Genomic DNA, 72089 nt, shown 5'->3' on the forward strand with positions numbered 1-72089 from the left:
ATGTATATTGTTGCAAGCAACGTACATGCATATGTTAAATATATCTTAATAAAGTCCTGAAAAATAAATGTGTCTCAGTTTCCACAAAAATACTAAGTAGAGCAACTTTTTTTTTCTGAAAGGATCATGTGATACTGAAGACTGGAGTAATGGCTGCTGAAAAATCTGGTCGACCATCAGGAATAAATAGTTTTTGTTTAATTTGAAGTAATATTTTATTATTTTATTGTTTTTAATGTATTTTTTTTAGATAAATGTAGCCTTGGTGAGCTTAACGACTTTCAAAACCAGTAAAAAATTTACCAACCCAAATTTTTTTAACCACAAGTGCATGTTTTTCCCATGTCATCAGATGGTTTCTTAAGTGGCAGGTTTTCAGCCAGAATAAGCTAAAAAACTATGAAAATGTCTCTATTAAACAGCACAAAAGCCTATCTTACATTTAGCTGCACCAACATTTGGTGGAGAGAAATAACTCAACTTGATTGTTCTTTTCTCTGTGTTGACCTGTGGCCAGCAGTGTTTGAATGCATGCTGTGATTGTTGTTGACTGCTGAGTTTCTGAGTGTCATATAGATGTAGTTGCTATTGTATCTAATAGTTGAGGATCGATCTTCTTGACAATCAGTCCGCCAGCACTTTTGATCCATGGAGAGGTTGTGCCATTTCTCCATTAACCGCTCTCTCGCTCTTTATCACCTTCACCGAAGCAGTTTCACAACATTGTCTTTTTGAGATAAAGGAATATTTCAGGTTCAGTACGAATAAACAGCACTCTGATTACCACAAACATGATTTTACCGTGTCCCTTCATCGTTACATGAAGCACTTGAAATGGAAGTGAATGGGGACAAATCTGTAAATGTTAAACTCACCTTTTAAATAATATACACGCTAACATGAGTTTAGTGTGAAAAAGAGCCAACACATAGAAAACACACAAAACTCTAAAATGACTGACCTAAAAATAATGAGATTATGACAAGCTTTAACAGAAAAATTTATGTAAATGCTTTTATAAATTCACGCACTTCACATTTATGCATGTAAATCGTCATACAATTGGCCCCATTTGCTTACATTGTAATTTATTTTAATAAATGTAATTTATTTATGAAAAGAAAAAAACATTTTGACTTATTTATATTAAAATGGAAACCTGTTAAAACCTGGGATAAAGAAATAAAAAAGCCAATTGTGACTTTTCATCTCAAAATTCAAAGCTTTTTCCCCACACAATTCTGAGTTTATATCTCTCAGTTTTGTGCTTTCTGAAACAAAGTGAAAAAGTCAGAATTTCAAATCGAAATTTAGAATTCTGTTTACCAAAAACTAAATAAAGGTCAGGATTGTGAGATATAAACTTGGAATTGCAAAAATAAAAAGTCTGAATTCTGTGTTTAAAAATGAGCTGTTTTATTATTATTATTATTATTTTATTTCTTGGCAAAAATTGGATTCCACATATATCATTGCTTCTGAATGAGCTTTGAACCTCGAATATACCTTTAAATATGCATCTAAAATTCAGTTGAGAAAGTCCAGAATCATGCAATGTCCTTACATTCTGGTCATGGTACACATATAATCCTATTAATATGGTGAAATGGGAAGATAAAAGTTATGGTCAACCATTAGATGATGGTCTTTATGAGGGTCATGCTATTAAACGTGAAACTTTTTTTTTTTTTTTTACAACCTATTACTGAGGGCATTTAAACCTGCGGTTTGTGTGTGTGTGTGTTTTCCTTTTAGTGAGGCTGCAGTTCAGTGCCAGATGTTCCCACTTAATGACGACTAAAGTGGCAACCTGTTTTGGACTGAACGTGCATCTTGTCCGCGCACATTATGGCTTGTCTGTATGCGTGAATGTGTGTGCTCACAGATGACATTTTGTGTCCTCGATGTGTGTGTGTGTTTCTAAAAACTTGATGGGAGCTGCTCTCTGTGTTACCAGAGCCACCTGCTCCTCTACTTTCCCCCTCTGTGCTGCTGATAGTCTTGGCTGCATGCTGTCCTGAAGGGATAAGTACATTTCCCGTCCACAGTTGTCTAAATCTGTCCATTTATTCTCCGTTTCTCACCATCACAGGTGCAGCATTAGTCCAAATGTGCCGTTTCGAAAGCAAGTAAAGGGCTGCTAGAGCCACAGTGATGCAATAATATGTTTGGCAATGTTATAACAGCTCAAGAATTTGCAACTATGCGTTCATAAACGCATACAATTTTGGGCAGTTTGATACTCTGAAACAATACATTTATATGTAGCATTTAAATGTCTGAGTATTTATGTATGCACATGTTTTACAACCATAAAAAACTCTTTATAATTCTTCTTTATATTAATATTATAATTTTTTTTTATTCACGGTTTTAGAAACATATTATTCTATAATATTATATTCAAATAATTAATGTTTTTATGTGGAGTTTTGTAAAAATAAAAATAAGTTCTTTATATTGTATTAGTATTCCAAAATATATTTGTACTGTAGGTACATTTATTTACAATATAAAAGAATCTCTGATAAATAGGAAGATAAATGTACAATGAAAATTATTTTAGCTACAATATAGATATTCTTCATATCTCATAGCAAATAAAAAATTAAATAAATGAAATTTTAACATTTAAAATTCAAACTTGAGTAAAGTGATGGGATACTTCAAATAGAAATTAACGATAATGTCAGATTAGGTACAGTAAACAAATTTAATCAAGTTATTAATTCCAAGAATTAACTTTCTATGAGCATAAAAAGGGAGCATTAACTTATAATCTTCATATGTAAAATATATCATTTGTTTTAGAAGAGACGCAACAGGGATACAATTTCACGTTTTACTTTCATTCTGGAATCAACTCTCCAGCCACACCGCTCATGTAGATGATATCAAAGAAATCAGTTTGCTTGCTTTGCTGTCACCGCTGGTGTTTTCCATTTCAGTCTGACTGTAACATTACCAAGATCAAAGTGGAGGACTGAGATGCTTTTGTTAGAGTGTTTCAAGACTGCTCTGTGATCTTCAGGAGGGCTGTTAGTTCGCCTCTAACAGAGAGAGAGAAACATCCCACCGAGCGTTCTTGTCATCTTCTCGAATCATCTTCATTTAGTGTGCAGGGGAACCACGAAAAGCTCTCAGGCTTCTAGGCTGAATGAAGTTAAAGGGCTGGAAGAGGTCGTTCAGAACAGATGTGAGGGATAATAATGTGATTACCATTGAATGCTTCTTTGAAATGACACACACTCACACACTTGTTGTCTTAACGTTTGTATGTAACCTTTTATCTTTTATTAAAGTGGTAAATCTTGTGTTGTCCATTGTACTTTGCTAAAATAGCTTGTATAGACTGGCTTAAGGAATAGATGACACAAGTCTATCTTTATTTATATAGCGCTTTAAACAAAATACATTGCGTCAAAGCAACTGAGCAACATTCATTTGGAAAACAGTGTCAATAATGCAAAATGATAGTTAAAGGCAGTTCATCATTGAATTCAGTGATGTCATCTCTGTTCAGTTTAAATAGTGTCTGTGCATTCATTTGCAATCAAGTCAGCGATATCGCTGTAGATGAAGTGACCCCAACTAAGCAAGCCAGAGGCGACAGCGGCAAGGAACCGAAACTCCATCGGTGACAGAATGGAGAAAAAACCTTGGGAGAAACCAGGCTCAGTTGGGGCAGTTCTCCTCTGACCAGACGAAACCAGCAGTTCAATTCCAGGCTGCAGCAAAGTCAGATTGTGCAGAAGAATCATCTGTTTCCTGTGGTCTTGTCCTGGTGCTCCTCTGAGACAAGGTCTTTACAGGGGATCTGTATCTGGGGCTCTAGTTGTCCTGGTCTCCGCTGTCTTTCAAGGATGGATGTGGAGGTCCTTTCTAGGTGCTGATCCACCATCATGTCTGGATATGTACTGGATCCGGGTGACTGCAGTGACCCTCTGATCTGTATGTATATTGTACATAAGTACATTTTACAACTTAATAAAAGTGTATTTGTTAATTGTTCCCTTAAAGCTTGTGCATTTTTTGAACTGTAAAATTTTTGTCATTTTATGGTCATTTTAGGGTTTGTAGTAAGCAAACCATTTAGAGTTTAGGACAATTTTTTAGGACAGAAATTTAAATTACTGAGTAGATTACTTTTTCACATTAAAATCACAAATTGTTTACATCTTGTGGCTATAATATTAAAACAGTGTTTATTTGAATGTTAATGAATTGACTCCATTCACTTGCATTGTAAGTGCCTTTCTACCCAGATTAAAAAAAAACACAGTAATGAGTGAGAATTATTATTGTTGTTTTTATTATTACATTTTTATTGTTATTTTGGTAATAATCAACATTCTGAACCTCAATCAATTGACTGAGCCTAAAATAAACCTGGAATTTTCTTTTGTTAAATAATCTTGTCATAAAATATTCTTATGACTTCTTTCTATAAAAGTTTTGCTTCAAAAGAAGTGGTTAAAAGGACTGTCCATCCAAAAATTGAAATTACTGTTATTATTTACTCACCCTTATGTTGTTCCAAACATGTACGGTTTTAAGTTTTCTGTAAAATAAAGAGGAAAGATGATGCAAGGATAGTAAAAGATAACAAAATGTTCATTTTATTTCCCCTTAAGCTTTTGGAAGTCGTTTGTAGTACATGTCTCAACATGGTATTCAAAGACTCGGGTAAACACTGCGCATTATTTTGCTTCCCGTAGAACCAATATCCTCTTTCCTGAAAGTCTCAGAAGTGCAATAAACAAAACTTGACATGGCTTAGACACGCTACAGACATTATAAAAATTTCAGCTGAAAACTTTTATCTCGACACTAGTGAAGACTGTTAGAGCCTTCGTTAAAGGTTTTATGAGTTAGCCTGCTGTTTTGACACTAGATCCAACCTCAGACGGGGTTTTCCTTTCACAACAGAGGAGATACCATACCGTGCATTTCTTTCAAAACACTCCTAAGAAAGTAAAAAATATGTCTTTTATCCACCAAACTTATAACCTTTTTAATGGTGTTTACCTGAGCCCTAGTTTAATCAGAAATCATTTTCATCATGAGACGAGTTTGCTTTGGGGATCATAGCAGGCTGTACAGTTTAGCTCAGACGAGTCCTTGCTCATACATACCTGCACAGAAATCATTAATAGATTTTGTGTATGACACAGTGAGTTTTTATTTAAAAAATAAAGGGCAGTTTTATAGCTGTTTACAAATGAGGTTTTATCTACAGCTGTTCATAAAATGCTGACATTAAGGAAGCCCCTAACTGTCACAGCTGATTTCATAACATCTGTAGGTTGCAGGTAAAATATAAATATTCACACACTATTGGCCAGATGTCAAATCAGAAAACAACTTGAAATGTTGCTAACGTCTTCATTTTTTTCTTCCCACCAGGTGCAGCATGAAAGGGCAGATATGAATTCTGAATCGTCTTTGTGATGGATGCCAACATCATTTACTGCAGTCCATCTTATTGTTAAATATTGAGAGGGTTGTGATTCAAAATGCCCCTTGAGGTAGGTTTTTGTTACCCAACCTGGAGTAAAGCAAAGGCACTAAGCTTTCTGGGAAATGTTTCACTTTCAGACTCAGAATGTATTGTATGCTGAGAAAAAAATGTATCTTCAGGTGCAAATCTTCCTCTGAAATATCTGTTTTGCATTGATATTGGAAAATTAACCCAATACCGGTTAATAACAAAATATTCAGGAGAAAGCACAAAAGACTCAGTGTCACTTTGATTAGCACTAAAAAGGTGATAGTAATGTGTAAAACATTAGTTCAGGTTCTAACTACAAAGTGGTGCGTGCAGGCTCAGCTGCTGTTAAATCACACCGTATGATTTCATTCAGCTTTGCATAGAAGACATCATTCGCAGGCCTAGTTTTAACTCTCAAATCTGAAGTTTGGTGAGAAACAAAGATGGCACGAGGCGGGAACATCTATTCCTGTGTGCCAGAGGGAACAGCTGTTTCATCCACACAGTGTGGTGTCCAATGACGCTGGTTTCCTTATAACATCCCATACAGCTCAAGATCAACAGAATTATAAAGACTGGACAAGAAAAGGCTAAATTATATCTCAGACTTTTTCAGCTGTTATATTGATGCTGAATTCATAATATATTTAGGTGTATAGTTTTGAGGCCGGGAACTTTAGTAGAAAATAATATACAGGAGTTGGTGATATTATTGGAATATCATCAAAAAGTTGATTTATTTCACTTATTCCATTCAGAAAGTGAAACGTGTATATTATATTCATTCATTACACAGAGAATGATATATTTAAATTGTTTATTTCTTTTAATTTTGATGATTATAATTGACAATTAGGAAAATCCCAAATTCAGTATCTCAGAAAATTTGAATATTACTTTACTTTATTCCATTACTTTAAAATTTACTTTCATCAGAGAATATAATTTTGGACCCCTCACCAGCAGTCCAGTCCTTTTTGTCTTTAACTCAAGCGAGACGCTTCTGACACGGTCTGTTGTTCAAGAGTGGCTTGACACAAGGAGTGCGACAGCTGAAACCAATGTTCTTGAAGCACTGACTCCAGCTGCAGTCCACTCTTTGTGAATCTCCCCCACATTTTTGACGGCGTTTTGTTTCACAATCCTCTCTGGGGTGCGGTTCTCCCTATTGCTTGTACACTTTTTTTCTACCACATCTTTTCCTTCCCTTCGCCTCTCTATTAATGTTCTTGGACACAGAGCTCTGTGAACTCTTTTGCAATGACCTTTTGTGTCTTGCCCTCCTTGTGCAAGTTGTCAATGGTCATCTTTTGGACAACTTTCAAGTCAACAGTCTTCCCTGTCATTGTGTAGCCTACAGAACAAGACTGAGAGACCATTTAAAGGCTTTGCAGGTGCTTTTCACAATATTCAAATTTTCTGAGATACTGAATTTGGGATTTTCCTTAATTGTCAGTTATAATTATCAAAATTAAAAGAAATAAACATTTGAAATATATCAGTCTGTGTGTAATGAATGAATATAATATACAAGTTTCACTTTTTGAATGGAATTTGTGAAATAAATCAACTTTTTCATGATATTCTAATTATATGAGCAGCACCTGCGTGCACTGATATAGCAATACAAATTATTTACCTGATTTAGTTTTTGCATTTTAAAGCACATGAATGTCATTAATGGACTTGGAACTGCTTGGAATTATTCACATAAATCTTTGATAACACAAGTTCAAATCTGGCCCTCTTTTATACCTTAAATTTTTTCTACCTTCTCTCCTGCTGTTCCATATGGTTAATTGTCAAAAAAAAAAAAAAACAATATAAAAAAATTTCAAGTGATGAAAAAATTTTAAGCAATGAGATCATGACAACCTTTTCAAACTTAAAGCAAAACATCTACAACTTGTGCAATATGTGTTAGATAATGATTTTTTAATGAAAGTCTCTTTCAGAGAAGAACTTAGAATACCTTTTATTATGGAATTTAAATTAATGTAAAAACAGAATGCAGAATTGTGATTACATCTCAGGTTCACAAAGTAAAATCAAATTTACTAAATACAATGAGATGTAAATACACACACTACCATATATTTTTTACATCAGTAAGATTTTATTTTTATATTTTTTAAGAAATTAATACTTTTATCCGGCATGAACAGGTTAAATTGATCAAAAGTGACAGTAAAGACGTTAATATTACAAAATGTATCATGGTTTTCAACACTGATAATAATAATAAATATTTATATAAATCAGCATTATTATTATTGTCACACTCAAGACTGAAATAATGGCTGCTGAAAATACAGCTTTTGACACTGCCTTTTTTTTGATAAAGTAAATACAACTTGATGAACAGAAGACAGTTCTTGAAAAAACATTAATAAAATCTCACTCCTACTTTTTGCAACTTGCAGATTGAGATATTATTTAAGTGACAGAAACAGTTAATAATACAACTAAGTTAAGAATTATTCCAATGAACATTGCCTTGTGTGGTGATGCAAACAGTGATCAGCCACCTTATACAGTTAGATGCCACACACCTACAAGAAACCAACAGCTCCGTGGCTTGACTCCATCACTGTCAGTGAGAACAGAGAGACCTTTTTTTTCTCTTTTTTTTCTTCCTGCCTTATGTGATTTGGACATTTGTTGTACCTATTCCTTCTCTAATAAAACAGTCTGTCAAGATCAGACAGGACCCATTCACCAAGTCAACAGTAGAAGCACAGACAGCCATTTCCATCTTGATGTTTGAACTGGCTCATGTGCGCTCTCATTCTCTGTTTTTTGTGCTATTTTTATCTTGCTGTGTGAAATAAAGAACTACGAAGCATCTTAACACCCTGATTGGGTTTAATGTTGTATATAATGTCTTGTCTTCCGCCATTTTTTTTGGTCCTCTCCCTCTCTCCAGAGTGCAAAATCATAGCAAAAGTGATGTTTAAAGATCGAAAACATGCTCAATGGATAGCTGGATACATTAAGACAGTTATTCTGGCTGAGTGAAATATTGGCACACTGGGGCCACTTAAAATGCTTAAGCACATTTCAGTATGCCGTGAGGTCTGCCTGCCAAATCCAGAGGAGCTGAGCTCCTTAATGCTTCGACTCTTCACTGCTCTCTTTGCGACTGCAGCCAACACATGCTCTGCATGCAGAGCCTGCAAGCATTGCAAAAGATAAAAGCTTCCATGGAGACGTGCACTTCTTTAGTAGACAAACATGCAGTCAGCATTGCCAGAAAAGGGAGGTACAAATTACTCTTTGCTTATGTTGCAGACTTGAAAGTTTAAATGGTGATGGTCTTGTCTGGTAGTGTGCTTGCCTTAAAGATATAGTTCACCAAAATACAATTTGCTGAAACTCTCATCCAAGATGTACCTGCAGATGAGTTTGTTCTTTATCAGAACAGATTTGGAGAAATTTAGCATTTTCCATTACTTGCTCACCAATGGATCCTCTGCAGTGAATGGGTGCCGTCAGAATGTAAGTCCAGTCCAGTTCATCAATTAGAGTAAGTGTGAAGCAAAAAGTTAAGTGTTTGTAAGAAACAAATCCATCATTAAGATGAGGTATTTAACTTCAAAGCATTGCTTCTGGTTAAAATGCAAGTCCTCTATCCATAATGTTGCTTTCTCCATCGAAAACATCATCTTGTCTGGAAAGCAATGCACTCATCATTCATTGTAAATGTGTTCTCTTCATTTTTACAGACATTTTAGGGTTTTAGGCATCCCATTATCATGATATATTTGCTTCACTATAATCCAAATTTACTCAAGTAGAAAAAGACTTAAAGTAGAAATTTGTGGTAATTAATATTATGCCCCAAATACTGAACCAAGTATTGAACCCAGAATAATCCTTAACACATATGCAGCCCACTTTCAGCTCTTCTTCTTGTGAAGGACTGTTAAATTCTTACTATCCAATTTGTGCGCCTCTAAGAGGTTGTTGCCCAGGGAACGAAATGTGAGAGAACTTACAGATAAAGCTTTGGTAACTCCCATAAGAAATAATTGTCACTCTAGATTATCATTGATTTCTCAAAATAGCTCCTCAAAAGTGCCGTGCAGAACAAGAAGCGTGCGAGGAATAAAGCTCAAGGGAATTGGTCAAATAAAAAAAAAAATACAGTTAAGAGCTGTTCAGCCTGGCGCAATTATTACTGCCAATAACCAAAAGCATAGGAACGAACTGAAAACCAGAAAGGTTACGAAAGGTGAAAATAGGATTGCTTAGAAGAATAATAATCCATCTCTTTTCAACCAGCCACACATTTTGAGCTATTACTCATATCTGCAGCATTTTGCACTGAGCTCAATAAATGGGTGGTACTGTACAGTGAAAATTATTACTAAAAATTATATAGAGTTGAGAGCAGATTTGACTCTCATCATTCAGTTACATAGTTCAGCTACTTTCATTATAATTTTTTATTTTTTTATTTTTTAAAATAAATTAATGATTAAAAACAAAAGTAATAACAAATATATTGTTTTTAAATGCTATAGATTTGACCTCCTTTTATTGCTTTAAAGCCTATAAAAATAAAACCACCCTTTGTCTTTTGAGTGCCCAGGCTTTTTCTATTTCCACTGCAATAAGGCAAAATGAGCACAACAGGAAGCAGACATTTGAGCAGAGAGTGTGCCTCTGGCCCGTATTAGGTCAGTATCCTCCTATGAAAATGGCAACAAGGTTTTAACCTTTAGCTCTGCCGGGTTTTGCTGCAGCATATTGAATTAGATCAGTCAGATGGACATGGCAAAGCAGATGCACTGCACTGTTCCTATCTGTTTGAATGGCACCACACTGATAGAAAACTCTAATGATATATATAAATATATTTATATATATAAAACCTATATAAAAAAAGATAAAAATAGATAAATAAACAAATGCAAATAAAATAAATAAATATAGATATTGTAGGAATAAAATAACAAACAGAAACATATGAAGTTAATATACATTTTACATAAAATTAAATTATAGTCTATAAATTTTTTTTATGGCATTGCTTCCTTGTGTCTATAATTGGTTGATAAACCTGCCAATCATTTTTCATAGCAGGTCTGCAAATCTACATGAATGGGTCAAACTGGTATGAATGGATTCTGGCAGGCATTCAATAACTACTTGTAAATAATGACTCAAATATCCGCCTTGTTAATTCAGAGTAAACAGCCTTTCAAAGATGATGGTTACTACCCTAGCAAGCGTAGTGTGGCATTAAATTTATAATGTAATACTTTATTATTGGTGTTTGATTAGTTGTTTTTAAAGTGACCATGAACATTTTATTATTCATTACTTTTTTAAAATAATTTGCCTAAGAAATTTTTTTCTCATTGAGTCATGACATCATCATGCAGTGCATATATGTCAACATAACTAAAGACCATGTAAATCCCCCACTTTTGGTCATGTCTGAATCTAAATTAACTTGTAACAATACGATGATGTTAGTGAGTTGATTTTTAGTGCCTACTTGGATGGTCAACTTGAATTTCCATCTCCAAATGTCATGAAAGATTTGTTCGCTGATGGTGCAAAAAACTACTAATAAGATGAATAAGTTAACAACTATTAATAAAATCCAAACAACATGTATTGTCCTTATTTTTTAAAGCAGTGTTTACATTTTGATACAATTATTTGGTTTTAACAAACAAATGGTGTGTTAATAAAAATGATTATATAAACATTAGTTGCTTCTTGAGAGTGTAGGTAGGTACCATCTCTTTGTGTGTGTGTGTGTGTGTGTGTGCAATGACGCAGTCACCAGTAATCAGTATCCATCACATGGTCTCTATACCATGTTTATCTCAAAGCACCAGCCTTGAAGTCCGGATAAATCTGTTTTGCTTGTGCCTGGAAACAGGAGAGAAAATGGGAAAAAATGGGAATGGAGAGAGTGTTTGTGACTGAGTGGATGTGTACAGAAGGGTCATATGTGTTTTGAATCTCTTATTCACTATATGGAGTACAAAATAAATGGCACTTAAATACCATTAAGTGCCCCCCACCACCCTGCCTTTCGAACGCCCTCACCATGCTCACAAGGAGCTCTGGAGGTCAGTCAAACCATACTGTGTTTGACAGCGAATGACAACCCAAATATCAGGCTCGCACTCACACGCTGATCTCCTCTCGTGTACAGGATTATGGGACTAAGGCGTCTATTTTTTTAAGTGATGTGGCAAATGAAACTGTGCCATTTCCAGATGGCTTGAAGGAGGGAGGCCACGTCAGCATAGACAGAGCCATGTGTTTCGCGAGGGCAACTGATTGAAACATAATAGTTGGAGGGAGGTCAAACACGCACATACACAGCTACAGGGACAATAGAGATGCAGGTGTATCTGCAGTGTCCTTCATCTATTGCGCGCGATGACATACAGACAGGTGTGTTCGCATGTTTGTGTGTTGTTGACCTCTCCAAACCTGTTGTGTCATTCAATGGTCTTCACATAAGTGAAAACGTTTGTGTGTGTGCACGGGCAATCTGAGACGGATTGAACATCATGAGTCATGTTTTTGACACGGGATTCACACCCAAGTATCCCGCATCCTAAGTGTAATTGGCCCTTCGCAAAAAACTTGATTGATAGGCGATCTGACCAATCATAATGCAGAATCCGCCATCTTGTCAGACTGCTACAGCCGGAAAATAACAATAAATGAAATTTTCGATTTATTAGTTTGTGTTTTATTAATGTATACACCTAGCCTAACCCTAAACAGTAATGCAAAAATGATACTTTATTGATGTGCACATAGCCGCAGCTGTATCTATTTTTGCTTAGTTTCCACAAACATCACTCAAAGCCACTCACAATCAAACTGCCTTTTAAAATCCAATCAGAGTCCCTCTGTCTCTCACACTACCTCACACACACACTTCTGACCACTGTTGTCTTTCCACATAAATGAAGGAGTGAGCAGATAACCTGAGTGAGTAAAATGTACCATCGCTCTCCTTCAGCGCACTTGGACTGCATGCTGGACTCTCAAAACACAGTCGTCCAATTAAGGGCCGCTGTGCGTGTCACTTATGGTGGATGCTGAGAGCATGTGTCATAGTGAGAGAGCGAGGAATGGATGAATTCACTGGTCTTTTTTGGGTCTTTGCCATTTTCAGTGTTAGGTCAGAGATGAGAAGAAAAAAGAAAGAGGGAGCGAGAGATAAAGGGACAGAGGAAGGACAAGTGAAGGGGATCTCTGTGGAAACGGCCTGAGTGCACAGATGAAAGAGGAGAGTCGGAGACCAGAAAAATGAATGAGCGTGAGTGAAGGTGAAGTGACTGAACCATCCTTTACCCTCCTCTTCTTCTCTGGCGTCTTATCGCTCCTCCTCCACTTCTCTCATGGTTTTGCTTCCTCTCCTCATCTCATTTTTGTTTATCTTTTCTCTTCTTGTCTCTTCTCTTTCTTCTCAACTCTTTGTCTCTTCTCATCTCCTCGTTTCACCTTTACTCTTAAATTCTCCTCCATCTTTCCTCATCTCTCCTCTCTCTTCTCCTCTCGTTTTCTCATCTTCTTGTCTCTCATCATTGCGCCTTTTATCATTGTCAGGATCCTGCCCTGACAGCCCTGTCCATCTTGTCTCTGTTCCATGTTTCTCTGTTTGTTTTGTGTCTAAGCACATGGTTCTGTCTTTGTTTTTGTCTGCCACGTGCTCCCCTTGTCCCACCTCCTTGTTACCCCTGGTCACGCCCCATTGTTTAGCCCTTGTCTGCTTGATTGTTTTCACCTGATCCTCATGGGTACTTTCCTATATATTGGGGTTTCTTTCCTTGTGTCTCTGCTGGTTCGTTTTGGTGTTTACCCATCTCTTAGCCTAGAATTTATCCCTTTGAGCGTGATAATTATTTTGATATCTTATCTAGTTGTTTATATCCTTTTTGGTCCTTAGCTTTGTCTAGTTTAAAAGAAAAGGAAGTCTTTTTGTGTATTCTAATCTAGTTTTGTTTCTCATTCGATTTAAACTTTCATTTATTCTTGCTTAAGTGATTCCAGTTTTGGATTGAGTTTTGTTCTTACTCTTGGATTATAGCTTTGGTTTTCTTTTGCTTTGTTCTAATTTTGTCTTCAATTGTCTGTGTCGTTTTGAGTCTTGTTTTTGTGTATTGTCCTGTCTTGGCCCCACTCGGATTTCCTGACCACTGTACCCCACTGCCTGGAAGCAGCTCACCTCTCTCACGTGTCAAGTCTCTGGTCGTGTGAGTCTCTACCTGGCGACTAGTCTGGTGACGTTGCAGTTTCACTTGAAGCTACGAGTTCCTGTGTCTTCCTGACCCTTCCTCTGGAGCTGCCTACTCTGTGCTTGGGCCTGTGGTCATCTTGGACTGTCTCAGTGGTCATCCCTCCTGCCTGTATTGTTGTCTGCCCAGCCCATCTGTTTGAACTGTTTCACTGCAAATTCCCCAGCTGTTCCAGTCTTTGTCTTGTTAATAAAATACCCTTGTCTGCTCATTCTGCATTTGGGTCCCATTTCTTGCAGATCCCTGACAGAACGAACCAGCCACACTCGGGACCCAGCAATGAGCATCCGTATTGTTCCTCCCAGTACCGCTAAGGGGAGACTGGCACTCCAACAGGCAGTGGCATCGCTCCGCCAGCAGGGCCAGGAGGTTGTTTCATTCGCACAGTTTTTCTGGACCATGGCAAGGGGCTTGGAGTATCCGGACTCTACTCTAAAGGAGGCTTTTAATCTCTGCTTGGATGATCCCCTACCACAATGGGAGATGGAGCAACTAAGAGGCGTAGATTATTGGACCTTTTCTAAATATTTGCACCATCGCAAGGACTGGCAGATTCTTACACCCCCAGAGTCAGTCTGCAGGGACCATGCCACCCTCCCTCCCACGCCGAGTCAAATTCAAGACCCTATCCCATCTCCTACGTTGAAGCGTAGAATGAGGAGGAAGAGAGCTGCCCAGAACGCCACATCCGTTGCAGAGCCGGTTGAATCTGCCCTTGCAGCGCCAGAGCCGGTCGTGCCCACGCCAGAGCCGGTCGTGCCCACGCCAGAGCCGGTCGTGCCCACGCCAGAGCCGGTCGTGCCCACGCCAGAGCCGGTCGTGCCCACGCCAGAGCCGGTCGTGCCCACGCCAGTCAGTCCAGAGTTGATTCGAAGAAGTAATACCATGTTCCCAGAGCTTGCTGTTGAGATGTCACCCCCTGAGCCCATGTCAGCTCCAATCTCTGAGCCCATTCCAGTGTCTGTCCTTACAGCCCAGGAGGGCCCGTCAGAGTCCAGCCCAGTGTCTGTCCTTACAGCCCAGGAGGGCCCGTCAGAGTCCAGCCCAGTGTCTGTCCTTACAGCCCAGGAGGGCCCGTCAGAGTCCAGCCCAGTGTCTGTCCTTACAGCCCAGGAGGGCCCGTCAGAGTCCAGCCCAGTGTCTGTCCTCACAGCCCAGGAGGGCACGCCAGAGTCCAGCCCAATGGCGGTCTCCGAAGCCCTGGAGAGTGCTTCCAAGTCCGTATCGGAATCCATTCTTGCATCTCCAAAATTATTTTCCCAAGGATGCACCCTCTCTGCTCCTGTGGTCATGGCACCTGAGTTTGTCCCAAGGCACTTCATGCATCAAGAGTTGGCCCCAGAGGCCATAAAGGCTACCTCCAAGGTTCCTCCAGTAAAACAAGTCCACCTCCCTAGAAGGACCACCAACAAGATCCCTATCCCATCCACCCCTTTAGCTAGTCCTTCTGGATACCATAAGCCAGAACCTCCCTGGTCCTCAAACTATTCTCCAGGATTATTTTCCTCCCTCCCAGTCCCACCCCTTAGGGTTCCTGGCTACCCTGGAGTTCCAAGCTTTGTTCCCAACCCACCCCCCCAGTTGGTACCTCCCTGTACTGTTTTGCCCAGTGTGGACGCCTGGGGGCGTCCATTAGGGGGAGGGTACTGTCAGGATCCTGCCCTGACAGCCCTGTCCATCTTGTCTCTGTTCCATGTTTCTCTGTTTGTTTTGTGTCTAAGCACATGGTTCTGTCTTTGTTTTTGTCTGCCACGTGCTCCCCTTGTCCCACCTCCTTGTTACCCCTGGTCACGCCCCATTGTTTAGCCCTTGTCTGCTTGATTGTTTTCACCTGATCCTCATGGGTACTTTCCTATATATTGGGGTTTCTTTCCTTGTGTCTCTGCTGGTTCGTTTTGGTGTTTACCCATCTCTTAGCCTAGAATTTATCCCTTTGAGCGTGATAATTATTTTGATATCTTATCTAGTTGTTTATATCCTTTTTGGTCCTTAGCTTTGTCTAGTTTAAAAGAAAAGGAAGTCTTTTTGTGTATTCTAATCTAGTTTTGTTTCTCATTCGATTTAAACTTTCATTTATTCTTGCTTAAGTGATTCCAGTTTTGGATTGAGTTTTGTTCTTACTCTTGGATTATAGCTTTGGTTTTCTTTTGCTTTGTTCTAATTTTGTCTTCAATTGTCTGTGTCGTTTTGAGTCTTGTTTTTGTGTATTGTCCTGTCTTGGCCCCACTCGGATTTCCTGACCACTGTACCCCACTGCCTGGAAGCAGCTCACCTCTCTCACGTGTCAAGTCTCTGGTCGTGTGAGTCTCTACCTGGCGACTAGTCTGGTGACGTTGCAGTTTCACTTGAAGCTACGAGTTCCTGTGTCTTCCTGACCCTTCCTCTGGAGCTGCCTACTCTGTGCTTGGGCCTGTGGTCATCTTGGACTGTCTCAGTGGTCATCCCTCCTGCCCGTATTGTTGTCTGCCCAGCCCATCTGTTTGAACTGTTTCACTGCAAATTCCCCAGCTGTTCCAGTCTTTGTCTTGTTAATAAAATACCCTTGTCTGCTCATTCTGCATTTGGGTCCCATTTCTTGCAGATCCCTGACAATCATCTCCCCAATTTTATTCTCTCATCTTTTTTACTTTCCTCTCCTCTTCTATCCCCCTCTCTCCTTTTACTTTTCCATTTATTTTGTCAGTTTTGTCTTTCCCCCCTTCTGATATGAATTAATGTATGCTTTAATGTATGCTGGCTTTACATTTTGGTCATTAAAGTGGCTAACAAAGTCAAAGTCTCCTTTACTTTTTGCTCCTTTTCTTATGTCCTTGTCTCCCTTTTCCTTATTTATATATTTATTTTCTCCTCTCCACTAGTTTCCTTGTCTTGTTTCTTGTCTCTCCTCTCCTCTCCTCTCCTCTCCATTTCTAGTCTTATCTCATGTATTCACTCCTCATCTCTCTCCCCGTCTTTTCTCTGTCTTCTCATCCACTCACCTTTATCCTCTCCTCTCCACTTTTTGTCTCTTCTTGTCTCATTGTTTCACCTCTCTTTCTCTCCTGGTCTCTCTTTTCTATTCTCCCCTCCCTGTCTTTTGTCTCCTCTTTTTGTATCTCCTCTACTAATTTATAATTTCCTCACCAATTATACTCTCCCTCATCTGTTTTTTCTTGTCTCTCCTGTCTCTTCTCATCTCCTTGTTTTGTCTCCTTGTCTTAACATCTTGTATCTCCCACCTCTTGTCTCATCTCAAGCCCTTGTCTCGTCTTCATGTTTCCTCTCTCCTAATCTATCATCTACAGACTTCTTCTCAATATAATTTGTCCTGTTCTCTATCTCCATCTCTCATTGTCTCACATCTTTTGTCCTCCCATTGTCTCATCTCATCTCATTGTCTCATAATCTTGTATCTCCTCTCCTCCTCTTGTCTTATATTGACTCCTGTCCTAATCTGTCATTCTCCTCATAATTTCTCCCCTCATCTATCTCTCTCTCCCTGTGTCTCCTTTCTTGTCCTCTTCTTGTCTCATCTCATCTCTTATTGTCATCCTCTTGTATCTCCTCTCCTTGACTTCTCCTCTCCTTCAGGTCCCTCCTCTGTTGTCCTCGCTTTGCCTTATCTCATCTCCTTGTCTCATCAACTTGTGTCTCCTCTTCTAATCGATCCTCTCCGCGTCTTCCCTTGCCTTCATTTCTGTCTCTCCTTTTCTCTCCTCTATCTTTTGTCCTCTACTTGTGCTGTCTCATTTCCTTGTCTCCTCATCTTGCATCTCCACTCCTGATTCCTCCTCTCCTTATCTCTTCTTTCACGTTTCCACTCATTGTCTTGTCATTGTGTCTTCTTGTCTCATCTTCTCGTCTCTCCTCATTGCTCCTTTCACAACTCCTCCTCAGTTCTCCTCTCCTTTCTTTGCAGTTCATCTCTTATTTTCTTTATCGGCCATTTTCTCTTCTTTCCTTTTCTCCTCTCCTCTTTATCTATCCTCTTTGCATCCCTTCATATGTGGAAACAACTGACATTAGATGTATCATTTTTAGAAATGTACGATTCAATAGAAATAACATTGCAGTGGTTTTATTAGGTATATGTAAACTTCCATCTTTATAAAAACATATGCTTAATGCTCTTCATAACAGACAGTTTTGAGAACTGCTTGTCTCTGAGGCTGATTCAGGAGATAAATATGAAAATTATAATATTAGCGGTAATCATTTTCCCTCTCAGTATGCCTAATGTAGCTTAACGAGAGCAACACTACTCTACAAATGACATCTTTGCTGAGATTAGAATGACAGAATCAAATATAACAGAAAACAACAAAAACACCAGTGCTGACTTAACACTAAAGAACAACATCTGTCTTTGCAAAACTGCTTCTGTAAGGGAGAGACACACACACACAAACACATATACACATTTCTGCTTCATTACAGGTATTTTACATCACACAACTTAATTAAGCAACAAATAACTGTAACCCTGAAAATAAAATGATGAGAAACATGTCTCTTTCAGATGTATTCACTGTAAAAGGAAAGGATGCGTAAGGTACAAGCAGCTTCACACTTGCTTTTCTTCACACATACTGAAATAGCAACAGCGTCAAAACCTCTGCTACTTTTGAGGTACGAGAAAACTCAATTAATTTTTCATGAAAGAAGAGGAAGGAGAGAGAGAGAGAGAGAGAGAGAGAGAGAGAGAGAGAGAGAGAGAGAGAGAGAGAGAGAGAGGTTTGATAAAAGTAGCTTTTTTTGTGTGTGCAGATGGGATGATGACTACTTACAGGTTTTTAGAGAACAAGAATGAGTCACTTCAAATTCTAAGAGGCAACACGGAGCATAAAAAACACAAAAAGATGTCAAAGAAAGAAAAAGCTGCCTTTATATTTTTTTAAAGTTCGTTAATGACTTTTTGAATGTTTTTATTACATTTTATTATTAATTTGAATTAGGAATGACCCACAATAAATGCATTTAAGACAAATATTTAATTTTAAAACATTCTGATTTCCTGTTTTATTTAAAATATTTGAGGGGATATAAAGTTTAATAATTTTCTATTCATATTTTGATGTTAGATCCATTTGAAACTGACTGTAAGAAATACTACTGTACACATAAAGTAGTAAAAAAAATCTGTTTTATAAAAGATGGTAGAAGATGAATCAGTGACAATTGCAGACCTCTAGGTTTTGTATAAGCTGTGCATGTTATGACAAAGATCAGGCATCACAGATCTGACAACTCTGTGCTGGATGAAATCACGGAATGACACAAACAGGAATATGTTTTGTTATCGTGGTTCCTAGATAACAACGTAACAAACTCTTTTCCTTCCTCTGCCCGAGCTCAGTTTTTCTCTCTTTAGCATTTGTTAACCAAGGAGGAATTATCTAATCAGTGTTATTAGTGGGTAATTAAAGTTTGAAGATTTGCGCAAGTTGTTTATTTCAGTGGCTTAACTGTCTCAAGAAAGAAACAAAGCTAAAGATTTATGCAAGCTAATATATTGACTGATCAATTAAAGATGTCAGGAAGGACGTTTAATGCTTGCAATTAAGTTTCTATTTAAAAAAAAACAACAACACAGTCCCAGTCTTTAACAAACTCTCTTAAAAAAATTTATATTTAATTTAAAATCCAAATTCTGATGCTTTTTAAAGTTTTTGTTGTATTTGTTTTTCTTTTTCCCTCTTGTTTCTCCGTTACTCTGCATACATGCAGTACGTTTTACAGTGTTCTACTGTATTTCGGTATTCTGCTGTTGTGCATTGTACCCAATCCCAGCCCGAATTATGACCTTGGCCTGGGTGAGACTGACAGGCCAAAGTGATGTCCTTTTTTAACTGGGGTCTCCTCATATTTGATAGATTTCCTGCACTTTATCAGCAGTCAGCAAATGTTCAGAAATCCATGTTTTCCTTATCTCTGTTTGCAGAGGTTTAGAGCACATGTTCGGATTCTTGCATCCAAAACTGATCAAACACAAACATTCGAACATCTATCCATCTATACATAAATACAAAGTGGTCCTCACTGCAGAACCTGCATGGTCTGCCGGCAATTTATGCTTTGACAAAAGAGCAGTAATTTGTTCAATTGTTGATCAATTGTTTAATAATAACTGCTGAGTTGAGGCCAGATATTAAGTAGAAAGTTGAGTACATGCAAATATGCACTTATGTGCAAGTGAGATTAAAAAGTGTCTAAATCATCCATTTTTCTGAAGTAACACTGCCCAAGTTTCAGAGCCAATTGAAATTATGCTTATTAACCTGTCACTGCAATAATCCATAAGTTTACAAACAGTCCACTAATCGTCCCAAATGGATACACTTTTGGAAATGGGTGAATTAATTACAGAGTAAACAACTCACCCACTGAGATATTATCAATTTCACTTAAAATGTCTTGACACGTGAAATGATCTGTGAGTCATTTTCCTGTGAGTACTCAGCTCTTTTGAATGAAAACTGCAATCATTTTGACACGTGCAATGCTTACAGAGGATCTGATGACTAATGGACTGAAAGGAAAGTGACTAGCCAAAGAACAGTTGTTTTTATTGAAAATGTATCAAATGTGAAAAATATACACATATTTGAATTTTTTATATATATTATGTCTCATTGCCATATACTACTGGTGGGATCAGAACTAGATTGGACAGGACCTATTTTCACAATAAGACATTTTGTTGGCAAGGAGAGAGATAAGGATAAGGCAAGATGGTGGGCTGAGTCTGGGCAGGTATTACCCTGACAAATACATTTGTTGGAAAGTAACGGTTTCCACCCACCTATTGGGTTTCACAGATCTCACACTCTTACACAACATCCCTCATACACACACACACACACACATTTTCATCTGTCTCTTAAAATATCCACTCAAAAGTAAATAACCCCCATTTTGGTTGCATTACTGCTTATACTCCTCAAGAGCTCAGGAACATTTACTGTTCTAAAAGCTCAAATAGATATAACCACCACAACCAAAGCAAACAACACCTAATTGCTTGTTATCAGATGGGTAATGCATCTGAACACTGGAGTCAAAGAAGCCATCCCTACCTCTTCCCTTTGAACATATTTAGCAGTCAGACATGAAGGACATGGCACACATTTAGGACCCCTTGTCCTGGGCTCAAATTGGGCAGTTTTGCGTCTCAGAACCAGAAGCTTGTTCTGGGTCAGTGATTGGTCAACAGCTGTTCACAGAGAGGGAGTTCAAAGCATTCATCTGTCAACCAATCACAGCCACAGGTGCACCCTGGTCAATTAAACCTGGAGGAAAGGGAGAAAGAGAGAGAGAGAGAGACAAAGCAAGAGAAAAAGTGAAAAGAGAAGAAAAAGAAAGATTGATAGACAGGTGTAAAGAGAGCCTGTGAGAAACAGAAGAAAAGAAACACATAAATAGAAAAGGAGTCACAAGGTAAGAAGGAGGGGAGAGAGAGAGGTGAGAAAGAGAGAGCGAGTAACAGAAGAGAGCATGTGGCGCGCAGACAGAGGAGTGGAGAGAATAAGAGCGCTCTCTCACCCCATCTTCACAGACAGCAGCTAATGAACTAAGAAAGCCAGAGACGACACGTATAAAGCTAGTGATCTGCTACCTGAGGAAACTTTCTGACACCTACAAGACACCTGTCAGAGACTATCACTGGGTTGCACAGGAAAAAAAAGAGCCTAGCTGGAAGATGCACTTCTCTCTTGGAGAATAACGTAAATGCTGGAACAATGGGAGACTGACAGGACACTCTTTTGACCTCTGCGCTGACACCTTGTAGGATGGAAAGACGGAAATTGGAATGGAAAATTCTGCATGGAAATTTCTGATGATTTCCTATGACAGTTTTTTGTCAGTTTAGAGCGTCAAGCTTCAGGTAAGAACAGTTGGCTAATTCTTTTTTAATAACTGTGCAGTTTTTTTTTCTTTACCTGTATGCAAGACTCAACTGAATGAGGCAAACAAGATAAGATAAATGGCGGTCTGTTCGTGTTAGATTTTACATCTTCGTTTTGGGTGAGCCAGATACATTTGCCTTTTAAATTACGCAAATGACAAACAAAATTCATGAATATGAATGAGCACAGACTTATCTGCACTGAATTGAGACAGGGCTCACGGTGTATCAGTACAACGCCTTTCTTCTTGAGTGAATCCTTCCTTTTTTCTGCATTTGATCACATCTTCAAATGACAGCAATAGCCATGACCTGAACCAAAACACTTGAAAAGTGACAACCAAATTAAGCAGATATCCTCAGACTGTGCATAGCTGATATTTTGCTATTTATATTTTCTAAAATATTTTAAAAATCTCATAACAATACAGTACAACGCAAGACAACAATAACATATTAATAATTATATAATGAGTATAAATATGTACGCATGACCACACACACACACACACACACACACACACACATAAGATAAAAAAATGGGGGGGGGGGGGGTTAATAAACCAATTGAATAGAGACAATAATTACATGAAATATATTAATTGTTTTAATAATTAATTAAGACATACATTAGTTGTCAACAGGTGTATTATTATTATTATCAACAGGTGTTATAATGTAAAAAAGGAATATTTTCATTGAACTGAAAATGAGAAACTGAAATCTGGTGAAAGTTCTATTTTTAAGTTTTAAAACTATTTTTAGTCAGTGAACCTTGTGCCCTTAACTAAATCTCAACCTACACAGAAGTTTCATTCCAAACAACTCAGCATAACTATCTTACGTTTTGCCTAACTGGTGGCTAATTATTACTCATTCATACATTTAAGTACAATCTGCTTACACTACCCTGACAGGTTTAAGTTAGACCTTCATGTTTAACTTCTTTTTTCGAATGAATCACATACAAAACGGCCAAACTCCTTAAATCCTTACATTTTCTGATGAGATTGGATTGGATCATTGACACCGCCCATATGAAGTACATATCGCACACAGCATTCTGAAATGAGCATGAGTTTTAGAAACCATAGCAACTAACTCAACACACACACACACACACACACATATACGGACACACAAAGTGTCCAACCGTGGGTCTGGTGCCAGCTCAATCTTTCCCCTCCGCCCCCCACCGCTGTCATGCTGTTGTTGCTGTGCACACAGCTGGTCAAAAAGACACATTGAGGTTGTCGTTTCCTCTGGTGACAGAAATTCAGTGGAGCAGATCCAACAGAACCACAGTGGTGGAACCAGACAGGTGGCTGTAATGGAGTCTGGGCTGTTTAGCACCTGTTGCTCAAGACACGCAAGCAGCCTTCAAAGAAACGCTCTGACAACATGTCCGCACTCACTATGAATCTCACACCTCTGCTCAGCATCTGCAGAACATTGATCATTCATCCCATGTTCATCCAATGACCCGTTGAGGAACCTGTGATTTTTTATTACATCTAGAGTCTGGCCATGCCCCCCGCCCTGAAAAGTTATGATTCTCTTCACACAATTGGGTGAAAATATACAGACCATTAAATTCCTGGTGACCATCTGGCACTGAAATCCACAGGTTCGTTGCTATGGTACTGTGGACCGCAAGTGGGCAGACTTTTTATTTATGGCCCACCCTACCCTCATATCAGCCCCCTCCTTCAATTGTGTAATATACACAATTATGCTACATGTCTGAAGAATCTCTTGAAAATTGCAGGAAGTAGATCAGTATGCTATTTCAGGCCCTTGGTGACGACTGTCAAACGCCCCTCAGCAATGTGGGTTGAGAATAAATTACATCATTACCATATGCTTGAGTGTGAAATACACCGGTCACCTATATTTCACAGTATATGGAAATATGCATAAAACTTTAGCGGTATGGAGAGCTAAAGGCCAAGAATGAACAAAACACAATCAATAGAGCATTTGCAAAGTGGACACAGGTTTCTTTTTGTAATATTTTTTATTGACTGATTTTTGCCAGGAAGGATGTGTGCCCAGAGAGCATCTTTCGGTCTTTGAACAACAGTCCTGTCGTCCACTGTCTAATCCTATCCTTAACCTGAACTCAATCCTTAACCATCAGTTTTGGGAACTATTTTTCAATTATAGCTCATTATGTTTATGACTGAAAAATGATTTACAAATGGAAAGTGTTAAAGTAACTAAATACATTTAAGTAATTTATGGTGGAAGTATGTTTTTATAAATAAAAGTGACATAATTAATAATTTGATCTGATGTTTTTTCTTTCTTTTTTTTTACTGAATTTGCTCTAAATACAATAACAAAAGAGTCTGTTCATTTACATTAACCATCCAAATGAATCAATTCACTAGAAATCATAATCAGACTTTCCAGTTCTATATTAAGAGAAAGAGAGGATAATTTAGCATGAAACAATTCACTATAATTGTGAATTCACTATTCACTATAAAATTCCAATGCTTCATATGATAGGAAGAAAGAATAATTTAGGATTCATTAACAAAGGTCGAATCAGACTTTTCAACCCTATATGTGAGAGAGAATGTGTGTGTGTGTGTGTGTGTGTTTGAGAAGATCATTTAGGATTCACTTGAACAAATCAGATTAAATGCATTGAACAAGACCTTTCAGTGGTACAGTACAAATGAAAAAGAAAGAATAATTTCTGATTTACTTGTGAATTAGATTCACTACAATGAAACAGACATTTTAGCTCTACATATTGGAGAGAAAATATAATTTAGGATTCATTTGAACAAATCAGATTCAATTACTTGAATCAGACCTTTCAGTGCTATAGTACAAATAAAAAAGAAAGAATAATTTACTACAGTGAATCAAACCTTTCGGCATTATATATGAGAAAGAGGTGATTCACTTAAACTAATCAGATTTAAATATAAAGCTAAATAAGAGAGAGATAGAGAGGGGGGGGGCTTTTACAGTAGATGAACATGTTTGATTATTTCCTCAGCAAATTAAAAAAATTTGCATAGACATGATTGGATAAATTTAAACTGGGGATCTACAAGGTGCTTCTTTTGAACTTAGTTAGAGTTAAAACAGAGCTAAATCTAAATCCTGATTGAAAGGGCAACTCACGTTGTTAGGTGCCAGGTCTGTAAATCCATTGAGAAGCCAAGATCAAGCAGGAAAAGGTCAATTATATCTTGTACTTATAAGCCACTTGGCTCTGTTTGGAACAAAGTCGAGGGGGACATAAATACCTGGCACTGGGAAACACTGAAGCTGGGGTGTTTGATAGTAATCTGACCATGGTGAAGAGAGTCTAATGTGAGTGTTTGAGTATGATAGAGAAGAATTCACTCATTCAAGTGCCATCCTAGCAGATGGTTCCTACCTCACAGCAGGCGCCACTCTCATGGAGTAAAGCGGAAAGTGGGGCCATGATGAAGAGGGTCAAGATTGGTAAAAGAAAAAATAGAAATTTATGTCATCATTCTAGCCCCAAAATATGATGATCCCCTTGTGAGGGACCCTCTTCCTAACACACACATGGTTTGTATGGTTTAAGTGGACTCTCCATAGGTGTAATGGTTTTTATACTATACAAACTGTATTTTCTACCCTAGCACTTTTAGTGCTCTACTTGCACTTTTCCTTCTTTTCTTGTCTTCCATATAAAAAAAAAGAAAAAAGAAAAAATGCATTCGGTACTGGACTAACTGAGACTTGTCATGGCACTTGTATACTGTTGTTGTTCTTTCTTGACCTGATTGCTTCTATTGTTCTCATTTATAAGTCGCTTTGGATAAAAGCGTCTGCTAAATGATTAAATGATTACGGTAAATAAAAAAAATACCCTACACCTAAATCTTTCCAAGTAAACACTGTGCATTTTTTTTTTACCTATTCTGAATTATTTATAAGCCTTTTGAATTATCCGGAAACCGAAAGTGTCCTCATAATCACCTTCATGTTGTAAAAACCTATGTCATACCCATGTCACTATGCAAATTTTTGTCCTCAAAAACCACATAAACATCCACACGTGTGTGTCTGTGTGCATGTTTTAAAGCTCCAATTTATCCAGAGCTACTTACAAATGAAGAAGCAATTAAAATCAACAAAATAGCAATACTATTCAAGTGCTATAACAAGTCTCAGTTTGCTTAACGCAGTACACATAGCAAGTTTTTTTTTTTATTATATAATAAATAAAAAGAAAACAGAATAGAAAAAGAATAGCGCAAGCTAGTGTTAGAGGCCTTTTTATGCTTTTGTCAGTTATATAATAAAAAATAAACATATAAAACACAAAAAGATTAGAAAAGTGAAAAAAGTGTTAGAAAAGTGTTAGTTTTCGTTTTGTTTACAAGCAGTCAATGAATAGAGTGAACGTCTAAAAGTTACACGTTTTTATTATTATAATTTTTTTTTAAAGAATAGAAATAGAGAGTGCTAGATTTAGAGAGTCCAAAAAAGGGGGGCGGGTTGGAAGAGATGTGCTTTTAGCTGATTCTTGAGGATGACTAAGAATTAAGTTTGGCAGGTCATTCCACCACGAGGGAACATTTCATTTAAAAGTCAGTGAAAATGATTTTGTGCCTCTTTTGGATGGCACTATAAAGCGATGTTCAGTTGAAGAATGCAAGCTTCTAGAGGGCACATTAGTCTGAAGTAATGAATTTAGGTAAAGGGGTGCAGAGCGAGTGGTGGTTTTGTAGGCAATCATTGATGACTTGAATTTTATGCGATCAGCTATTGGTAGCCAGTGCAAATGTATAAACTGAGGTGTGACATGCATTTTTTTGGCTCATTAAAAATGTATCTTGCTGCTATTTTCTGGATAAAGGTTTGAAAGAACTGGCTGGAAGACCTGCCAAGAGAGCATTGCAATAGTACAGACTATACAGAATAAGAGCTTGATCAAGGAGTTGTGAAGCATGTTGAATTAAGCAAAATGCAGGACTGGTCAGTTTTAGCAATGTGGTCTAAGAATGTCAGCTTATCATCAATCTTAACTTCAAGATCTCTGGCTGTTTTTAATGAGTTTTGGTTGATGTGTCTAAATGGATGTTGAAATGTCAAATGTCAAAAATGAATTGTGATCAAACGATGAGTTTTATGAAGCCAGAAGCAGTTCTGCCTTGGCAAGGTTGAGTTGAAGGTGATGGTCCTTCATCCAGCAAGAAATGTCTGATAGACAAACTGAGATGCGAGCAGCTATTTTCAGATCATCAGGGAGAGGTAGAGTTGAGTGTCATCAGCATAATAGTGATACGAAAAGCCATGTTTCCAAATAACAGAACCTAGGGATATCATGCAGACAGAGAAGAGAAGTGGTCAAAGAAGTGATCCCTGAGGCACCCCATTAGTTAGATGTTGCGACTTATATAAATGTTTATATTAAATTATTATAATATTTTTTTTCATTTCAGTTTTTGCATGACACTACAGCCCCCAAACCCCTACCTTAAAAATTTACATTTTATAATTTTTGAATTATTATACATAAATTAAATCAATTAATAAATACATTTTTATTATTAGCAAAAGTATGTTTTAAATTATGAAAAACTTTTTGCATTTGTGTAGGCCAATTTACTCGGCCATATAATGGAAATATTCAAACACAAACTACCAACATTTAAGATGAAATCCAATAGAGATTGTAAATCATCAGTCCCTCAAAACAAACAAATGAATTAATAATAACCAAAAGCTACTATGATCTGGAGCCTGCTGTTCCTCAGACCCATTCCATTCCATATCACATCTAATCTTCTCCTGCCATCAGAATGATAATCTCATCGTTTCTCTCTTTCTTTTCTTTTCTTCATCTCAGACCTTCTAATTGACAGTCTGAGGGGTTCTGTCTGTGACCTTGCACTAATCGCAGCTGCACTGGGACCACCGAACCGTTGAGTTTATTCATAACCCTAATAATATTTCACCATGTGGGTGCCAACAAAATGTCCCTAATTGGTATAGTGAAGATCTTTGTTTGCGTTCACAAACAGGTTTTCAAAACACCATGCATCAGTTATTTCTATAAAATCACTCCCAGAACAGCAAGACCTATAAAATCTGAATTATGCAGAAAAGGGCAGAACAGTGCTTGTTCTCTTTCAGATCTCGAATGTGTGTTTAATGCTGTTTGTCCAATGAGACAGCAAGATTGTGAAATGGCCTCTAGATAAGCCAGTAGTTGATCTACAAGACTTAAGACGTGAAAATCAATGAACAAAATCTCACAATGGGGCAATTATCATGAGGCACTAATGGTGGATAGAGTACATTAAACAGTCTGTATATATCTTTCAGCGTGAAATTAACTGAAGCTGAAACCTTATCACAGTCTGTGTTGAGATGATGCCATTTAAGTAACTAACTGGTGACAGCTTTAGTCGATTATGTTAGAAGCATGTTTAATTAACCCCTGACATTTTACTGCCATTAGCTCATTATTGGCTTAATGCAGATACCACTCGACACATTGTGTACATGTAAGATATGTCAACTTTTTTTAAGTTGTGGACGCACATATAAATTGGTTCTTGGGAAATACAATAAAGTACTAGCGTTAGGTGCCATTTTTCCATTCCATTGCACTATTTTTCCAATTTTTTATATTTAAACGTACATAATTGACTATTGCATTTGCGTTTCTTCCAGTGTCTTAACATGGCTTTTTAAAAACATGACACTCAATGAAAAGAAAAAACAAGTCTTGAGGTTTTTTTTAAAGCAAAAACACATTCTGTTTGAATACCTCGTTAGCTCAGCTGAATTCAAAATAATGAATTCAATGTTCTGCTATTTGCTATTGCTATCAACACAATTTTACTGCACAAAATGTGTATAGTGCTAGATGAAACATCTATGTTTTGGCCCTGGAGGAGAAAGACTTCCAGGATTTCACATGCTACATGCTAATGCTGCTAATCCACCCAACGGTTAATTTAATCAACTTTTAGGACTACACTGGCTAGCATATAGATGTCCTCAATACTAAACCATTAATAAATGAAACATTTTCTTTTGGTCAACGCAGCGAATTTTCATGACCAACTTGAACACAAGTGGAAAAGGTTTCGTGCAAAAAAGCCATAGTGTGGATTCCTATTGGAATGACAGAATTTTGCTTCATGGGGGCAAAACATTTGTCAGGAAGTTTCTTGTGAATCATGATTGATTAGTCACATGACATTTAATGTTCAGGTGATTGGCTAAAGAATTGACATTTGGCTGTTGAGCAAGTACCGCTGAAGTACTTGTTAATGCTAAAAGATAGTTTTCTCTTTGCTCAAAGCTAATAGTCAAGTCACTTATTATAATTTATACAGATTGTGCAATAGTTTACAAATTTCTAATTTTGTTTTCAAGTAAAATATAGATATGTAAAAACAGATTATTTTCTTACCCTACAAAAAAAGACAGACACACACTTAAAAATAATAGCTATTTTCTCCCTTGTGATACGATCCTGATGTTTTTCACATGCTCCTGGCACATACACACAAAAAACACCCACTTTAATACGTGATCGCCTCCCTTAACACAGATCATTGCCTCACCTCCTTCTGGAGCTTTTATTGTTGCTGTGAGTGTCTCCTCATTTATCTCTCCTCTTGCTCTCTCAGTGTTTTCCTGTAGAGCCTCATGGCTATAAATCTTCAAAAAGACATTCAGCCACACAAAGGAAATGCCACAGGCCATCACCTGATCTGCCGCCTCCCAAAACTTCTCATGAATCAATCCATTTAAGGGTGAAAAACACTTTCTGTCAAGCTTTTTCCAGAACCTCGACATATAAAAAAAGATGACAAGCTCTCACTGATGGCTGAGATGCCTCAGTCTGGCGTATCAGATTCTCTCTTTATTCTCTGTAGCAATTTAAAAAGACACTTTACTAACCTCCACTAATAAGGCATCAACTTATACTGTGCAAACATTATTATTGGACAGAATGATCACAAAGACACAGGAAAAGTTTCTGAACCTCTACAAAAAGACTGCTGAGCTCTGATTAGCTTAGAAATAAATGACTATAATACGGAGAGAGGAAAGGCAGTAATTACCTTGATCACTCTTCATTGTTCCCGACGTGGAGGATCGTAGCAGCTCTGAAATTCTCTGTCTATAATTAAAGCCGGCTGCCATCGCTGGAGGTGAGAGCAGTGTCTCAATCCTAAAACACACTTTTAATTGAGCATAACCGAGAAAGGGAAATCAGTAATGGTTTGACGGTCCAAAACAACAGGGAGAAAGAAATGAATGCAATAGTGACCTTTACATGGCTCTATTAAAGCAGTTATACAAATACATACTCACATTTCTCTGACAGGAAACATTTGGCATTTTTGGAAACAAACAAACAAATATCATTTACTGATTTCATACATAATTTTTACATTACTGAATGTCCTGTAATGTCAGCTCAAATATTTTCTCTCTCAAATTATGTCCTCAAAATATGGTTATGTACACTCAAATGTATAAAAACTCCTGAAATGTCTGTAAAATGTCTAAATATAATTTAAAACGGTGTCTTTATATATATATATATATATATATATATATATATATATATATATATATATATATATATATATATATATTAGGGGTGTAACGGTTCACAAAATTCACGGTTCGGTTCGATACGATACACTGATGTCACGGTTCGGTTCGGTACGTTTTAGATACAGCAAAATGTAAAAACATCTCAACTTTTCAGAATGCCGCAAGCGCACCGCGGGTCATGTGACAAGAACCAACCAATCAGCTTCATCCTTTCCCGTAACAACGTTGAGAGCTCAGCCAAGATGAAGGAACAGCTGATCATAGTTGTATATGGATTGCAATTTTGAAATAAATTCAGTAGCAGAGCTACTGCAAGCGATTTTTAGAGCTGCAAATCCATTTATCCTTCGCTGAAATTTCCGCGTCTCATGGAGAGAGCACGTCATTGTTGCTTAGCAAAGACAGACGCCTCAGGAGAAAGACGCGCTTAGCGTTTTCCATGCGTTTTTAGGCACGATATGTGAACGGCCCCTAAGGCGCTCGCTCACTCAGCACGCGCTGAAGGCTCGTTGCAAAATGTCTAATGCATTTAACAGACCAGAAATATAAGATCCTAAAATAACCAACAGGTCTGGTGTTTGGGTTGGATTCCCTGTAAGCTATAGTGTCTAAATGCTGCAGGGATAGTTTGCTGCGTGCATGTTTCTCCTTTTTTTCGTCTTTTCCCAGATAGTACTGACGCATATATCCCAGATATTCCCGCTGTTTTTTTTTTTGTTTTTTTTTGTAATCCCGCTGGTGTACCCTGTCATGTTGCAGATGCGACATACCGTTGTTTTTTTATCCACCACTCTCTTGCCATCACCATTATAGCTTAAAGGGAATCCAAAGTGCACCCAAACACCAGACCTGTTGGTTATTGGAGGATCTTCTCATTTCTGGTCTGTTAAACGCATTGGCTATTTTGCAACGAGCCTTCAGCGCGTACTGAGTGAGCGAGCGCCTGCTGAGTAGCCTAACATAAACATATAAGATGGTGTTTTTTTCTTCTTCGGGAGTGTCAGGGGCGTTGCCTGTTACGTTGTTTGGGTTATTGGGCTACCTTGTTGAACGCATATCATTATATTTCTTTCTCTCTCTTTTTTTTTTTTTTTTTCAAATATAATTAATTACTCCAACGAACCGTTCGGTATACATAATGCGTACCGCGTACCGAACCGAAAGCGTCGTACCGAACGGTTCAATACGAATACGCGTATCGTTACACCCCTAATATATATATATATAAGACATATTCAAAACTGCTACCCAAATTATCATAATTAAGTATAATAATATATGAACACATTGCATTTAGTCAGCAAAGCTGTACAAACTGAATAAAAGGAAGGCACCATTTCCTAATATATTTCCCATCATGCCATGTGTCATGTGTCACAGATACATTTTTGGTAAAGCAGGAAAAATCAAGCGGTTGTAGGGAAACCCTGAATATTAATTGTGGAACAAAACTAAACATAACAATTTTGATCATTTACTATGACAGTCAATATACAGTACAAATACATGAGATATATTCGATATGTTTAAAAACATATTGGAATTGAAACATATTGATGTATTCATAACTAATAGTTCTAAACATGGCATTTCCATTTGAAGTGCTCTCACAGGAAGTCAAGGGACACCAGAATGTACTGTACCTGTGAAAAGTGCAGAACAAAAACGTTTTCAGAAGGTCAGAGAACGTGAAGCCTCTAAAGGGCATTTCCGCTAAAGAGACTAATTCTTAAATCATTTCACCTGTAATGAAACGACCTTTCTGCATGAACTTAATCCCAATAAAGCGTCTCATATTGGCCTCGGTAGACTCATATGTGCAAAATCAAACAGTTCATGCTTGAAGGTGGAGCATAATGAGATGCAACCTTCCGAGTCCTTCTGCTGTAGGGTGAATGCCAATGTGACAATGGCATTTTAGACTTTCTAATGAAATTATTGCAGGCGTCCTTTGTCAACTAGACAGTCAGAAGCTGTTTGTGCTTTGAAGGCTCTCCCGAAGGGATGTTCTGGGACAGGGGTGAGATGGCTGGTTATGTTATCCGTGTGCCTTGTATGAAACGTTCCGGTCCGACAGACTTACACCAGGGTGTGTGAGTGACTTTTCCTTCTTTTCCATTCTGTTTCCATTACCCAGGGATCTCCTGCCTGGGATGACATTTACAAGCAGAACGCAGGGTACGAGAAGCATGGGGATAGATTACCAGAATGAGAACTGCCAGTGGCACGCTGTGTCTGCTTACCTTTGTACTTCGGAAGATTATAGAGTCAGCACATAGTGATTTTTAGATTTCTGCTAATACCCACATAATGGCAGGGTATGTGATTCATGCAACCAGAAAACCTTATGGCACACTGGCACAGCCTGAACAGCACATCAATTTGACATTTTACTAATTTAATTTAATTTAATTTCATTAAAGAAAGAAAGAAAAATGTACTTGTCAGTTGAGAGACTTTGGGCTTTTCATAACATTTTCACACTAGTGGAAAGAATGCATTAAAAACAGTTCAAGTGTTTATTACACTTTATCTATTTGTGTCTTTAGATTTAAATTATTTTGGTCACACTTTATTTTAAGGTCCAGTTCTTGCTTTTAACAAACTTTCACTATGATTTCTGATTCAGTAAACTCCTAATTTGCTGCCTATTTATAGTTAGTGAGGTAGTTGTTAAGTTTAGGTATTGGATAGGATTAGGGATGTAGATTATGCTCATGATGAATATGTGCTTTATAATACTAATAAACAGCCAATATGTTAATAATAGGCACGCTAATAAGCAACTAGTTAACAGTGAGAATTGGTCACTGAAGTGTGTCTGTTTTCTCAAATTTTTATTTTTTTATTTTTTTTGCTTGCACTGAGCAAGACATTTCCACTTCTTTCAATGTTACTGTTTTTTATTTCATTTTATACCTATAATAATAATGATAATAATAATAATAATAATAATAATAATAATAAATATAGCTGCAAGCAGCAATTACGGGGCCAAGCACTCCAACGGCAAATGTAGGAGCTAAGCATGGCATGGAGCATAACACCAAAAGCATTAATGAGCAATAAGAGCAATTTTAGGATTATTGTAATTGAAATGGCTAAAAAAAATCATAAATACCACCTCTAGTAGCATGATTACTTGGCTTATCAAGTTTGACCAATAGGTGGCACTGTTATAAAATCAATTTGGTGTACTCTGTGTGACTTTTCAATGACACACACAAAGTTTGGCGTTAATATGTCAAAGCATTCCAGAGATACAGCCTCAAGAGTCATTTTGTCACAGTGCTTCAAATTCGTCGCTGTGTTATGTGAAAACGGTTTTGTCTATCGACACAAAATCCATAAATTTGTGTTAGAATAGTCTGAAGATTATCTGATTCAAATTTGGTGAAAATTAAACCTACGGTTGATAAGGAGTTCGAAAAAGTAGGTTTTCAACATAAATAAAAATGGCGGACCGGAAGTTCAGCATACACTGGCACATTTGGTATCTATGTTATCGGCATAAGCCAGGGAATATTTTGAGCACAGTTTCATTCAAATAGGCTAATGCAATAAAAAGTTATTAGCAATTTTAAAAGTGTAATTATTCGTGGTTAATGAATGGTTTATTACTCTTGACAAAAAGGTGGCGCTGTTACCAAATTTATGTGGCATGGTAAGTGTGAGGTGGCAATGACACATACAAAGTTTGGTGCAAATATGTCAAAGTGTTGCAGAGATACAGCCTCAAATGCATTTTGGCACCCTTCCAGCAAATTCGTTGATGCGCTTAATGAGAACCGTTTTGTATATCGACATGAAATCCATAACTTTTTGCCAGCATGATCTGAAGATGATTCACGTCTAATTTGATGAAAATCGGACTAACGGTCTAGGAGAAGCTCGAAAAAGTAGGTTTTCAACATTAATCAAAATGGCGGACAGGAAGAATGGCCAATTTTCGCATAATTTGTATCAATGCTCTCGGCATGAAGCAGAGAATATAGGGAGACCATTTTCATTTTAATAGTCTAATTTATTCAAAAGTTATTAGCATTTATTTGAAATTTCAATATAACTCTTGGCCACAAGGTGGCGCTGCCACCAAACTTTTTGAGTACCTTCAGGGCATGGAGCCGAATATTTTGTAGTTATTTTCGTGACGATACGATGCTGCGTTCAAAAAATACAGCATTTTAAAACATAATTCAAAATGGCCGACGCCTAAAATGGCCGGCACGGGAAAATTGGATATCATTCAACTCAACATCACTCACTGAACTGAAAAAGACCAGTTGTGTGATTTTTGGCCAAACCGTTCAGAAGTTATAAGCCAAAATATTTTTCATATCTCCTGACCACTAGGTGGTGCTGCGTTGAAACACTGCAGGTAGTCGTAGATTATGCTTGTTATAACAAACAGCAAGATTGGTCTCAATATGCCAAACCGTTGCCAAGATATAGCCTCACGGGTATTTTTGCGTGCTTTTTGTAAAATTTGTTCACGTGTCATTCGAGAACGGTTGGACGAATCAACTTGAATTGCATAACTTTTTGCCAGCGTGGTCTGAAGATGATCTTGTGGCAATCGGACAAATGGTCTAGGACAAGTTCGAAAAAGTAGGTTTTTCAAAAAATTGAAAATAGCGAAAAAACTAAACCTTGCGATTTTTGAATTCATTCGACTTGGCATGAACCAAGGATTCAGAGGAAAAAAGAATTTCCATTTTCTGGCTTACGGTTCAAAAGTTATTAGCATGCAAATATTGAAACTTTGGACAAGTGGTGGTGCTAGAGAGTTGGAGTTAGAGACTTCAAATTTGCTATAGTTAATACCAACACCCTGATGAAGGCCAATGGGCCGATACGCGTTGGTGTTTTAATGCTTTAGCCCAACCATTAAAGGCTTTTTAACTTTTGCATCCTATTGAGTGCCTGGACTTGGATTTTTTTCCAAAATCTTTTTCTATATTTAACCCTTCCAAGAGCACCAGAGGATACAAGGGATTCCAGCAGCGCTCCAGTTCTCTTTTGTTTTTGCTATAGTTAATGTTGGGACTGTCCTCTATCAGTGTGCCAAATTATACAACTTTCCCGCAATCGGTTCTATGGGCTGCCATAGACTCCCAGTCGGAAAAAAAATAATAAGAACGGGAACAAACACAATAGGGTCCTACACACCTTCGGTGCTTGGCCCCTAATAATAATAACGCATTGCATTTATATAGCATTTGTCAAGGCACTCAAACCTAAAATATTTAGATTTCTGTTCTGGAAATGCATCACATTATAATTATAATATGTAATGCCCATATAATTATAATGCATCATTTGCATATTTGAACAAAAATTCAGAAAACTTCAGAAAATTCTTAAATTAAACAATCAACTATATATACTGTATTTCATAATTGTCTAACCCAACGCTAATCCTTGGGGTGCTTTATGTAAATTCATAAAATGTTATTAAATAAATAAAAAATACTTTAAAATAGAGTATTTTATGTGGTGTTGTTTCACCATTGCCCATAAAATTATATTTCATAATATATATCGAATATCTCAAATTGAGGATGTCTAAAAAAAAAAAGATGTTTATTAGTAATTTATGCTGACAGTGAATGTAAGATTATTAAAAACTACACAAACAGCTATGGATTTTATTCTGCTTTCCTGATTTCATTTTGGAGTTACACTTCATGTCAAATCATGTTTAATAGGGATTAAATTGGAATTTAAAAGGCGTTCTCAATTCAATCTGGAATGGTACACAACTCCTCCAACTACAGACTTCCAACAGAAGAAGCTACAGGGGAAGAAACGATAACATCGACCTGAGAGGAGACTCCTCTAATTGAACATTTTCATTAGTTACCAAAGGGTGATGTGAACTGGAACGGGTTTGATTGGGTCTTTATTTATGTACATGCTCACAAGTGCCTCCCGTCTTCATTGTGGCTTACACACAGACACACACACACACACACACACACACACACACGCACACTGGAGGTTGTCATGGCAACCTTCACCTGTTGTTGTGAGAGGGGAGAATTTCAAACAGTCCGTTATCACAGAAGCAGAGCATCCTCCGATCCAATTCTCCAACGTGTCACTCGTAGAATAAAGAAACCGAGGCGAATTGCATGCTGACAGCCAATTTCATAAAGTTAACATTTGGTGCAACTCATTTTAATTGACCCCAACATTTTATTCATGTTATTTTAAATACTAACTCCAGAATGCCACAATGATATCATCAGCTATTAAACAAGCAATTAAACCTGCATTTAAAGAGTGAAAAATGTGTAAAAGATATTTCAACATACAGTATTGTTCAAAATAATAGCAGTACAATGTGACTAACCAGAATAATCAAGGTTTTTCGTATATTTTTTTATTGCTACGTGGCAAACAAGTTACCAGTAGGTTCAGTAGATTGTCAGAAAACAAATGAGACCCAGCATTCATGATATGAACGCTCTTAAGGCTGTGCAATTGGGCAATTAGTTGAATTAGTTGAAAGGGGTGTGTTCAAAAAAATAGCAGTGTGGCATTCAATCACTGAGGTCATCAATTTTGTGAAGAAACAGGTGTGAATCAGGTGGCCCCTATTTAAGGATGAAGCCAACACTTGTTGAACATGCATTTGAAAGCTGAGGAAAATGGGTCGTTCAAGACATTGTTCAGAAGAACAGCGTACTTTGATTAAAAAGTTGATTAGAGAGGGGAAAACCTATAAAGAGGTGCAAAAAATGATAGGCTGTTCAGCTAAAATGATCTCCAATGCCTTAAAATGGAGAGCAAAACCAGAGAGACGTGGAAGAAAACGGAAGACAACCATCAAAATGGATAGAAGAATAACCAGAATGGCAAAGGCTCAGCCAATGATCACCTCCAGGATGATCAAAGACAGTCTGGAGTTACCTGTAAGTACTGTGACAGTTAGAAGACGTCTGTGTGAAGCTAATCTATTTTCAAGAATCCCCCGCAAAGTCCCTCTGTTAAAAAAAAGGCATGTGCAGAAGAGGTTACAATTTGCCAAAGAACACATCAACTGGCCTAAAGAGAAATGGAGGAACATTTTGTGGACTGATGAGAGTAAAATTGTTCTTTTTGGGTCCAAGGGCCACAGGCAGTTTGTGAGACGACCCCCAAACTCTGAATTCAAGCCACAGTACACAGTGAAGACAGTGAAGCATGGAGGTGCAAGCATCATGATATGGGCATGTTTCTCCTACTATGGTGTTGGGCCTATTTATCGCATACCAGGGATCATGGATCAGTTTGCATATGTTAAAATACTTGAAGAGGTCATGTTGCCCTATGCTGAAGAGGACATGCCCTTGAAATGGTTGTTTCAACAAGACAATGACCCAAAACACACTAGTAAACGGGCAAAGTCTTGGTTCCAAACCAACAAAATTAATGTTATGGAGTGGCCAGCCCAATCTCCAGACCTTAATCCAATTGAGAACTTGTGGGGTGATATCAAAAATGCTGTTTCTGAAGCAAAACCAAGAAATGTGAATGAATTGTGGAATGTTGTTAAAGAATCATGGAGTGGAATAACAGCTGAGAGGTGCCACAAGTTGGTTGACTCCATGCCACACAGATGTCAAGCAGTTTTAAAAGACTGTGGTCATACAACTAAATATTAGTTTAGTGATTCACAGGATTGCTAAATCCCAGAAAAAAAAATGTTTGTACAAAATAGTTTTGAGTTTGTACAGTCAAAGGTAGACACTGCTATTTTTTTGAACACACCCCTTTCAACTAATTGCAAAATTGCACAGCCTTAAGAGCGTGCATATCATGAATGCTGGGTCTTGTTTGTTTTCTGACAATCTACTGAACCTACTGGTAACTTGTTTGCCACGTAGCAATAAAAAATATATTAAAAACCTTGATTATTCTGGTTAGTCACATTGTACTGCTATTATTTTGAACAATACTGTACCATGAGGTACGACGACAGCTGCAAATGAGTTTCGGCACATTTTAGCTTGTTTGTGACGGCAAAGCTTCAAGTCGTCACCGCTCTTCCTTAATTCAAGGGTGTCAAACTCTTCTCATATGCATCCTTTTTTTTAGCTTGATTATCACAGCTAAGTCATGCGCATTTCTGATGACGCCTATATAAAGCATAAAGAGAAGATTCAATTATCACCTCTCTTCTCTTTCAGCTCTGTCAGATCGCGTGAACGAAGTGCTAACTCTTTCAACATGTCTCCTGATGACGTAAAGAGTCAACTTTATCCCACACACCTCCAAAATGTGATTACAAAACTCTCAGACGCCAGACAAGTCAACATACTCTACAAAGCCCGAAAACCCTGTCTGATTGTGACAGTTTCAAGGTAAGAACTTTGACTAGAATGAAAGCGAGCCAGACACAAACATCTGAACACATTTACAGCATAAAACGACAATGTTTTGTTAGCATTCAATGACAAATAGAGATTGAGTCTGGTATTGTCTAAAAATAAGAAGACATATGACTGCATTTCCAAGCAGTCTGCATATAAACGACAGTGAAATGAGGTTGCTTGTTCATATTTACGGCCTCTACTTGTCATAATTCCTCTCCTAGTAACATATGGGCATGAACACAAACACGGTTCAGCATGCAAAAACACTCAAGACCCATTCGTCTCTACAAACAGTCGCCACCGTGTCAATATTTCCCTCTCACAGATGTTGAATCCGGGTTGGCAGCTGAACTTCATGGCACCATGGTCAATGTGACACCCAGTATAGACCCAGCGGTGGCCCACGAGAGGTACAACTACCTCGCGTTGATATGTGGCGTGCCTCTCATCCTCATCATCATCTTGGGGAATGTCCTAGTGTGTCTCAGTGTGTTGACCGAACGCTCTCTTAAAACCGCAACTAACTACTTTATCGTCAGTTTGGCTGTGGCTGACCTTCTTTTGGCCGTGCTGGTCCTGCCGCTCTACGTCTACTCTGAGGTGAGTGCCAGTGACCAATGAGAGATGGTCTAAACTGCCCCTCTATGTTTCAGACTACTAATTCACTAAGCTTCGATTTAGCTGATGTTTTTATCCATGCAAACAATGCTACACTTCTTACCGGGACAGTCTGACTGGAGCAACTGGGGTAAAGTGACCTGCTCAAGGCCAAAATGATGATATGGAATGAACTGAGCATATTGTCCACCCAGTCATTTGTATTTTTTTGATCAACTTTGAAAATATTTCTGTAGGTGATGCTGGTACATTGAGCATTGAGCGCTACAGGGTTTCTGAGAATACATGAGTCATTCAGATCGTGTTGAACTTGTAATTATTCCTCATTGAAGTGTTACTATTGGACAAGTGCAAGGTGTTTGAAATGAATGAGCAGAATATGCCATTTTAGGGTACATTTTGTATTCCAGAAAAGTATTTTAATGTCAGATGGTGTGAAGTTTAGCTTTTGAAGTTTGCTTGTCTGTGAAGTGAATCTTGATGCAGCGAGTGATTTCCCTCAGAGACTTCCTGTCTTTATTGTATGGTTGGTTTAAATAAACATAGTTTTTGGTAAATTCTTTGAATTAGTTCAAATTTTAATTGCAGTCAATCTAGACCATCAACTGATTAACATCTACAGTACCATCTGTTCCCAAAAGATCCTTTAAGATTTAACTAAAATGGCCTTGAACATAACTTTAAAGAATATATTTTAAATAATTTTTAAACAATAATATATTTCATAAATATTTGAATATCCAAATTTAAATAATTATATTCATATTATATTTGTTTTTAATGGTTTTGATGATTTATATATATGGGCCGGGCAAGTTAATACATTATTATCACGCTAACACATTAATTGATTAATGCCGACAATTATTCTATCTTGCGTTAACGCAGTTTTATTATTATTATGAAAGTCCGTTGCTCATTGGCTCTGAATACACACAGGCCTACAGACAAATCATGGGTCACAGGGAGGGGATACTTCTGATTATTTTATTTTATTTATTATCAAATTATTTAGGCTAAGCATCAGCATTCACAAACCACTGTCCACTGTTATTTTTAACAGAAAAGAATGCAACAAGGTCATAATCTTGACTTGATAAGTTTGAAATAGGAAGTTTCCGATTGCATTTGAAGACAGCAGAGAAGCACTCTCGCTCAACACAGTGGAGTGAATCATTTTGTTAACAATATATTGGCTTACAGATCTATCGCTTTTGCCGCTCAGAAATATTCATGCAATCATGCAACACGTAGCACGCTCACACTCACTGATCTATATATATATTTGAACCGCGCTCTTGCCCACCTCTTGCCACGAACCAGGCTTTGGGGGTCAAACGCGCTCCGGCATGGTTAAGGTTGCCTAGTGTGAGCACACACTAATTATTCTCTCGCATCCCGCACATACGAGTCTCTACTCGCACATCAGCTCTGCTGCGATGGGTCCTGCGATCGTGCAGGTCTCTAATAGGAAGATGCCTGTTATAATGTTATGATCAATTTTTTTTCTATAACAAACTATAAAATATTTTCTATAAAAACTTTAATGTCTTGGCAAAGACAAATGGCCTGTTTTATAATTAACTGAATTACATTAAGTTGAGATGTAGGCTACAATAAATATTTTAACTGCTACTATGTAAAAGGAACACTCCTGTAAAAAGCACCTTATTTGTTTAAAGTGTTTGCAAACCAAATGTTATTACACTTATATACACTGTATATGTATACATATTAGTGCTGGGCAAAAATCAATATATATATATATATATATATATATATATATATATATGGAATTGATGCCCCTGGCAGATACTGTATAGATGAGTGTGTGTGTCCTGTCGTCTTACACATTCTATCTTTCTCTGTCTGTGTGTGTGGGTGTGTTTTAGTTCCTGGGAGGCATGTGGACCCTGAGTATGTACATCTGTGATGCCCTAATGACTATGGACGTGATGCTCTGCACTGCCTCCATTTTGAATCTATGTGCAATTAGTGTGGACAGGTGAGACATGCACCCACCCCCTACACACCTGCTCACCCATCACTATTAAAAATAGCTCAAACTTATAAAAACTTATAACTTATAAAAATGAACAGTAGGAAATCACTTACACTGAGGTGTAACTTACACTCTTGGAATTATGTCAATATATACAACAAAAAATAAAACATAAAAAGACCACATATTATGGGCCCATTTCCACCATGCTTTGGTATGACTCATAATTAAGACATAAAATGTTGAAATTATGAGAAAAAAGCATAAAAGGCAAAATTGTGGTATAAAAACCATAAAAAGAGAACATTTTGAGTTACAAAGCTAAAACTGTGACAAAAATAAATATGAAAAAAAATCATAGTCATAAAGGCCGAAATTATGACTTAATATCTCATAACTTCAACCTTTTATTTCAAAATGACTACTACTTAATATCTCATTTACCAAAACACGATTTTTTTTTTGGTAAAAAAAAAGGGTGTGGCCTTTCATATAACTCTCAAAAATGTAAAAAAAAATAAAAAAAAATAATATTCATAATATTGTCATTTTATGGGATGGTCAATAGAATAAGGACAATAAAATCAGAATCTATCCTGCTTTAAATAGCTGGAGCATTTAAAGTGGCAGACAACAAAACTACAGTGCACGCTTTTAATACACAGAATGCTAGTGTCCACTGGTGTTATATAGTTATCATTATAGTTATCCTAATAGGTGTCAGTGAATGGTATTACTTTCTCTACATCTCTGTTACAGGTACATTGCAGTAGTGGTCCCTCTGAAATACAACAGGAACCAGTTTAGTGTTCGTCAGCTAGCCTTGATCACAGCCACCTGGGTGCTTTCCCTAGGTGTAGCCAGTCCTGTCATATTTGGCTTAAACCAGGTCCCCAACAGGGACCCTCATGTGTGTAAGCTGGAGGACAACCAGTTTGTGGTCTATTCCTCCATCTGCTCCTTCTTTGTCCCCTGCCCTGTCATGCTCCTCCTGTACTACTGGATGTTCAGGGGACTAAAGCGATGGAGCTCTGGCCGTAGCCGGTCACACCTCCATCACCCACCCAGAGGCCGTAGAAGCCTGTCTTTGCGCCTAGGAGCGGCTCTACAAAAGGAGAAGGGACGAGCAAGGGAGAAGGTGGTGTACCTCATGCCTGCAAGTCTCAGTCCGACATCTCTCACCGCTACCCCGACTACTCCAGTCTCCCCAGCCAGCCCGGTTACTCTTACCACAGATGAGCAGGCAGAAGGTCAGACGCCGGCAGCAGAGAGTGACCCCATGACCACCCAGATGGACAGTGTTTCGGATGCAGAGAACCCTGAGCGTGCCACTGAGGATGACAGCGGACGGGAGAATGGTGTAGGGAAGAACCATCGTCCTCATACGGGACGCCGCCACAGCAAGAGCAACAGGGTGAGCGGACGAGAGCGGAAGGCAATGAAGGTGCTGCCCGTGGTTGTGGGTATGTATCAATTCATTTCAAATGTTTGTTATTGTGCTTCTCACAACATAAATGTCTAAAGCATATGGAAGCCCATTTCCACCACTGAATAAAACATTAAAAAGAGGGTTATTGGTTTATCTCACAACTCTGGCTTTTTTTCTCGCAATTATGAGTTTACACCTTATAAATATGACCTTTTTCTCAGAACTGTGTGATATAAACTCATAATTGCGAGAAATTGTCAGAATTGCTAGATAAAAACACAATTCTGACTTTTTTGTATAGATTATATCTCACAATTCTGAGGTTTTATTTTTAATATAAACTTTTATTGGTCAGTATTGTGTGATATAAACTCGCAATTCTGAGAAATATTGTCAGAATTGTGAGATATAAACTATATTTAAAAAAGTCTGAATTGTGAGTTTTTCTTGCAATTTTCAGTTTATATCCAGCTATTCAAGCTTTATAGCTTGCGAATATGAGTTTATATCATACAATTCTGAGAGAAAAGTCAGAATTGCAATTCTGTATTATGCATTTCTGAGAGAAAATGTCAGAATTGCGAGTTGCAAGAATTTGTTTTAGAATTGTTAGAAAATGTCGCAATTACCTTTTTAAAAAAAAAAAAATTATTCAATGGCAGAAATGGACTTTAACGGACTTGCATTTTAAGATGCATAATAAAATTTTATATTTTTTTGTGTGTTTTTGCTTAAGGGATTAATGTTAATTTAAATTAATTGCATGCAAATTATAAGTTTATATATGTGTGTGAACTGTGAATATTTATTATGTATACATAAATACACATGCATGTATATATTTCAGATTTTTTGTTTTTATATGAAATATATTAATGAATATAAATATTTAGATGTAAATATTTTCAATATATATAGTGTATGTGTGCAAATTACTATATACATAATAAATATAGACAGTACACACACTTTTATTTTGTGTGATTTTATATTTATTCATTTTTTTATTATTTTGGATGCGATTAATTGCGATTAATCATTTGACAGCACTCTTCATGTCAAGAGAGAAAATCGGCATATTAGGATTTTTCATAGATGCTTGTAAACATCTTGGGAGCGTCGTGAACATTCTCCTAAATGACTGATATGAAATGACACAGTGTAATTATGACAACAAATTTATTTATGTCCCTTTAAGATGATTTTAGGGGATTCAAAAGGCATCCAAAGCGAATGCTGGTGAGCAGCCATGCTGGTCTTTTCAAACACTTCAAACACGTGAAGTACCTTGCCGTGATCTGAGGTTTTTAGGATCAAGACTGTGCGGGTATCCATCAGTGTGTTTGAATGTTCATTCATGTGAAATGATTCAAGGCATGAATAAATGCGTTAGCAGTATTTAGAACTAAATGACAGCCATCAGGTGGTCAAGTATGACGAAAACTGTTCAAATGTCACATTCTGCAATATATAAAAACTTTCCATGCTTTGATGTGACACCTGCTGCTCTAGGATTATTAACATGAAAACTGCTTTCTAAAAGAAGTCCTTTCAAGTGTAATATATAAAGCTGTTTCCAGGGCAATGAACGCAATGACCATATTGGAGAATATATATAAACTCCTGACATGATTTTCTCCTCTCCAGGTGTGTTTCTGGCCTGCTGGACTCCTTTCTTCGTGGTCCATGTGACGAAGGCGCTGTGTGAGTCATGTGACATCGGGCCGACGCTGATCAGTGTGGTCACATGGCTCGGTTACGTGAACAGCGCCGTCAACCCCATCATCTACACTGCCTTCAATGTGGAGTTCAGGAACGTCTTTCACAAACTGCTCTGCTGTCGCTCCTAAGGCCAAACCCTCTTTAGCACAAGCCTAAATTCATGATGAATAATTAAATAATTAAAACAATTATGATTAAAGGAAGCAAAGACAAAAACACCTGGATGAGCTGAGTACACAGTGTTCTCCAAGCAAAGGAATGCTTTAAGAAAACTGAACATTACGAAACGATGGATTACCGAAAAGACTGAATGCGCAGTGGGATGTACCGCTGAGGAAAACTTCTGATGCCTTAGTCAACCGAACATTTTCTTGTAAAATTATTGCTTGAACACTACAGTTGATAACAGAATACTGTTGATCCCATAGCCCAGAGGCATAAAATATGTGAAAACGTCCACATTGAAGTTAACAGTTGTCTGTGTTTGAGATGTTGTATTGGTATCAGTGTTGATTTAATTATTTTTAAATGAATTTTAAAATGAATCTTATCTTTCCCCCTTCTTTTTTAAGTGTTGGTTGTTTTCAATAGATATGCTGAGTGCTCAGCCAGCTTTTTAATTTAAGAGAAAGTTAGATCATGAGCTGTGTTTGGAATGGCATACCAGCATACTGTGTAAAAAGCAGTATATTGTCAGTGGGAAGTCTAATGTTTTTAAAAATTGAATGCAATAGGGAATGAACGGTGGCAGAACTTGACACACACATGTTTACTTCAACTACAACCCAGTTATCATCTCAAATACAGTCGCAGTATGCTTTTATTTCAAGCATGTGCTCATTTATTTTTCACACATGCATATTATATGCTAGAAGACTGCTATACTAATACAAGAAATATGGTGTCTACTAGTATGGTAGGCTAGTATGCTTATTCTATTCCGAACACAGCCATCAATTCTTAAAGCTGCATATGGTGAGATTGTTTATTACTACATTTCCTTGACAAAATGATCCAAGCTCTGTAAAACCATGTAAACATAGCCAGGGAAAGATCTCATTTTCATGCCTACGTCACCTTTAGTTAGAACAAACAATGTTAAGAAGTTAATTCTGTGGCTTCATCCATACAAAGAGGAAAATGTGCCAACTGTTGGGGGTGTATATACAGTTGCCAAAATCATTGGATGCCTTTCTCTGCCCTAGTGCACACAGTCTGCCAATTTAGTTTTGTTGCAAGTGTGATACACAAAATGTGTACTGTAGATATGCTCAGCATTGACTGGTAATAAACTGCATAATGGCATGGGGATTGTGGGTATTATCTGGGGCGGATTATAGTAATTGTGCTTCTAAGAATCAATGTTGTAAAGAGACTTGTGGAATGAGTATTGCTGTTCGTGTACAGGATCATCAATGCATCTGTCACTTTATGGAGATGTGTGTGCTTTACTGCTTAGACTGTACAAATATATAAGCAGTGAGCTTCATAAGTCTGAAACATCACTAACAATCTGGGGTTGAATTTAGGATTTGTGAAATTCATCTTAATTTTACTTTACTATGGTAATATAATTAAAAAAATAAATAAATAAATACAATTGTATATGGTCGCATCCTTTTGGGCCTCACTATAGATGCAAAAATTTACACTACAGTTGACAAGTTTGGGGTTGGTAATCATTTTTATTAGTACATTTATTTAGCAAGAAGATGTTAAATAGATCAAAAATGAAGTTTTTATATATTTACATTAGGAATAGTTACAAAATATCGTCACGGAACATGAACTCCCATTAATATCCTAATTATTTTTTGGCATAAAAGAAAAAACAATAATTTTAAAAATCAATCAATAAAATTCAATAATAACTACAAATATACCCGTGCAATTTAAGTCTAATCTGAATATAAGAATGAAAATACTCATTTATAATATTTTTTAAAGAAAACATTAAACAGCACAAAAGTAAAAAAAAAAAATGTAAAATGTTGTATAGGCATATTAAAATTAATCTGAGGGATGTTATATAAAATTGAAGTAATTGCTGCTGAATATTCAGCTTTGCCATCACAGGAATAAATTACATTTTATATACAACAACAGAAAACAGTTAAAATTTAAAAATGCAGCCTTTGTGAGAACAAGAGACTTCAAAACATTTAAAAAAATCAAGGCGACCCCAAACTTTTGAACGTGCTGTATATAAACAATCATTCATCAACAATCAGAAAAGTTCTTTATGATAAATGTACATTTCATAGCAACCACGGACCAAGTGAAAAAGCATTTTTTGGTTTTAATATTTGTTGTCTATATTGCAGAAAAACTACTGAATATTGCAATTTTTTTCATAGGTTTGCCATAATGCAGTCTCCACACTCCAAGGAACCACCAGACTGAGACGTTCAGCATGTTTACAACGACGATAACAATCACAGGATGACATTCCGAAAAGCACTCCACAATATTCCAACCCTTAAAGCCGAACACTGATTCATATCTCATAAGCAGACGTGAGACACCATGTATCCTGCGATGTACAAATCTGAACTGAGGCGCCCCAGAGAGCACTATATCTGTACTCAGCAGATAAATAGCTCCCAAAATGAAATTCTGTCTCCCCCTCATATCTTTCCAAACTTATATGCAATACAATGGCTGTTCATAGTTACTAAGGGTGGTTTGAGGGTGAGTGACAACTGATTTCAGTGAACGGTTCATTTAAAGTTGTCATGTTTGTCAGTGGGAATGAATATGGCAGCGTTCACAAGTGGATATATACCAGCAATCACGCAGTTCCCCCTTGGACATGATGCTCCAACCCTCCATTAGACAACTGCCCTATAAACACAGCTGTCAAAGCCCAGACGAGAGCACAACAAAGACTGACAGAGGAAATGAGGGCAATTTGTGTTTTATTTAGCATCAGGCAGGAAATTCAGATCAAGGAGTCTTCATAAAAACTTGAAAAATCGTGAAGAAAGATGTTCTGATAGTCTGTCGGAAAAAGATCTCCGGCTGACATGACAAGTTCTGTAAACAGTCAGCTGCTATTCATTGTTTTGATGTGGTTTTATTTGCGTACAAGAGATCCCGCAGTGGGAATAAGCCGCATGCTGGTCTGTTTAACCAGGGCTGATGACTCCTCCATGCCTCATGCGGAAAGTGGGTGTCCACACTCAGCGGTACACAAAAATAGATTAAAAGGATTGTGTAAGCGCCGGCAGATCTGCAAGTAACCACGGAAACAAGGCACCGAGAGGTGGAGCAGGGGCCATGCTGAAGGGCAGGTCGAGAGTCAGAGCTTTCTAGCCATTTATAACACTTAGCGGCCATGGGGCATAAATTAAATGTCAAATCATCCGCTAATGAGAATCGGTTAATGAGTCGGAAGTACAAGTGATGTTAATTTACTGGAACTTCTGTGCTGGATTATAGGCATCAGAGATGTTTGGTGTAAAGTTGGCACTGTCGCATTACAGAGAACTGAATTTAACTCTGTGTGAAGGACTCAAACTCCACAGGAGAGTGTTTAAAGCTGCTAATTTGGCGATCAGTGACTGTGAAAAAAAAAAAAAAAAAAAAAAACCTTAGAGTTTTGTAACTTTCAGTTTGTCTATTATCTTTAAAGGGATAGTTCACCCAAATGTGTTTGGCCTACACCACTGAAATAAGCAACATTATATAACCGCAAACCACCAAGACTCCTCCAACTAGGACGTGTTCTTCGATCAACATCTTTCCAAGTCTTCCGCTTCTTGTTCTCAATCCATGTGAGTGCACGTACACACACTGCATAATAGCTGTTAAAATAAGGTGTATAATATATTAGTGAACAAAGGATAACCTTGACATATTATTGTGCTGACCTAGATCAGACTTACTGATAGAGGGCAACCGTATAAAAACCATTTACAGGATTATTCACACCACAGTGTCAGAATGACTCATACAGTGTCAATTCACTCCTCTCAGCGCTTTTGTGATTTGGTTCCACTTAATGTAAGATGCAAAAGCTTTTCATCTCGCTCCTCTTGTTTCCCTCCTTTCCTCTCCCCTGTGGTGGAACTGTGGTGCAGTGTGTATTAGTAACTAATACAAGTGTATTGTATTAGTAACATTATGGCTCTAAACGATGATAACTTCTAAATAGAATACTATACATAGTGACTAGTCACCTAATTGTAATGTAGAAACTTTGATTTCCTGTGAAGCTGCTTTGCAACAGTGTGTATTGTGAAAAGCGCTATACAAATCAATGCGAATTACAGTTAACTGAATTTCTGCGAGATGCAGTGGTCTTGTGTTACAACTTGAAGCTGTCAGAAAACTCTGAGCTTTAATTACAAGTTCTGTGAGGTTGGGAGTGCTTTTTGCAAGTTAGAGTCTTGTAATTATGGTAATTCAGACATGGTGTGAACGCACATATAGAGGGTGGGAGTATTCTATACATACAGAATGTTTTTTCATGTAACACAGTATGAATTTGAGTCTGTAAAATAATAAGAATAGTACGCTAGCCCATTCTAGCATTTACAGAAGGGTTAGCGTGTTATCTTGGTTTTACTTTGACACTCTGCTGCTCTGAGAAGAACAGTGAAGAGAAAAGAGTAAATATGAAGAGTAAAGTAGAGGCCGAAAAAAAAAGCATTACAATGTAGCAGATGAGAAAAAGCCTGGGACAGTTTATTCTATATAAGAGAACCAAACCAGAGTTAAAATCTCATTTATGAGAGTAAACCCTGCTGCTGCAGGAATAACACACCTTTTCTCCATTCCCCAAAATATCTAACTGCCTTAATTCGTTTCGTATCATTCATTTACTCATGCTCTCTCTCTGGCCATGGGCACAGAAATGTGTGCTTTTGATTTTGCTGTCGTTTTAAATTGAATCATCTGATGCTTTTTTTAAAACCATAAACTACTTTGCAGTTTATGAAGGTATAGCAAAGTAAATCATTTATTTAGTCATGCCATAAGTGTTATTGGAATACATTTCTACCAGCATCTCTCACCCTCTATCTTTAAAATACACCATACTCTGTAATTAACTCTGTGTCTGTTCAACAGACCTAGTTTTCTCATTAGTCTGAGTCTGAAAGGTTCGGACGGCTTAGTCACATTAAAATACTAACAACAGACTGTTTTATTGATCCTGGGTCATATTGATCTAGTCGCCTTGCTTAATAGTTTGTCATAAACGTGTCTATATCTACTAAAATATGTACTCTGATTTCATTTAATGTGCACATATAGACACATATATTTGCAGACAACCAAGTGGAAATTATGCATGAATCTTGTTCAGGCAATAGGCAGCAGTCCTCTGGGATTTAATGCAGCATAAAAATAAAAATAAATATATTAGCTTCTCAAATACTGGCAAAGTGCATCACTGACAGACTGACTTTTATTTTGTTTATTTATTTATTTTTTTATGTGTAGCCGAGTGCATTAATCATAGATGATGAAAGGGAAAAAAAATACCTTTTATTTTTCAAAGTTATCATGTCTAATCAGATATGTTTAATATTAATGTTTACACCATTTACGCACTTATTAAATTTGATATGAATGGTTTCATTCTGTTCTGTGTGATTACCAAGCACTGATTGGAACAGTGGGTTCACTCAAAAAGTCAAAAGTAAATTATTAATAATTCATTTCCACAAGTCGTTTCTTTCTTTATAAATTCAACCAAATTCGATGTGCTCTGGAAATTCTTATCGATCTGGTCACACTTTATTTTAAGGTCCAATTATTGCTAGCAACAAACCATTAACAACAACTTTTGCTTCAGTAAACTCCTAATTTGATGCTAATTAATAGTTAGTAAGGTATTTGTTAAATTTAGATATTGGATAGGATTAGGGATGTAGAATATGCTCATGCAGAATAAATGTTTTATGTTAGCCAATATGTTAATAATAAGCATGCTAATAATCAACTGAATTGGTCCCTATACTAAAGTTTTTTACATTTACCTGACAGCATCTGTTGAAATAAATTTTAAATATATTGCAATATATTGCACTGTGCACTAGCACCTGAAACAGACAGTAAACAGACACGAGTGTGAGCTTCAGCAGGGTCTCCGTGTCACTGTTCTGTTATAATGGACAGGAATCGAACCATTACTATGCTTCATTAAACACATTTACATTGATTTGTCAGGTAGTTAACAGCTGTGAGGAGGTCCTGGGAATAAGAGACATCAGCAGTAGTCATGTTATGTAAGAATGTGTGGTGAATAGGGTCAATATTGCCCATAACTAATGCTAAGTCTTAAGCAAACTTCTGCTCTGAGCACATCTTTTCAATTTCTACTTGTGCTAACCATGATATTCATTTAGGTGGAAAAGGACAAAGAGGGAAAATCAATGTTAGGATGTGTAAGAGAGAAAACATGAAGAACCGTTAAAACTGGGAGAGACAGTTTATTGGGAGTTAAAGCAAGATTAGAGGCAATTTTGAAGTCCAATAAGACAAGAATAGATCACAATGTAATCAATACATACTGTAATTATACTCCTCCACAAGCTGTCTCTCTCAAATACACACACATGACAGCACTTGACAATGCGAAAACATCATCATAATAATTAGTTATATAATTGCTGATCTTAAAATCAATTTGTGCTCACCCTGCCGACCATAGAAAAAGTTCACCTGAAACTGCTTTAAACTTGCTCGATATGAAGCACATCATTGCATTTCACTCAATGTTCACTCGACAACAAAAAGCAATTACTTTCCAAATCACACACCAATCATACCACAAGCTGAGCACATAAACATAATAAATTATACACATTTACCAATTACATCACTTATGATTAGATGTAAAATCCACCAAATTAATGTAAAAATCCACCACTCAGACATGTACAGTTTTTTACAAGTACCTCTTGCTGCACATCTCAAAAGATCCAGATTAAAACACATGAAAAATGCCAGTTTTTGGACTTAGAAGGTCCTTAAATCCTCCATAAGAGACAGGGGACCCTGATAAGAGCAACAGAATAAAATAAATATTTCTTTGCACTCAGCAGTTGTTTTTTTCTTATATCTATAGTCATTGCATTTAGCCACTGTGTATTTCTTATAATGCTGAAGACTTGAATAAATACGAGTTCATCAAGGTTTAAATATTGAATATTTATTTTAGCCGGATTGTGTTAATTCAATTCTGATTTCATGTTTTGTATTTGATATGCTACACTGAAGCAAAATCGATTTCTTTATTTGACACAATTCAAACACTGGCTCCCCTGAAGCGTTAAAGAGACCAAATGTAGTTAAATGCTTTGTGCTCAATATGTGAGCAAGACAGGAAGTAATCAGGAATAATATGCTTCTGGTGCAGGTGTGTTTTATTCCAAATTATTGCATACCATTCTCTTGGCGCCCTCATAGATTAAGCACAAATCATGTCAGTCACACAATCAAAAGCGAGTCTAAATATGTGAAGTTGAGCCTGCTTGAAGTGAAATTAAACAGCTTATTTCCTTCCTCAAGAGAAGAAGGAAAGGGCAATTTTCCAGTGGCCAAATCCAGAATAATATTTCCCGCTTCATAGGTTGCGCTCAGGAAAGTGACTGAAATCTTTGAGGTAAATCGTTGAGCATATTTCATCAAAAGAACTGCCGTTCAGAGAGAGATATTCCTGACATGTGTGCCCACAGTCTTATTTAATTGTGCTTCCAGCGCTGAGGGAAAGGTCAGTGGATCAGAACAATGGCTGAGTGGCCACTAAACCAAATCAAACCAAGTGAGGAAATTGGCCTTTACAAAGACAAAAGACAGGAGATAGCGGCAGACAGGAGAGGGTAGAAGAAGTGACGACAAATAAATAAAAAAGAAAATTAAATTAAATTAAAAGACAGGAAAACAAAGAGAGCTGAGCAAAAGACAGAGAAAGAATTCTTCTAAATGAAGAATGTACACACACACACACACACACACACAAAAGCCATAAAATCAATATACAGTAGTGGTAATAATTGTTGTTGTTGGTGTTGTGGTTTTTGTATAATTAAAAATGTTTTTTGAAAATTATAATGAAAATCAATTGTTATTATTATAATCGGTATACATATTATTTATAATTATACAATTATTATTTAATTATAATAATGGTTGTATGATGAAAAAGGGATTTATAAAATAAAATATATAAAATAAAATTTTTAATAATTTAATTTTTTAATAATTATTATTATTGGTGGTGGTGGTGGTGGTAATGGTCTTTTTTGTATAATTAAAAAGTTTTTAGAAAATAATTATTATTATTATAAATATCAGAATATTATTATTATTACAAAAACAAAAAAAATAATTATAATAATTGTTGTTATTTGAATAAAAGTGATTTATAAAATAAAATATATAAAATATAAATATATAAAATAAAACGTTGTTGTTGTTGTTATTATTATTAATTATAATAAGAATGAAAAACAAATTGTTGTAGTCGTCTTTGTATGATTAACAAATACTTTTACAAATAATTTGTTGCTATGCTGTTATCATTAGCCTATAAGTGTTATTTATAATTGCTATTTATTTATATTGGTGATATATATAAATAGTTTAGTTGTTGTGGATGCATCAACATACATAGCAATAGTTTCAGTTACCAGTGATAATGGATTATTTTTTCTTTTGAGAAGTGAGCTGTGATTAATTCATTTTATCTGTAACATTGTCCAATAATAATGTTTTACTGAGATTCAGGATACAGTATTGGGCTGATTTTGTGATCTCAATATGGCAGTGTCTCCTTGAAAAAGAAGAAGAACAAGAACAAAAAGAAGTACTATCAATTGTAAAAGAAAAAAAAACATACTTCGTGCACCCTTACTCGTATTTTATTCCTGGTGCCCTCTGGTGGTAAAAATATAAGCGCACGTCAGAGAGAATTGAAGCAATATGAACCTGTCAATCACAAAGATAAAGAGTCTCACCTCAATCATATAAAAATTATTCCTCTTCACACCAACTCCCACGACCCTACCACATACATTAAAATAATCTCACATAAACCATAAACCCTACTCAAACAAGTAATACCACAGAACAATCCTTCTCAGAGAGACGAAAATATTGTGTTTAGTTCTCTGTGCCGTGAACTCGCTCTTGTTGCATGGCAACAGGTTCTATATGGCACAACAAACTTGTTATGAGAGGAATAAAAGCAGCACTGCATGCACGATGAACTGTATAAACAGAGGATCAGCATAGTAGCCTACAGCTAATCCAACGCTGAATCACTGAGCGGCTCTTTCATTCAGAGGCTTGATCACATTCATGACGCTGGAATAAATGACACTTGATTTTCATTATGTAAGAGGAAAAGCAGCCTTGAAGGTTATGCGTGCTGTGTTTTAACTTTAAACTGCTTGTTTGTTTATTTATTTAGAGACTGTTGGTCTGTTGGGGCGGGGCTATTAGTCCAACCAACTGCACACTTGTTGAAGGGGAACCTAAGATCAGTGTTGGTGCCCCCCTGTATTATAACAGCCCCTAACACTAACTCCCACAGAAAACTTTCTGTAAATCAGTGACCAAAAGCCCAGTTTATAGAAGGATACAAACTCAAGAAGTGACAAAGACAACTCCTGATGGTGGACCCAAGACAGTAGAATAAATTTTTATTTACAAACACATGTAATACGCTATTTAGTTATGTCATTTGAATTTATATATTTAATATATATTATAAATTTTTCTTTAAATTTGTTCATATTTCTGCACATTTTATATATAAAATGAGTACACCGTTGGTAAAGTTTACTTTAAAGGGGTCATATTATGTGATTAAAATTTTTCCTTTCTCTTTGGAGTGTTACGAGCTCTTGATGCATGAAGGAAATCTGTAAAGTTGCAAAGACTAAAGTCTCAAATCCAAAAAGATATTTTTTTTATCAAAGTTAAGAGTCAACCACACGCTCTTAAAACACCTGGTTTGAACACGCCCCCACATGTCTACATCACGATGTGGGAAGATTTGCATAACACCGCCCAAATGTTCACACAAAGAATGTTTTACTAATGGATTTATATTTGGAAACTATAAAAATACTATTATAGCAATTCACATTTTTTTTGTTTTGATGTGTACTGAAGTATGAAGTGTACTGAAGTTTTCAACTCAGCAGATCTATACTCGAATCACACAGATATTTTGAATTTGTTTGAGTGTGTATACTTGTTCTCAGTTTCTATGAAATCTAAATCAAACATCGCAAATGTGTTTGATTACTGTTTTAGTGTTTAAAACACAACTGAATACAATTAATTTGTACTTAATGTAATTAAAATAATTGCCATTTTGGTAATTTCATGACTCAACTGATAATGTATTGTTGTAGTTTCTTGTGCAGTTAAGGATGAAGTGATATAGTGTGTGCTCCTCTAAAAAAAAAAAAACTTTAAAAAACTTTATAAAAAGTTTCCCTTAGTTTCCCTAAATTATAAAAATGACAAAAGCACATAGCTTGAATATCCAAAACATAAGCTAAAATTAAAATATTTAAAAAAATTCAAAACATCAATGCTGTAATATAGCACATAATAATACTAGACCAGCAAAATCAAGTGAACACCATTCCAGTCTGGGATCGAATTTTATTTTATTTTATTTTTTTGATTTTTCTGAGTTTATGCACATAAAAAAAAAAAAAAAATTGGCCTATATGCATGCACATAGCAATGCTGTGCGTATTATTCAATATTTCAATGCATATGTTACTGAAAATGACTTAAAACAAGGATTTCATAAGTGCATATCCTTGAAAGTATACACTAGCTTGTGAGCAAGTGTATACTGAGCTCTCTCCTCATGAGGACGTGTACATCTGTCAACTCTAGCAAGAGCTCCAGAGGTGAACTCAGTCTAAGAGCCCTCAATTCCCAAACAAACAAGAAAATCTCCAGTGGCCCCTGCCGCCCTGCAAATCATCTCTGGATAACGTGCCTAAGAGGTGCCGAAGCTGACAGGGAAGGACATGGAACAGAAAGAAGCAATGGAGGATAATTAACTCCTCTGTGAGCCCTGCCGATCGATGCAAACATGCCTCTGATTGATTCCAAGGCTACGAGAGCAGAAACTGAAGGGTTTTTGCTTTGAATTTGCACATCCCTTGAGCTCCCACAGGTGCGCTACCTAGGCCCAGCTATGAGAAGTGAATGTCAAAGTGTCTAATCCACAGTGGTGCGCAATCATTGCAAGAAGTCTAAGCCAATTATCTCCCCTCATACGGGGCGTTAAGGAGTGGTCCCACTGAAAGCAGATCAGCCTAGCAGCCTGTTATCTCATATATAGAGAGGAAGGGCGGAAGATTGTGGGTCAATTGACTTTTCCACCTCTGCTTTCTATGAAAGCTCATTCTCTCCATGTAAAGACGAAAAATCATGCTTTGGTAAATCATAATTATGACATAAAAGTAACAATTTCCACAAAAAGTATGAAATTATGAGATAGTAATCATGAGACACCAAGTCATAATTATGAGATACGACACAGAAAGTTAGATAAAAAGTGATGATTATCAGATAAAAATAGAAACTGGCATACTAAGCCATTATGAGATAAAAAATAATGAGATAAAGTTGAGAAAATGCGAAAAACTTTCAAAATTAAACAAAAGTCTTTATTCTGAGATAAACTGAAATCATGACTTGCCAAGTCATAATTATGAAATTAAAATTCTATTTTTACACCAATTATGACTTATTATCTCATTATTATTTTGACTGTTTAAAGTCATAATTATGATTTGCCATGTTTTGTTTTTCTTATGTGTTGGAAATGGACTTCTGTAGGTAACTGTTGCTTGCTGAGATTGTATGAATATTATTCGTAGATAAATTTGAATTAATTCTGACATTATAAATCATAAATGGAAATCAATAATGAAAATAGTAGGAAATGAAAAATAAATAAATAAATAAATAAAAAGTATTATAATTTATTGATAAAATGATTTAAAAAACAGTCCTCTCACAGTGCAAAAAAAGATCATTATGGTTTTATGTGTAGCGTGACCTGGAGTTATTTTTCATGACATTCACCCATACTGTACATACACCAAAACAAGGGACAGTTCCTGTGGTCCTTTTGACCCCAGAGACAGCTACTCAGACTGATTGCAGTCAGGCCAATGCGCCCTCAGTCTGTATTCTAATGACAAACTAGCAGCATTTGAACACCTTGGACTGCATTAGCGTCAGCGCCTGAGCTAATGTTCTCAGTTTAACCTCCCTCTCAGCAGCCAGAGTTATCCTGTCCTGGAAATGCTGCCTAAGCCCTCACTCTGCTGTGTGAGAGCTCTTAATTCCCTCCAGCTAAACGCATTGTGCTCCCTCTCTCTCTTTCTCTCTCGCTCTGAGCAGCCCTGACTTAACTAGCCAGAGAAATCTGTTGCGTTTTGCACTGTGGCTGCCCGCTGTCCCTTGTGGCGCAGGTTTGAGCCCCTCTAAGAGGAGAGACATGAGGCGGAGGACAAGAGCGGCCACCGCAGGAAGTGACAGCAGGATCCCCTGAGCTCAAAAACAAAGGATAACCACCACCGATTAACGGTGAGGAAATACTGAGGGCGTTTGGTCTAGTGTGTGATTGTGTTGTCTACACTTCAAAGGACATTGACAACTGGTGCTTTCTTGTCATGACTGTAGCGAAAGCTCACTTTCCCAGCATGCCATGGGGTTTTGTAAAGCGCGCTGTTCAGACCAGTTTTTGTGATTGAGTGAATGTTTGATGAGTTTTTCCAGCTGTAGTCATAGACAGCTGTATAGATGTTCAGTGACCTCTTTAGATCGGTCTCAAAACAATCTGATTGCTGAAGCATCCAGTCAGCATAGCTTGGGCCTGATCTTATAAAGATGACAGGAATACAGATACATGGTTTTGTGACTTTGCTGAGAGTGTTTCACTTTTTTGTCTTTGATCAGAAAGTATGTTATTTTTTCAGTTTTCCGACTGGCTCTGCTTCATACTAGCTGCTCTAATGAGTCTGATGGTCTCATCTAAGGAGACTGCATCAATCATTACGCTTCTAAACATGCTGAACCTCACTTGAGTTGCTAGTCTCTGTAGTGTTTATTAATGTGTTTCTGCGGATTTAGCCATAAACCTTCCTCTTACATTTACTGTAAAATAACTGATATTATTTTATACATAAACTGGTGCCACTGGGATGGTACCCTTTTAAAAGGTTACTTATTTATACCCAATTGATTGCGTATTAATAACTTAAAGGGACATTTTACCCCCAAAATGATGTCAGCATTTACACACCCTCAGGTTGTTCCAAACCTGTATGAGTTTCTTTCTTTTGTGGAATATAAAAAAAGATATTTTAAATATCAAGGTTGGGGGTTCGATTTCCCGGGAACACATGATAGGTAAAAATGTATAGCCTGAATGCACTGTAAGGATAACTTTTTGCACTGCACTTTTTGGATAAAAACATCTGCTAATTGCATAATTTTAATTTGAAATATATGGGTCATTAATCACAAAAGTCAAATTCCGAAGTTTTACAAATGTTGTGACAAGATTAATACTTACTTTTAAAATGGATAGTTCAACCAAAAAGAAAAATTCTGTCATTGTTTAATGACACTCAAGTTGTAGTATTTCTTAGTATTTCATAGTATTTCTTCCATAGTACAGAAGTCAGTGAGGACAAGCAACTGTTTGGTTACCCACAGTCTTTAAAATATCTTCTTTTATATTCCACAAAAGAAAGAAACCCATAAAGATTTGGAACACCTTAAGGGTGAGTAAATGCTGATTTAAGGGTACCACCTCAGTTTATGTATTAAATAATAAATGCACTGGCAATCCCTATTGAGTAGTGCACTACTGTATATCATCTCTGCAGATGAGAGCTCTCATATGTGAGATTAGACTAATCAAATCAAAACAATATAATACAGCGAAGGGGCTAATTCTACATATACTTCTGCTAAAACTCAGAAGAGCTTTAATCGGCAAAAGTGGTCTCGATCAACACTTGCAGACAAACTCAGACATGCAGAGATGTGCATAATAAATAACAGACTGCCGTGTGCAGCAAGAATATTACACCATATTGTACTGTAATCCCATAATCTTGAGACCTACTTCCTGTTTCGCATGAATTACTCGATTTAATCCCTAATCACATGCAGTCCACATACAGTCATCCTATAACCAAACAATCATTTATTACAGATTTCTGAGGTCCCACTTTATATTAAGTGGCCTTAACTACTATATTTAATGTAATCATTTGGTACAATGTACTTATTGTGTACATTCATGTTTTGACATTGTACTTATATTTAAAAAAATTCTGCATGTAATTACATCTGTAATCAATTTCTGTAATGACATTTATAATTATACTGTTGACTTACCCTATACCCATCCCACCAAACCTGTCCCTAACCTTACCCACTTCCCACCTAAATAGCAGCAAAAGTATTTTGCAATACAATATGAACACAATAAGTATACTGTACTTTTTGTTTTTATTTAAGGCCACTTAAATGGGAAAATTTCTGACATGGTTAACATGGTTATCCATACCTAATGATACAGGATTACATTATGACACATTTTAATCAGTTGTAGTTCAACTACTAAATTATGAATAGTATTACTTAAATGTGCTGTTAATAGGACTTGGCTAGAAGACTGACAAGCAGGGAATAATAAGAAAACATGATTACAATCAACTAATGCCAAAATCAAGCTGCTAAACTTACACATTAAAATGTATTAAAATGAAACTGTAAATTAAACTTTATACATCAATAATGATTGTAATGGCTTTGCAATATAAGCATCGTAATGTAATGTACAGTAAATACATTATGTATGTATGCTATTATAGGCTCATTATAGCACATAATAGTGAGTTCCCGGACCATTTCTTCTTTACTTACCAAGGGATCCTGGGCTTTTTTTTTTCTTTTTTTTTTACGTTCTATTCAACAAAGAATTCCAAAATCTGTTCAACAAAAATATGCAGCAAACTGTTAATCAGTCAATCACATGGCAGCAACTCAATGCATTTAGACATCTAGATGTGGTGAAGACGACTTGCTGAAGTTCAAACTGAGCATCAGAAAGAGGAAGGAAAGGGATTTAAGTGACTTTGAACGTGGAATGGTTGTTGGTGCCAGATGGGCTGGTTGGGTATTTTTTTTTTAAACTGCTGATCTTCTGGGATTTTCACGCACAACCATCTCTAGGATTTACAGAAAATTGTCCGAAAAAGAGAAAATATCCAGTGAGCGGCAGTTGTGTGGACAAAAAAGCCTTGTTGATGTCAGAGGTCAGAGGGGAATGGGCAGACTGGTTAGAGATGATAGAAAGGCAACAGTAACTCTAATAACCACTCGTTACAACCAAGGTATGCAGAATACCATCTCAGAAGACCACACACTGCTACTGTCAGCTAAGGACAAGAAACAAAGGATTCAATTCGCACAGCCTCACCAAAATTGGTCAATAGAAGATTGGAAAAACGCTGCCTGGTCTAAAGAGTCTCAATTTCTGCTGCGTCATTCAGATAGTATGGTCAGAATTTGGCGTAAAGAACATGAAAGCATGGCTCCATCCTGCCTTGTCTCAACGTTCAGGCTGGTGATGGTGGTGTAATGGTGTGGGGGATATTTTCTTGGCACACTTTGGGCCCCTTAGTACCAATTGAGCATCGTTTAAACGTCACATCTCTCAGTACCTGAGTATGTCCTTCCTTTTATGACTACTGTGTACCCATCTTCTGATGGCTACCTCCAGCAGGATAATGCTATATGTCACAAAGCTCAAATCATCCCAGACCGTGAGGTGTGTTTTTGACATTACCTGGTCTGAAGGACTGTCCTTATAACCTTACTCAAGGAGGACAAGAGTGATGGTGTCCCGTAGTGGTCATGTGATGAATCCACTGTAAAGGTATAATTCAACCAAAAATGACAATCCTGTGATTATTTACTAATCCTCATGCTGTTATTTCTTTTCTTTTGTAGAAAACAGCTACATAAAATATGTTCTTTCAGAGCATACCGGTTTGGAATAAGTGAATTACATAATGAAAAATATTTTTGCATGAATTATCCCAACAAAATGATCTATAATTGAACAGTAAATGTGTAATTATGTGTAGTAGGATGAAACGTCTCACCTGGGCAGACAGCAAGACTTGAGAGGGGAAACAACAGTTCTTAGGCAGCTTTGCAGGTATTATGTGAGGATTTGAAAAAGCTCTTATTGTGGAGGGGTGCGTGGAAGTGGAAGGTGGAGGATCAAAAGTGCGGCCTGGAGGTCACGTAACCGACATCACTGCCAGGCTGGTGGCTTGACACTGGCTAAAGACATCATAATAGGTTTTAAGTTCTAGGAAAGACCTTGGGGTAAAGACTTAACATGACTAAAGCCCGAAGCAGAAGTAAACAGACACTGAGAGGTGAGACTGTGTGACGTTCTATAGTAATTCATTTAGCGGTTTGATTCGACTCACTTGAGTAACTTGGCTGATGAATGTCAGATGGTGGCGCGACAGTATAAATATGCTTTGTTAATCTTCTGATTTAATTGACCTTTGGTGTGAATGGGTAAGTCTGCTCTTTGTGACAGGTAATATGAGCACTCGAAATCCTTCAGAGCGATTGACTGTCAGGGTTTGGCATTTCTTTTACAGCGGGTACAAGGAGACGTGAGCCCAGGGGAATATCCACCATGCTGACACCATGGAGATTGTTCCTCTGCCAGATGGCACTGAATGTATTCTATCACATCGCGAAAGGTAAACACCTCTGTAAAATCAGGATCCGCAAAGGCTAATTTTCATGAATCGCTGCTCTGTGGTAATGTATGTAAAAGGCATGGTTATGACGAGGATGTGAAAATGATAATGAGTCTTTGAATGACTCTCTGCAAGTCACGAGTCTCTTTCACTCAGCCTATCAGGAAAAAAAAGTCACAAGTGAGAATTTATTTTTTAAATTACTTTTTTTTTAACAGATATTAGATGGAGAAAGGGAAAGCAAATGGAGACTTTTTCATAAAGCAAACAATAAACTGTGTTCCCAAGTTATTTTTACTCTCATTACATCGCAAATGTCAGGATATACGCCAAACAAAAAGAAATGTAAAAGCCCAAGTCAAAGGCCTCATGATGTGTGTCTTCTTGTGGCCTTGTGGCTTCTGCTTGATGTCTCTTTAAGATCATATTTGTAGAGCATCCCATTTGTTATTTTACATTCGGGAATTGGAGAAGTTAAAAAAATAGGAGGGATTGGTGACATTACCTGAAAAAGAAAGACATTCACATTTCAGATGTGGTAAAGGTTGTTATTTATATCTTTATTAAGTATTATAAACAGAAACCATATTTTCTTGTCACACAATGTGCACAGATTTGCCTAGATACCAAAGTCTGCAACCAAAAAAAAAAAGAAAAAAAGAGATTTCAATATGAGCAAGATTTCTCATCAAATATCTCAGACCAACTTATATAGACAGTATGCATTAATTTTATAATTCTGTTCTATCAACAATCGTTTGAATATAATATTAATTCAGTGAATTTAATTTTGTACATTAATATGAATATTAAATGGAATAGTTAATGGAAGTGTTTATTCTGAATTCTGAAAAAACATGGCAAAATTTCCAAGGTGTTAACTCTATGAACTCTTCTAATGGAAAGTCAGAATTGGGAGTACTTTAGAATTCTAAAAAAGAAAATCCGATTTGTGAGCTCTTAATTACAAATTCTGAGAAAATGAGTCAGAATAGTCAGACAAAGTACAAACTTTGTGTTATAAACTTAAATCTTAAGTCTAAATTCCAAGATGTTTACTCACAACTGCATATAATAGACATAAAAGAATAAAGTCTGAATTGTGAGAACAACCCTGTTACAGGAATAGTTACAATTATCCCGGCTATTACAAAGGTGTTGCTTTATAAATATGGATGATTTGTGTAGTCCTCTAATCTAATCAGTCTCTCATCTGAACTGCAGCCAGTTTATGCCTTGGTGGTCAAGACATATTTGCCACGGTCCGAGAGAACAGTCCCACTGGAGAGATCATAGCCAACATCACTATCATCGGAGACCCTGGAGCAAGCATCCGCCTGTGTCTTACTGGAGAAAACGCGGACTGGTTTTACCTTGACGGCCGAACAATCCGACTCAACTCGTCGTTTTCAAGGTCCTTAGATCGAGAGGTGATTAACATGAGTAGAGTCTGTTAGCGTGTGGAGGGAAGCCAGAATAACACTGAAGCATTAGGACTGCCAGCCAACACAGTGGAGGAGTTTTAAGCCACAGTTTGGGATTTTAAAATAGAATGTCTATAAATGACAAATGTCCATATTCTACATCCCTAATACCTAAACTTAAGTTATCTACCTTACTAACTATTAAGACGTAACACATTATTAGTTTATTGAGGCAGATGTCATAGTTAATGGTTTGTTTATAGCAAGAGTTGGACCTTAAAATAAAGTGTGACCATTTTTTGTTTTGTAATTTTTGTTTTGAGTGATATTTGTGATAAAAAAATAAATAAATGACTATATAAATATTAACCTCTCTATGCAACTCTATTTTTCTGTGGTCATTTCCAGGTGCTGGGATCAGTTTTGATCGCTGCTTTGACATGTTATGAAGATAATGTAATAAGGGTATGGTATAAAAACATAATAACCAAAATAACGATATTTCATAATGGAGCACTTTTAACCCTGAGTTTCTTATTTCAGAGTCGATATCGAATTATGGTGGAAATACTGAATGAAAATGACAACATGCCATATTTCCTTGAAGACACCATTCAGCCACGATATATAAGTGAGGTAAACTCACTTTGGTCCATTTTCACTCCAGGTTTTACTCTGTATACTGAATTATTTCGGAATTAGACTCCTGTCTGAAATGATCCTTTGACATGCGTGATTATTTTCATGAAACATTATAACCTAGAGTCCTGACATCCGCTGACTCTCTTCCTACAGTTGCTGAGCGTAAACTCAATGGTGTTCACAGTAAAAGCTAGAGACGGCGATGGAGACACAATCACTTATATGACCGACAAATCTACAGTGAGTGATGCCTTCGATAAAAGTCAAAATTACAGATGAAAGGCTAAACAAAAGGTTATGCAGTAGCCTCAATTGGTCTGTCTGCAGCTGTAAAAATACACAAATGTTATTAGAGAACGCCTTTTCCTTTCCACAATCTAAGAGAACATTACCAGCACTGTGTGTCTCTCTCATTCAGGATGATGCCTGCTATTTTAGGATTGATCTGCCCAACAGCGGGATGGTGATCCTGGATAAACCTTTGGACTATGAGACTAAAACCCAGCTGCAGGTGGTCATATTTGCTGTGGTATGTAGTACACGTTATTCACATATGTGCTGAGTGGAAATCACAAGACATTTATGTGCTGGAAAATAATCATAATGAAGAGAAAACAGTTTGAATTTCTATTTAAATCAACAGGAAACGACCACAAAAGAAAAGTACAGCACAACAGCTACAGTCACTGTGAACGTTGTAGACGGTGATGACCAGTATCCTCAGTTTCAGCCGTGTGCACCTGTTTATGAGGACGGAGATCATAATATCTGCACCAACCCTGTGTACAGTGTTAACATCACAGAGACCGATGAGGTATGAGGTGATTCATTTAGCTGAAATTAATTAATATACTTCAAATACTTTTCAAATGTTTGAAGTCAGTACGTTTAATAATAATATTTTTATTCTGCAAGGAGGGATTAACTGATCAAAAGCGACAGTTAAGACATTTATTATCTTAAAAAAGTAAATAAATAAAATATTTCAAATAAATGCTGTTCTTTTGAACTTTGTATTCATCAAAGATTCCTGAAGAAAAAAAAAATTAAACACAGCTGTTTTCAATGTTGATGATAATAACAAATGTTTCTAAATAGCAAATCAGAATATTAGAATGATTTCTAAAGGATCATGTGACACTGAACACTAGAGTTATAACTGCTAAAAATTCAGTGTTGCCATCACAGGAATAAATTACATTGTCAAATATATTAAATATAAAACAGTTCTTTTAAATTGTAAATAAGTAATAAAATATGATAAAAATGATAACAAATGCAATCCTGATCGACTCCTTCCAAAAACCTAAAAAAATGCGTAACAACCTCAAAATTTTGAAAAAGTTATACATATGAAAACTAGAGTAGCCACATTAGCTGTCTGCAAAGTATCTGCCAAAATTAAATAATTAAATTAGATCTATATTTCACAGCATTGTTTAGCTTGTTGTTGTTGTGAAGCTTGTTGTCTTGACCTGTATGTTTAAAAGTATAATGCTCTTTATGATCTAGGATGCTGTGCTCTATTTTTCTCCGGGGCCCATTCGTGCTGAAGATGGAGACAAAGACATACTGACTCCTCTGGTCTACAGTATTCTGTCAGGTGAGTTTACTTTATGTTCCATTGATTTATAAACTATTGCATCCTTTAAATCTTCATTATAGTTTTTTAATAATGTCCAAATTGACTTTCTAGGTGATGACAAAGGCAGATTTACAATCGACTCTAAAACAGGAGAGATCTCTCTCAGGCAGCGTGTTGAAAACAGACTCCTCACGCCTTCATTCAAGCTCCGCATAATGGTATGACGAGATAATGTCAGTGTTTATGAACGGCAAAGTGACGGCTGATTTACCACGCTGATCTGCTGTGTAGTGTTAACAAGGACACAGAATGGAAGTACTTCAACTGCCATATTGCACACCATAATTCTAGGCAATAAAAAGAAATTGCATTGAACAAACAAATGTGACACAACAATGACATCAAAGGTTTCCTCATAACTGCCCTTACAGGCTGCTCAGGTGAACGACCCAAAGAAATATTCGGTGGCGACGGCACTGGTGCATGTGGTGTCAGAGAACCGGTTTCCTCCATTCTTCAACAAAACCGTCTACAAAGGGTTCCTCATTGAGAGCTCCAGCCCTGCCACGCTGGTCACTACCTACGGGAACCAAGTCCTGGTCGTCCAGGCAATCGACAGGGACTTCAGAGATGTAGAGTGAAAATATTTCCTCTATAGGAAACACTTGAAATATGCCTGCAAACCAGAGCATTTTATCTCTTTTTTTGCTCTTTTGCAGGGAATAAATCCAAAGATCCATTACACAATGCAGCCCCTGACGGGTAGCAATAAACTTTACCACATAACCCAGGATGGCATTGTGATTGCAAAGACGGACCAACTCAGAGCGTTCAACCGACACATTCTGGAGGTGACAATTATGATATGATCTACATCAGGGTTCAGGAACCTTTTTTTGATCAAAATGGATGCCTCTGATTGGCCATTGCCAAATCACCAGATATGTCTGTGATTGGCTATGCTACTCAACGTTCATCATTCTTTGAGTAGCGGATTCAGTTCTCTTTTGCGGCTTATTGCGCTTTTACTGTTTCTTTTTTATAATCAAGCATATTCCACTCTTTACTTCATTCATCTGTGTTTTTCTTCATTAATTCATTAAAACTGTCCGTCCACTGAAAGCTGCATGGATTATCATACAGTACATAAATAAGACACATTTATAGGACATAAAAGATCTGTGCTGCAAAAGTGAAAGTACATTGTGAAATGTTTTGAAATCTCATGGCACAGAACACCAGTTTCAATAAAATGATATGCTTTTTGGCCCGGTAATTTTTTCGGTCATTTTTAATTTTGCCTCTGTTCTAAAAGTCGAAAAGTGTTTTGTCAATACCAAAAACAAGCTACGGGAACTTTAGGTTACCATAGCATAAGAGGTTTGCAGTTGATTGCTGACACGAACAGCACTGAACACACACTTGACCGGAGCAACTGTAAATATATTCTTCTTCTAAACTTTTTATTTACTTTGGTACTGTAGGCTGTACAACAAAGGCGTTGTAATTGGCTGTAAAGAGCTGAAATCTATTGTCAAATATTTTATGTATTATTTATTGATAAAAGGTTAGAGAGCTAGTGTGGCTCACGAGCCGCTGGTTCACCACCACAGATCTACATGATTTGCCTTATAGCAATACATATTTGTCATAACATTGCTGATGATGTGATGCTTTTTTTATTATTAAAGGTGATTGCAACAGATGAAGAGTCAGGTGAGACAGCCCATGCTTCAGTGGATATTGAAGTGCTGCAGAGGGGACAGCCAGGTAAATCCACTTAAGATCTTGAGATTTCTTTAATATCAACATTATGTTACTACAATTAACTCTCCATTGTATGAATTATGTTCTAACAATGAAATATATTTTTTTCTATATCTTTTTCTTACATTGAAGTGATAAAACAAATGTAAAGAGTAACCTTTTGAGAATTATATATATATATATATATATATATATATATATATATATATATATATATATATATATATATATATATATATATATATATATATATATATATATATATATATATATATATATATCCAATATGGAAACTCTGTACTACTACAAAAAAAAAAAAATCTTAATTCAGTTCATATTTCTTGAATATTGATACATTATTGATAAAACTCCTATAACCTGAAATTGCATGGATCATTATCATTTATCCTTATTGCTTCTAAAAAAATAAAATTATGACATGAATAGAGGGTCAAACCAAATATGGATAATGGTTTTCACAGATCATTCGTCTGGTAAATTTGATTATTCATGGTTGATTTAAGAGGAACGAATAAGGAGTTCAATTACATGTAGCCTCATTGTATTCCCATTAACCTCCATGCTCCTCTGTGCCCTACCTTTGGCATCCGTTCAAAGCCAAACTAAATAATAAATCTCTTTGAGGTGCAATACACCGAATTGACCATTAACAAAAGTATTTTTGAGCGATTTGTAATTATTATTTTTTTCTTCCCACTTCTAAACTCTCGGATAGTTCCCAGAAATCCATTTGGTGAGGAACGTCTGTTTGGAGATATGCACGCAGGGATGGCCGGCGGCATCGCTGCCCTTGTTCTAATAGTGGCTGTGATAGTACTATTTCTCATCCTCTGGCTGGCCAAGAGACGACGAGAGAGGCGGGATCCAGCGGACAGGGGCGCAGTAGCTCTTGGGAAACACCCAAATGTGGTAAGAGCTACTATATTTTATCAATCATACCAAGTTGTACCCTTCAGTCCCTTTGTGCATTAACACTGATGGAAACGCAGCTGCTAAGACGAGATGTAAAATTTACCTACAGTATAACACATTTGGCTGTTTTGACTGAACTGGGCACTGTGATAATCTACCATTTTTTTAATAAATCTACAAGTTATGGTAAGAAAGGAACTAAAAGCAACACTAGCTGAGCTTACATCCTTACATCCTGAGCAAATGCTACAATCTCAGAAAGTCCACCAATGCCCTTTTTAAAAATAGCAGGAGAAATATAGAACACATGCATCTGTGAAATAAACTGTCCCACTGCTTTAGTGTATGGTGACCGTATCTGATATACAGATGTTGAAGCAAGACTATTGCACTGAACAAGGGAAAACTACATAATAAATAACCTCTTCTGATTTGAGAAAGATTATTGTATCGTCAAGAAAAAAATTAAAACATCATTTACAGTCAGAAATGAAGAAACACTTCCTTCCCTTGTCGTTTGCCCCTCACATTCCTTTTTAATTCCTCTCATGTAGAGCTTAAGATGGTTTCAGCAGGTAAGCACTTGACATTAAGTAGCTAGATGTGTTCTGCAGTGACACTGTCCCTTGTGAAGGTGAGATGTATTTTCGGAGAATCTGGAAGCCGTATACTACTGACAGGCTGGTTTAAATGGGATTGTCGGTGTTATAGTTTATCATAAACATGGTGCACCATTTAAACCGGTCAGTATATGGAGCACACCCCCCTGTGTTTGATGCATTGGTATGGTTCACTGTGTATTTGATTGGTCTGTGGCTGTTATTGTGTAGAAAGGCGTTTTGTATCCATGTATGTGTATTTTGTGTTTCATATTTAAGCTTAATAAACACTGTTGAAAATGTAGCAATTGTTAATTGTGTTTATCGATTGTTTATTGACTCTTGAGAGATGAGACAAAATGTCACACTTTTACCTGCCATTAGTTAACAGTGAAGACAATCACTAATTTATTTTATTTTAAATAATTGTGCTTCTATCTTTTCACACTATCATGATATCTCATCTCCGTCAGGAAAAAAATATGAAAAAATACATTACTTTAATTTCATTTATTTTGAGGAGGTCCTGCTGGTTACTAGCAACGCTATAAAAGCAAATTAATACATGCATGCATGGTTTAATAAAGCATGATGGTAGCAACAAGACGAAACTAAAAATCTGTTATTGCCCCATGCTTATTATATTTCTAATAATAGTTTAATGCTATCTTTGCAAACATCTATTATAATTATTTGACATAACGGATCATATTAACAAGTAACATATTATTTTTCTGTCTGATAATGTGCATTACAGCTAAATAAAAACATCATTAAAATGTTTAAGGTCTTTTCTTTACATATTCTAAAGGCCATACAGGCTAAATTAAATTAAATTAAATTAAATTAAATTAAATTAAATTACAAACATATATTACTTATTAGATTTGGATCAAAACTTTTAATCAAATTTGTCTTAAAACCTTAAATCAAAATGTGTTCTTGTCTCAGGACAACTTTGATTAACTTTTTTGTTCCACTTCAAATGCTGGCTACTGTATATGACATAAAAAAAATTCTAATGTGCGTTACAGTTTAAAAAATAATAATAATTCAAATTTTGTGAGAAAATAAGCAGGACGTTGCACTAAAAAGATTGATCCCAACTAATTCCCTGTAGTTTGTCCCATGTCTCAAGAATCAGTGACACACATAACTACTCTATAATCAGCGCTGGACCTCAGCAGTGGATATGTCACGATTGTTCGAGGCAACCCTTAAATGCCCTTTCTCCGTGGTCAACAGGTCAATTCAGGACATCCCATATCGCTAATAGAGGATGCCTCCTACCACAACGAGGCATTCATTGACCATGAATACCCCAGTGATTTGTACACCAAAACAGAGGACATGCTTCCTGCATCAATCAGGGCATATGAGTCTGAAAGGTCCACGGCACCGCAAGACATGCTGCCCATCCTGGTGCTTCCAGAAATAATACCCACAAACACCTCATCTTCAGCTCTGGCCAATGGGACAGCATTCGGAAAATCAGTCTCTTTTAAAGACGACACAGGAGCTGCAGTGGAGACTTTGCCCAAAAATGAAGGACAAATTATAACTGTATGTAATCAAATAGAAAACAAAGCGGATATTTCGACGCCTGTCATGAAGCAGGACACTTTTGCTAACACTACAGCAGAAAGTCCTGCAGAAACGTTTAACGCTTGTTGCCCAGATACTTCTCTAAGACCCAGAGAGGAATGTATGTTCGCCAATGCTAATGAGGATGATGAAGATGACAATGATCCATACAAGAACATGGCCTCTGTTATTTACAGCAGTGATGAAGACACAGGGGAAGATGAGCCAAATGATTTAAGCCACTATTACAAACATGGGCAAAACCAGTTTACAGTTGACCACATGAAGGCCATGAGATTTCAAATCGAGGATTCGGATGAATCGCAAGCCTGATTCAATTCGAAGTCGTTCTCATGAAAAGCCAAATCCTCTCTAGTTGAAACAACACAGGCTCATCAAACAAGACAAAACTATGTATAATCAAACTTTACAGTTGGCTGAGCACATCCTTTTCAAGTTTTGCTTTATATTCGATGTTTGAACTGGTACAGAAATACACAGACAATATAGTGCACATGATCAGCCTTAATTAAGAATCAGTTTAAATGATGATTGTTAAACATATTATTACATATATTATACTGTAATGTATTCTGCCTGATATTGAGGTCAAACCCTGAACCCATAAAGTATGTATTGTATACTAAATGATTTATTTTAGCCTTTAATGTTCTGATTACTGATGTCTGCTGTCTCTTGTGGAGTTAAAAATACTCAAACACAAAAATGGTTGAAATAAACTGTAATTTTCCATTTAGTATCTAAATAATAAATACAAGTTGGAGAACACAATAAGTGCCAAAACTGATGCATTGCCATGTTTTACTAAAACAAGAGCTAAATGCTGTTGAATAGTCTGCTGCAGCATATTGCAATTTGTTGTTTTAATTTATGACATACAGTATGGATTCGATGATATTCAGGTGCATTAGGATTTCTGGAGATCCTGTGAAACTGCTCTAGACATTACTCTGGAGCTAAAATATAACATTTCAGAGCATTTTTTGCTTTTGGAAAACATCTTGGATTCTACACAGTAGAGTCTTTGAGGTAAAACTGCTTAAAAGCTTCAAATAGTTTTGACAAGGGTGCACAGTTCATCTTTTACTTGAAATATAATGTGAAGCTCTGATGTGTCTTTTCTCTGTTTGTCTGCAGGAGGCATCATCACCCATCTCACCTCGCAGTGTGCCGTAGGACTAAGCAGCAGCATCACAATCATATTTGAGAATACTCTATTTCTAGACGCACATGCAGTCAAGATATCTGTGCCGGGACCAAGAAAATTGTGAGAGACACATGGAGGAGAACATACAAATCTTTGTAAACAGCTGTTTTTGTGGCATTTTGAGTAATTCTGGCATGTTTGGGTTTTGTGTGGAAGGATACAGGGGAATACAGTCCCATGAACCCTGGTCGTGGCAGCTTATATGTTGAAATATGTATGAATCCTTGGATCTTTGTGAAAAACATATTCATTTAAATCTCACTATACTGTATACTGTTCAAAAAAGAACTTGTGTACGATTTAAAAAAAAAAAGTCTTATGCTCAACAAGACTGCAAGGCTAAAAACAGTAATGTAGTGCAATATTACTGTTTTCTATTTTATTATATTTCTATTTTATTATAAAATGTCATTTATTGCTGTGATGGCAAAGCTGACGTTTCAGCAGCCAGCAATCCAGTGGCTCCATGATCCTTCAGAAAGAATTATAATGTGCTTAAGAAACATTTCTTATTATCCATTTGGAAACGTTTTGGTCAATATTTTGTGGATTATTATTATTATTATTATTTTGTATTTATTATTATTATTATTATTATCATCAATTTTCAAAACAGTTGTGTTGCTTAATATTTTTGTGGATTTTTTTTTTTAAGATTTCAAGATATCTTAATGTTTGTTTTTTTCCTCTAAAAGTAAATGCAGCCATATCTTAAATGATAATACCATGTATCACAGTGCTTGATAGCATATATTAAATGTTTCTGGTCACTTGTCATTAGGAGGCTGTGATGCAACGAAGCAACAGAAAACTATTTTAACCAAAAAAAAAAAAAAAAAAAACATAGAGCAGAAATTTATACAGTTACTAAAACCTGTAAATGTTGGGTTCACCAAAAAGAATAACGCCCTTTTGTTGTTCCAATGCAGTATGACTTGTTTTTTTCTGAGCAATATTCATGCTGCTCTCGTCCATACAATGACAGTGGGTCAGAAGCACCTAATTATGCACCATATTCCAAGTCCTCTGAAGCCATATTATGGTTCTCCGTGTTAAACAAAACTAGGCTATTTGAAATGTGCTATTTGGTGAACATCTCAAGAACAGAATTAATATAATATCTGGGGTTTGTGCTGTCTTATGA

At 36.8% G+C, this 72089-nt stretch overlaps 2 protein-coding genes across 5 annotated transcripts; both read left to right on the forward strand.

Moving 5' to 3' along the window:
* Positions 1 to 21135: 21135 nt before the first annotated feature.
* LOC113062541 (D(4) dopamine receptor-like) lies at positions 21136 to 45977 on the forward strand. Of its 2 annotated transcripts, XM_026232459.1 has the most exons (6): positions 21136 to 21637; positions 38422 to 38595; positions 38933 to 39207; positions 41118 to 41230; positions 41987 to 42690; positions 44304 to 45977. In XM_026232459.1, exons 3-6 carry the CDS (start codon positions 38971 to 38973, stop codon positions 44504 to 44506), a joined length of 1257 nt encoding a protein of 418 aa, XP_026088244.1. In that variant the 5' UTR covers positions 21136 to 21637; positions 38422 to 38595; positions 38933 to 38970; the 3' UTR covers positions 44507 to 45977. The 2 variants fall into 2 exon arrangements, with proteins under 2 accessions (XP_026088244.1, XP_026088236.1); XM_026232451.1 differs by lacking the exons at positions 21136 to 21637; positions 38422 to 38595 and having other exon boundaries at positions 38604 to 39207.
* Positions 45978 to 56585: 10608 nt separating this feature from the next.
* Positions 56586 to 71276, forward strand: LOC113056450 (cadherin-related family member 5-like). 3 transcript variants are annotated; one of them, XM_026223248.1, is made up of 16 exons: positions 56586 to 56963; positions 61079 to 61183; positions 62408 to 62613; positions 63016 to 63072; positions 63151 to 63243; positions 63403 to 63489; positions 63668 to 63778; positions 63893 to 64063; positions 64762 to 64852; positions 64946 to 65052; positions 65266 to 65466; positions 65554 to 65685; positions 66526 to 66604; positions 67338 to 67531; positions 68089 to 68109; positions 69379 to 70499. In XM_026223248.1, the coding sequence occupies exons 2-16, from the start codon at positions 61117 to 61119 to the stop codon at positions 70048 to 70050; spliced, it is 2289 nt and encodes a 762-aa protein (XP_026079033.1). In that variant the 5' UTR covers positions 56586 to 56963; positions 61079 to 61116; the 3' UTR covers positions 70051 to 70499. The 3 variants fall into 3 exon arrangements, with proteins under 3 accessions (XP_026079033.1, XP_026079050.1, XP_026079041.1); XM_026223265.1 differs by lacking the exons at positions 68089 to 68109; positions 69379 to 70499 and adding an exon at positions 70876 to 71276; XM_026223256.1 differs by lacking the exon at positions 68089 to 68109.
* The last annotated feature ends 813 nt before the right edge of the window (positions 71277 to 72089 follow it).

Source organism: Carassius auratus, chromosome 4, assembly GCF_003368295.1.
Source record: "Carassius auratus strain Wakin chromosome 4, ASM336829v1, whole genome shotgun sequence".
Taxonomy (NCBI): Eukaryota; Metazoa; Chordata; class Actinopteri; order Cypriniformes; family Cyprinidae; genus Carassius; species Carassius auratus.

Coding starts and splice junctions, on each gene's coding strand:
- LOC113056450 (XM_026223248.1), top strand. CDS start 61,117: ATGCTGACACCATGGAGATTGTTCCTCTGCCAGATGGCACTGAATGTA. Junction 62,614..63,015: donor CAAGGTCCTTAGATCGAGAG/GTGATTAACATG, acceptor GGTCATTTCCAG/GTGCTGGGATCAGTTTTGAT. Junction 65,053..65,265: donor CATTCAAGCTCCGCATAATG/GTATGACGAGAT, acceptor CTGCCCTTACAG/GCTGCTCAGGTGAACGACCC.
- LOC113062541 (XM_026232451.1), top strand. CDS start 38,863: ATGCAAAAACACTCAAGACCCATTCGTCTCTACAAACAGTCGCCACCG. Junction 39,208..41,117: donor CGCTCTACGTCTACTCTGAG/GTGAGTGCCAGT, acceptor GGTGTGTTTTAG/TTCCTGGGAGGCATGTGGAC. Junction 41,231..41,986: donor TGTGCAATTAGTGTGGACAG/GTGAGACATGCA, acceptor TCTCTGTTACAG/GTACATTGCAGTAGTGGTCC.